The sequence below is a fragment of the Haliotis asinina genome, chromosome 16, assembly GCF_037392515.1.
Source record: "Haliotis asinina isolate JCU_RB_2024 chromosome 16, JCU_Hal_asi_v2, whole genome shotgun sequence".
Taxonomy (NCBI): Eukaryota; Metazoa; Mollusca; class Gastropoda; order Lepetellida; family Haliotidae; genus Haliotis; species Haliotis asinina.
The window spans coordinates 7956856-8028944 of NC_090295.1; positions in this window are offsets into that span (position 1 = coordinate 7956856).

Consider the following 72089-nt stretch of genomic DNA (forward strand, 5'->3'; position numbering starts at 1 on the left):
TATTAAGACTTTGAAATTATGAATAATGATCTATTTATTCATTTGCACTCTGATGAAACGTCAATCATAAAAATATCAATATCCCTAATTTATTTTGTCCAGCATATATGTTATGGACAAACTTGACTGACTCTGTGTCAGTTAAGTTAGATTAATCTAATTATTGCTAAACACCGCACTTTATTATCAAAGAAAGATTAGTTATTTTAGTTTCCTATGAAAACAATATTATATGTGGGGACACGTTTTGCCGGTTACGGTAATCCATTAATTAACCTATTGGAAGTGTGGCTTTACCGGCTACAGCCATGTAATAGAAATGTGGCCTTCACGGCAATAACCATTTCTAAATGTGTTTGTTCCCAGCAGTAGTCATTTCTATGTGTGACTTTCCCAGCAATAGTCATTGCCACATGTGGCCTTCCCAGCAATAGTCATTTATAAATGTTGCTTTCCCAGCAATATACATTTCTATATGTGTCTTTCCCGGCAATAGTCATTTCTAAATTGTCATTTCGAAATGAGGCCTTCCCGGTAAAAGTCGTCCTAAATGTGACCTTCCCAGCAGCAGTCATTTCTAAATGTGGTTTTCCCGTCAATAGTCATTTCTAAATGTGATGTTCCCTGTAATAGGCATTTCCAAATGTGGTTTTCCCAGCAATAGGCATTTCTAAATGTGGCGTGACTGGCCTGTCACCACGTTACTAGCAGTACGTGACGTCAGGTGTGACGCTGGAACATTCGATGACTGTTACTAATGCATCGGTTGATGTTTGTAACAATTTCAAAGTTTCATTTCTAGTTCCATGTTGCAAATGCCTTTGAAACATCCATTGAAAATCTGGCTTTGCGATACTTTTTTAAAAGTTGCATTTTACAGAAATGGTCCTTCTACATGGAGTGATGCCACCATTGTCTCAAACACCAAACTTGGACGTGATCATACCAGTCCTTCAAATTATCGAAAACAATGTATTACACGAGATGTGTTTGCAATGATAGGGTCTGCAAAACCAAAAGTACCATCGATCATTTACAACGTTTAAAATTATTTTAAATATGCCACAATTAATATACAACACGCACTGTCTGTCTGAAAAAAACACCCTGGACATTACATCTGAAATATGGTTTTACAAAAGACTTCATATTGTGAGGCTGTTTACCTCAATTTATGTCCAAGTCGTTATGACAATTTCAAGTTCGCGCGAGTTCAACCCTGTCCTGTCATTACAATGCGGACCATGGTGTCCTGTCTGCAATGCAGTATTCTGTCTTTGACGTTGTTTGGGATTACGATTAACCGTTTATGAGAGTCAAAATAATTCATTTGATGGATCGACTTTCGCTCTTTTGTCGTAGGAAAAACAAGGATACTTTTGAAAGGCAACTGCAGCATTGCTTAATTAACATTAATAGAATGGATCTAAATGATCGAAATAAAAAAATACTTCTATTCATTCCTGTCGGAAATATCAATTTCTCATGGAAACAAAATTGTTAGATAACACAACTGTTTAAGTATTGAAAGGTAGTGTTTGGTATTGATGGGAATTTCGACCCCACACTGAATATATAAAGAATAAATGATTTAATACACTGGATGGAATTAATGCAAATTGTCTAAATCAAAGTAGGGAGGGGATCACACACACACACACACACACACACACACACACACACACACACACACACACACAAACACACACACACACAAATACACACACACACAAACACACAAACACACACACACACAAACACGCACACCGAGGAGATGTCAAAGTGGAGCCTGTAATAATGATTTTAAACTTTTTGATACCTTTCTCCATCAAGGTCTGAGGCTTTCAATTAGTTCTTTTGGACTTCTACGGTTACTGGTATGTAAATACGTGAAGGATGATGAATCATTGCCAAAGACATTATCCTTACCTTCTGTGACAAAATGGCTCTTAAACAAACCTAATCCAGCATTTGACTGCATATTTCATCCTCCTAATGGGTACCTTTACTAAACGAAATCTTCTTTCGTTCACCTTCTTGTAATACCAATCTATTCAAAAAAGAAAATTTAATCTTGAAAATTAATTCCATTCAAACGTTAGTCTCCTGTTCCATGATAGGAAGTAAAGCCACAGTGGACATTAACACAACTAGGGGAATCAGAAACAAATTGATTGATTCATCAACACGAATATTAAGGAACACTAATGGCACCTACAAATCTACATTTACAGATGATCTGAGGATGGTGACATTGCTGCCAGCGCCGCCGTTATTACCTCATCCAGAATAGCCTATAGATTTACACCAGACGCCATTGTCAATTTAACAGTTCTAAATTACGTCATCAACCAGTCAAATAGCAGGTGATATTTTCAGATTCTGTTTCGTGCTTTCAGGCTTAAATAAATCATGTAAACATCCACTTTTACTTAATACTGTTGGACGCTGAGGACAAGGTATCCGACTCTGAGAGTTTGGATCCAAATCTTGGTGAGACCCAACAAAATTAGAAGAAGTTTTCACTTGCTGAGAAAGTGCATTCCCAAATATAACATATGTTACATTTGACCATTTCCTGAATTTCTGTGAAACAGTGTAGCGGTGCCAATTATACCTGTCAGAGAGTAACCCAATCAAAACATATAGCATTAGTTGACCACTTTCTAAATGACAATGTGCACTCACGAACACATTACTAACTATCGGTTACACCTACCCAGTCCAGACTGAAGGTCATTATGCGACGATGATGTATAGGTCATTCAAAATATACTCATAAATATTTCTCAAAGGGTGAGACACCGCCATTCTATGTCCTTTGTGCTGGAGGAAAGCACTGTGAAGCACGTCTTGCTTGACTGTGTTGGGGTTCCCATCACAAGGGAGCAGTATCTCAGTATCCACTAACATTTCTCATAATGTAAATTTTCATTTAATTTCCTTATAAAAGAAACGGAATTGTGTCAAACATCTTGAGAAATATGTTTGTAAATAGATCTCTGTAGATTAAATTAACAACTGAGATTGTTACTGACTGTATTTTCACAGGGGTTAAAGTATTGTAAGAATATTATTATTACTATCTCGAGAGGATTCGAAAGTCCCAAAACATTCAAAGTAGATATAGGCTTACCAGTTTCTAAATCGCAGTATGTTTATGATCTTAAATGGTGGCTAAATGTGAGTACAATCTCGGGTGACTGAGGAATAGTGTAAATCCAGCTCAGGTCCATGCAGGTAAACAATGGTACAGTACGTCCTCATGGTCCCTAGTTCAGTGACCGTCCTTCAGTTGGTGGCGATCCATATCACATTTACATAATGTATTTGAGTGATTTCTCGTTTAGGGCGAATTTTGTTTGCACGTCAAAGAGTGTTGAACGTACAAGTCTGTGAACCGTTTCAGGGCCAGACGGGCTCTAGATAATACCAGCATGACATCGTGAGAAGTTATAATAACAATAGCAGATTTGTATTGCGATTTTTCCATACTTGGATATTATGCTCAAAGCAAAATGAGGCTCACAGAACATTGGAAACTCTGTGGTATTAAGAATACACCGATGTCTAGTTCAATCGATATTACACAGTTTATACTGACTACCCTGAAGTCCCCAGACGCTAACTTTTTACCAGAATAGTTATCTTCAAACCAAACGTTGAATAACGTCATTACTTATCCCCAAAAGTCTATTCGGTTTTTTGTTGTTGTTGGGTTTGGGTTTTCTTGTTGTTTTTTTTTATTTTGTTTTTTTTTTCGGTCTGTTATCGTTTTCATGTTTGTTCTTTTTCCTTTTGTTATTTTTATTGATATATTTTGAAATTTTTATTTATTTTTATTGAGGGGGGGGGGGTGTTTGTGCATTTGGGGATTTGTTGGGTTTTTTTTCTTGGAACAGGAATTCAATCACAAAAACAGATGTACACATCACGTTTTAAATGAACAATGACTAAATATGCGGAGTCTTCTAATATCCTTTAATGTAGATCTGAAAACATATTCTGCAAGAATGAAATGCAGAAAATAAATACATTTTTGTGTACAATATCTACAACGTCTTCATATTAAACAAATATGTACCTATGAATAATAGATCATTACATCAAACTGAAACATTCCTGATTTCCAAGATTTACACTGAACCTCAAATTGAATATCAATCTCTCCCATGTGGGGAAACAATACACTTCACATATTGTAAATAATACTTTAGACCAGTTATGCTCGAAATAATACGAGTAAAACAGTATGAGAGCAGTAACGTAATGATAAACCACCTTAGTGTGCCTGAATAACAACTGATAAGGCATATACCCTAAAGATAAATGGGCTCTTCCACGAGTTACTCAAATTCGGACTCTATAGCTATGTCAAAACACAGAAATCTGTATACAAAGAAGTTGCATATAGATAGAACTCTGAATAAACCCCTAAAGTATAAACACTCCTTTCCATTATTATCAATGCCTACACAACAAATTACCAAAGTATATCATCTCCGAAATAAAATGGAATCTTCCAAAGCGTGCACGCAAAGACATTTGTCGTCATTTAAAGAAAAATGCAGTATTCCGTAAGTTGCAAATATTAACGACATAGCAGTCTTTAAACCATATTGTAAACATTTTACAAGAAAATGTGTCATTTCCTACCTTAAGAGTGATTTCTCCGCAAGGAAAAATTGAAAGGTTGAATCAAAATGCATTCTCAGTGTGACCATGCTCTCGCCCTGACGTGCTCTGTGAGTGTCAGCGCATCGCAAAGTGCCTAAAACACTACTTTATAATGGGAGATAATTTGCAATCAATGTCCAATGTGCAAACCGCTAAGCACATAAAGGACGTTTCTACACTTATAGAAAATACATAACATATGAAAATGCCACCAAATAAATCTGAGCTAGTTTACCCCTCTGCTATACATTGTGAACACTATAAAATCCATGATACATAACCATGATACAAACAGTGTATACAACACAAAGTTCGGTAATCATGATAATGTTTACTATAGATTTCTTACGTTTCAGAACTGTTTAAACAGTAGCTATAAAATAACATTTTTTTCCAAGAAGACCTCTTTCCGGAAATATAGAAAGATACATCTCTCAGCTATAAATTACTGATTTCCTAACATAGCACCATACTCCCTTACAGTGATTTTCTTAGTAATAATAAACATAAATAATGGATGAATACATTTCTAACATACAGGTAAACATGACTGTCAACAATTCTCTGGTGCACAGATTCCATGAATGTAAGTGAACAAACAAGTTCAGTTTTATGCCGAATAGCAATATTCCAGCTATACAATGGCAGTCTGTAAATAATCGAGTCTGGACCAGACAATCCAGTGATCAACAGCATATGCATCGATCTGCGCAATTGCGAACCGATGACCTGTGTTGACCATGCCAGCGAGTGACCACTCGATCCCATTAGTCGCCTCTTACGACAAGCATAGTCGCCTTTAAGGCAAGCATGGGTTGCTGAAGACTTATTCTACCCACGGAATCTTCATGGGTCCCAGAAATTTCAGAACACATCACATAACATGTCCTTACTCTAGCGTAGTTCACAACATCCGCAACAAATCCGTTAGTATATGAACATAAATACAACCACCCACGAACAAAATAAAATATTCTCATAGATCACTTTTTACAACCAGATACGAATGGTGACAAAGTTGCAACTATCACTATCGCGGGATCAAACATCAAACATCCACGGAAATAATTAAACCTTCAATTTTGACTCCAAAGCTAACTGTACAGCACTGACATATTTACATGTAGATATTGCTTTAGCAACATCTAATTCATAGACATATGAATTAATTCTGTGAATTGAGAAAACAGAAAATTTTGTTGAATGTTTAATTAATATTTTTCATCTTGCTGTATCTATAGCGTTTGTGGAGATATTCGGTGCGCAATTTACAACCTGCTGAAATCATTTCTGATAACATGTCAGACTCTCTTCCAGCAATCTCAATTGAATATTCAGTACTGTAATTGTCATGGCACGTCGTATATGTCGGCGCTGGCAGAGTAGGAAATTATTGGCATGGGAAATGCATGAATGGCCCTCAGACAAACTGGGCATTAAGTTTGGAGCAATATGAATTCATCCATCATGTCAAGTCTCTTGAGCAAACAAGGGGCTACCAATGAAGATAAAGACCTTCCCTGTCAGACAACAGTAAGATAGTAAACATCAGTGATGAGACGCCCTTCGTGGAACTCAAGCACATCGTTAAGGCAACAGCGGTTAAACAGGAGAGCCGTCCACAGCGCCAAGCGCATAAACCTGTCTCTAGTTCACAAAGCTGCAAGTTGTTTCTTATTGCAAATGACCGATGCTCATACCCGTCTGATAATAACTAGTGGTTCAACGCAACATCTAGGAGACGGTTGTTTTGGGCGAATGCATTTCCTCAGGTCGCAAAATAGACCTCCGTACCATTCATGGTTACCTAAATAGACCTCAGTGTCAACAGGTGATATTTAAGAGGGTTCTTGTCCCACGCGATGAAAACCATCCTCTAGCCACAAGACCAGTGGATAGAATGCTAGGCCCCCAGTTCTTTCGATGGAAAATGCACTTGAGGTCATCATTTGGCCAGCCACGAGTCCAGATCTAAATCCCATGCAGCAACTGTTAAACATTTTAGGCCTTTGTGTTCGACAGAGAGGCCCGCCTGTAAGGACTCTCTATTATCTGACTGCTACTGTGCATGAGTAGTGGAGCAGAATTGCACAGAATCAAATCCGGAGATTAATGTAAAGAATGAGAAAACATCTTGAACCAGCTGTTCGTGTCCCGTGGGATTACACATGATACTGATGGAAAGTATTTTCACGTGCAAGACTCCATCAGTTCCTTGAACCAGATGTGAACGTAATACTGAATGGGAAGACTGCAAATCATAACGGTTTTGCATGAAACTATCCCATTTTATAAATCTGAACTACCTTCAAATAAACCAGGTTGTGTCATGGTACTCTTGCTTGTTTCTCCTTAACCCTTTCTTAACACTACTGAATCCATATCGTATTGAAATAGTTTACTCATGTTTATGTAACAGTTCATTACAGCTTCTCAGTCTGAGGATTACGTGCGTTGGCTAATATATTTCCATATATATATATATATATATATATATATATATATATATATATATATATATATATATATATATATATATATATATATATATATTAGACAACGAAACAATGGTGACATGGATATGATATTTTCAGTATCAGTTTCTTGCCTTAGGGCACTTGAGCATGTCTTCTCGAACCATGACAATTCCATGGAGGTGGAGAGGACTCATTTCATGGAACTCACGATCGGTCATACGTATTTGTGCTAACGGTCAACACATGATGAGGACATGTGACAAATGTCATACAGTCTTTAAACAAGTGAAGACGAACGTGTTTAGTTTCATTTTTTCACCGTTACTAATGTTTTGTTTGTGTGAACTCATTGGATACCTTTGGACGTATCACCCGTGATATTTTAAGGCAATACCAATTCAGGAACAAAAGAGGTTTTTGAAAACAAAAATTAAATACTCAAAACATGTGTCATTGTCCAACTGGTTTGATATAAATTGTATAAATGGAAATGATACATTAATACTGTCATGGTTATTCCCTAGACTTTTGGTGTTTGATTTTATAAACTGAATAGCATGTTCCTGATTACTGGAACAAGATGGTTCCATTAGAGAAAGCTATTTGTTACAGATGCACATAAGGCATTTGAAAAAGGATGCCTACAAAGAGCAATAAACACCAAACGAAACGTTATCTTACCACCTTTATGAATTACTTTAAAACTATCAAAGACATGTTAGAAACTATTAGTTTATAAGAACGCTACACAACAGTTTTATGAAATACACGAGAAAAAATCTCAAATGCATTCATATTTAGCTGAAATGCATCTGTTTCAGCAGAATTAAAGTCTCCAATTTATAACAGTGCCGAGATAATTTAATAACCATGATTTAGATGTCCAACAGGAAAGCTGAAATAACATTCTGCTTTGAGACAACGATAAATGAATTAAAGTCACCTTTTCGCAACTGTTAAAGCAAGGAACAACTATTGTAGAGTGCATAAACCTGTAGAAGAACTTCGTATAACTTCAAAATATTTCCCGCTGATTTGCATTAGTGAAAACAATTAAAACGTGCCTTTCATATTATGAAAAATTGTTTAGGAACATTTACGATTATTTTTGTTAACATTTTTGCGAGCATAGTAACATTTACCTTTTTCTGAGAATTTAAACATACCAGATCAATCCCCAAAACGTAGCAATATTCAAGGCGTATTTGCATTCATTTCAGGTGTAGAATAATTCTGTAGAGTATAAAGAATGCCTAGTACGAGATGCATGGCACGATTAACAGCTGAAGAGAGATTTGGCTTTGGGGACGGTGCAGATGGGGTCGACATACAATGTTGTTGCCAACGCCCTCAGATGCCACTGTATCACGGTTATAAGACTTATTCAGCGCTACACGCAGACTGAGAACTCCGTAGACAGACCAAGAAGGGATATCCACACACCAGAACACCAAATGAGCATAGGTATCCCCCTCAATATGAAAGAAGGGTAACGTTTCCTTTGCCGTGTAGTGTACTTGCATACAGAGAATATTTCCTCAGTTTTACTGACATAGATATGGTTATCACGTTTCATGTATAGTACATTTATCATTAGTGTAAAAATGCTTTCGGCGAAGCAAATCTACATAAAATCTATGTTACATAAACTGGCAAACAAACGTTACGATTGATCTGGATCCTGGATGGAGGTCACCAATGACCTTTTACCTACGCACAATATGTCACTCACTAATCGATAACATTATTCCAGGGTAGGATCTGGAGGACAGGTTTGAGACTCTACGACTAAATAAAAAAGTGACATGTTTCTCTGGCATCGCCGCGACAGTTCTTTCTGTGCGCATACCAATTTTTTATTGCCATTTAAAAAAATAACATCGGTTTGGCCGCGTCCTGATCATTCATTTGTCCACAATAAGAATGAGTGTCTGTAAGAACGACTGTGACTAAATCTACAACTCATTTACACGTTCTAAACATCCCAGGCTGTATTTCTGAGAGAACAAATGGAAATGTGTTCCTTCCTCGCCACTTTTTTATATATCAAACATTTTTTTGTAAAAAAAGTCCTACCGCCCTCGCCACTTTTGAAAAACAGTCTGCCCGAGAAACATTTATTTTTTATGCAGCCAAAATGTTTTCACATAGCTACAGAAACGATAATCTTTTAGCATACGTCTTAGATAAGAACTGCCGAATGGTTTTGAAAACGAAAGCCCGGTGGCAGAATACCTATCACCATTTCATTTGACAGTAGTAGCTTGTATGTTATTATGCATTTATGTCTGTTGAAAAAAAACAGGTCATCAGGCAGAATCTGATATCGGACAATGTAGTCAGTGGCACGTTGTGTTTCTTTTGTTTTTCTGGTGTTTGTTCTGAACATTTATGTGTCTCATGTTTTTTTCGTCAGTGTGCGTCAATATGATAATTACAATACGTGAATTACATATACTGCAACATAAAGGGCAACGAAACGCAAATACTGTAACAGCAGTGTGGATCAGCTGGAAATGGGCAGTTTATAATGATAACAGAGTAAACGCAATTATACAGAACTGCTGTCAGCACTGATATGTAACCGTTTTGACTAACATCAAGCTCTAAAAGCTAATGATGTGTAAACACTGATATTATCACAAAGAGAAATATGCATCAACTCTTCCATTCAGGCGAGTTCACATGAAATCTGCGTTGACTCGATAGAAAATAATTTGATTGAGAGTACCTCTGTTATGGATAATTTAGACAAAGATATGCCATTTAAAGTGATGCTAAATGCTATTTGAGATATGCAATGTGGGAAAGTCCCTGGTCTCAGTGAGGTACTAGAAGATTTTGTCAAACATGTACCTAGACAATGTATCAAATATCTGAATTATAATTCAATGCAACTTTTGTCATCAGGTGTTTACCCTGAGGCGTGGACTGTAGGTGTGGTTATCCCCATGCACAATGGCGATGGGAACTCCCTATCTAACTATAGACCCATCATCCTGTTAGATATAGCTGGTAAAATATTCTCCAAAGTTATTTGTAACAGACTATCAGCATATTGCTCTTCCCAGAGCAGACAGGGTCTCGGAAAGGTTTCCAAACATGTGACAACATAGTTGTATACAATCGTAAACAAATATTTATCGGTACATAAAGGGCAGGTGTATTGCGCTTTCACTGTCCAATAGGCAGCGTTCGACTCTATGTATCTAGCTGTGGACCAGTAACGTCAAGGGTAGGTTCTTTCGGTTGATACAGAACAGATCTTAGATTTCTTTGACTGTATCGTTATTGTTATACAAGGGTGCCATATGCCACCATTATCATTTTCATTTCATGTAGATGACATTATTGATTTCCTCGGATATATTAGTAATAGATCTATTGAGATAGGTATTTTGCAGATATTCATGTTATTATTTGGAGATGACATGGTGATCATGGTGAAAAGCTCGATCACTGGGTTACAGAGGAGGTTAAATTGAGCAGGTGAATACTGTACTAGTGGCAACTGAAGGTTAATGTAGATAAGACTAAAATAATGGTTTTCGGGAAAGCTGAAAAATTGTGGAAGTATGAAAAGTTCTAATTTAAAGTCTCCCTGTTTGTAGATTGTCTTCTCCTTTTAGTATCTCGGTGTTCATTTCTCAGTTCCTGGTCGACCGCTCAGCAGACACTGTCTCAGCAAGCCCTTAAAGTTTTTCATATCGTTGTGGTCTAGTGTTCATAACTTTGCTAACCTGTCATACAATGTTCTCTTTCACATTTTTATGTTAAGATATTGCCAATCCTATTGTATGCATATGATTGTGGTTCATTCACCACCAGACATATGACGCCTTCATGAAATGTTTTGCGAAGAGGTCTTACAACTTGGAGGATCCACTCCGAGTCATGTCGCAAGACTTGAGTTAGCTCGTCATTCATTAAAAGTTAATCAGGTTTGGTTGAACCAGGTGGGTAATGCAGTGTTACAGAAAGTTTATGACTACCAGTATCCTCTTGCCGAGAAGGGGCGTAACTGTTGAACACTCCAAGTCAAAAGACTTTATTTAGCTGTTGTTATGGTTACATGTGAATCAATCAGAATGTTACATACAGCCAGGAATTTATATCTCTAGTCATTGATCGACAAGCAACAGATTGGACTTTAACCTAAATTTGAATTATATTCCAGCATTAAATTATGTTTTATATTCGAAGAATACCTGTCCGTTGTTAAGGTGCCCGAATATGGTATAGCACTATGTAAATTTCGCTGTTCTAACCACAGTTTACTATTTGAAGAAGAATGAAAGTTAACATTCCCCGCTACGTAAGATTATGTCCATTACACATCATTCCTTATGAAGAATCCGAGAACCGCTTTCGTATGGTTTGCCCATTTTATGATACTCGTTGAAACTCCATTTTACCAGTATATTACACTACCTATCCATAATTATAATTTGCTAAGTCTATTCACCTATAATCATCTACAGACATTGATGCCACTAACAACAGTCTTGCATGATTTGTATTGAAAAAGCGTGTTCGCTTAGCATGGAACAACCTTGGTGGTTAAGGCACCGTAATAAGTATGTATGTGTTTGCCAGATGTGGCGACCCCGTAAATGAAATAAACCTCTCTCTCTCTAATGTGTCTAAAAGTTAATAATGTGTGAAAGCTCCGATATTATCACAACGAGAAATATGAATTAACTCTCAGCTCTCTCTTGCTGGCATAGGAGTGAGGGAGTTGGTCTGTAAATAATCGAGTCAATCAGTCGACCAGACAATCCAGTGATCAACAACATCAACATCGATCTGCACAACTGGGACCTGATGGCATGTGTCAGCCATATCAGCGAGTCTGACCACCCGATCCCGTTAGTCGCCTTTCACGGCAAGCATGGGTTGCTGAAGGCCTCATCTACCCAGGACCTTCACGGCTCTAGTTTATAAGAAAGATGCGGAATATGCCAATGAGAAATTTGAGAGCTTATCCTAAACAAGGTCGAATCGCTTAATATTGCAAAATAAACAATAGTGTCGAACGGGGACAAATACCAAATTTATTTTTTGTCACAACTTGAACAAAATGTCACAAAGGAGTTCAAGTTGATATACCAAATCGGGTTCGATCTCTTGAACAGAGGTGCCATCTTTGGTGAGAATGAGCCCGTAAAGCTTCCACAGTGTTAGTAGCCCTAGCGAAAAGAATTATAGGATCATACATATCGGAAAGCGCTCCCGTCTGATACAATAAACGTCTAAAGTGTCTTTGCATTTTCCCACCGGAGTAGATGGGGACATGGAGTGTGTTTCAATCGCGGCCATTTCGAAATTGGAATGTTGCTTCGTAAACAAACATGATTTTCTGCATTGATGATGTGGAGACGGATGCATTGATGTCAAGAAGGATGCATATATGTGTTCCACTTCATCACGAAACATGATTGAATCATGCCAACAGAGTCTTAATGTTGTCTGTCAGGAGAAGAGCGTGAAATCAATTCACTTTAATCAGTAGCTGCAATGAAAAACTGGGCTCAATACTTCCTTGAAAGATTATTATCCTCAAAACTGCGTCATGTGGCTTTGAAGAAAACCCCTGGAACAACGCCAACATGATATTATCAACCTTTAATTAGCAAACCAGAGCTGAAATACTTTATCAACAACCGTGACTAATGTTAAACCAACTACAATCAATTCACACACTTTGTACTTTGTAATATATATCGGAATACTTACATTACGGACAGAAAATACGTTGACCCATATCCGAAAATAGACGACTGTAATAAAGCTGAACGCGAAAGCACTTTGGGTCTGACTCTAGTCTAACGGTCAAAAGTGAAAATAGAAATATTATCTTGTTTATAGTCAGTGATGTATTAAACTCCTGCCTCTGTGAAGGGACATAAACGTGTCTGAATTATTCTCAGTGATCTCAAATTCACCAGAAATGATTTCTTGCGATCGTTCTACTTCACGTTTGGCATGAACAAACAATTCTTGCCCTCACTGGCGATTAAAGACTGTCATGGACGGTAAACACTCACGACAGCGTTAACAAACGGTAATGGGAGACACTACGCACAAAACAAGCATGGGAACATTCCACTTTCCACTACAGCTAACATAAGAAAGGGTAATGTTATCTTATGTATTCACAAGGGTACTCTGATGAAGTAAGTCGTATGACAAGAATTTTAAAATACTGACCTCAATCCTTCTCGGAGAAAATGGCAGATCTGTCATATGTGTTGGACGCGACACGTCACTTCTTGCTTGTAGGTTTCCAATCGCAAAACAACAGTATCCGTGAAGGTAATTGATAACACATGTGTTATCATTCTGTGAGATAGATCATGGTTAGAAAAGTGGTAATAGCTGTGTTGGAAAGCAAAATGATACCACTACCTGTATTTAATCTCTACACGACACAGATGAAAGAATTTTGAAATCATGCCAAGTTTTCAACTACAAACGAACGCTGATCGATTACAAGTCGCTACAAGTCTCACACTGGCATGGGCATTATCTAGCTAGATTTCGCAAACTACAATCACGCTTGAGGGTGTTTCTTATCGCTACCTCTTATTACATTATCTTTACGTCAGCCACGCGGCTTTGACCTTGAGCTTTCAATCTTCTCCTCCACAATGCTGTAAGCCGAATTCCATGCATGCAAGGTTCATCGTGGTGTGGAACAAAACAACCGGTACCTGTATGTATCATACTGCATTCCATGAAATATGTACATAGGTATTTCAGAATGTTCAGGTGTTCGTGTGCTGGATAAAGATCAATTTTGCAGCTACACCTGCAGCTGATGTCTTCTGTGCCGTGAGGCTACCTATCACTTCTAAACATTGATCAGGAAATATGTAGGTCACGCGTAGTTTCTTAGAAGCTTTGTGAAGTTTACCAACGCTATATATGTCGGATAGTGGCATGACGTAAATATATGTAATGGGGTCGGAATTTAGCATACATCAAGAGACTCTGTGAGGTTATACAAGCGGCATTTTGTCGATGGAGCGTACCATCGGTTTAGTCATTGTTTCTCTTGTTTTGTCATTGGCTGTACATCGTGCTACAATTATATATATATATATAATATATATATATATATATATATATATATATATATATATATATATATATATATATATATATATATATATATATATATATATATATATATATAATTATATATATATATATATATATATATATATATATATATATATATATATATATATATATATATATATATATGGGCAAAATTACCTCTTCCCTATCAATAACTACAGATAGCACTAGAATGATTTCAAGAATACGGCTGTGATATTAACTGCACACAAGTTCCTATGTTATGTTAAACAAGATTACTGTTAGTCCACGGTTCCTTCCGCATTGCACGCCAATCATGAACACATACATTAATACACTATGCCATTGAGAAAGTGGCCCAATGCAGCATATTTTATGTTTTGATTACACGTTCTCAGTAAAATACTCTTCTTAGAACTTGTTGGGCGGTGGGGTAGCCTAGTTGTTAAAGCCTCCGGTCGTCACGTTGAAGACCCGGGTTCGATTCCCCTCAATGTGTGAAGCCCATTTTCTGGGGTAGCTAAAAGCGGCGTAAAACTAAAACTCACTCACTCCTAGCACTTGTGTCAGGTTGAGTCATATTCCGAATAGGGATTCTAACACACGCTGTCGGATTTAGGTATCTAAACGCCAGCACACAATATTAATATCAGCCAGCTAACCCATTCAGCTACCGCTAGTAGCTAGTAGTACTACAATCGAAACTTTACAGGGAAAGTGTAATCCCAATATAGAATATGTCGCATTTTACCATTTATTACAAATACGATTCTTTATAATGTATGAATGTTACTTTGTCTTTGATATATAATCTGTCTCGTGTCTCTATCACAATTCACACAAACTATTCTGGCGCTTTCCTTTGGCCTCTTTCCATAAACTGTCTCCTGTCTCTATCACAGTTCTCGATAACTCTACTGGCGCTGTCCTTTCGCCTCTATCCATTAACTGTCACGTGTCTCTATCACAGTTTCCTATAACTCTACTGGCGCCTTCTTTTGTCCTCTATCCATAAACTTTTTCTTGTCTCTATCACAGTTCTCGATAACTCTACTGGCGCTTTCCTTTGCCCTCTATCCATAATCTGTCTCGTGTCTCTATCACAATTCTCGATACCTCTACTGGCGCTTTCTTTTGTCCTCTATCCATAATCTGTCTCGTGTCTCTATCACAATTCTCGAAAACTATACTGGCGCTTTCTTTTGGCCTCTATCATTAAACTGTCTCTAGTCTCTATCACAGTTCTCGAAATTTTACTGGCGCTTTCCTTTGTCCTCTATCCATAAACTGTCTCGTTTCTCTATCACAATTCTCGAAAACGCTACTGGCGGTTTCTTTTGTTCTCTATCCATAAACGTCGCTCCATCACTCTTTCACCCATGGTATGGCTTGTTCTTGTCACACTTCCAAATTCAAGCGAACGTTTCTGTACCTTGTCTCTATCACATCCCGTTCATCAATACTTTCGCTTTTATCTATTATCTTTTCTCGTCTATTGCCACATGTCTTTTGTTCAACCATGTCACACCTGCTGTCGCGTGTGCCTGTCACAGCCTTTGTAAATATAGTAATATACATTATATTGCTTGTTTCTTCGCGTCCCCTTTCACACATACCGCACTGGTGTCTGTGTTACAGTCAGATTGTGAAATAAGTCATTTCGTGAAATGACTAACAGCCACTTCGTGTCATTTGGTGTAACAAAAAATCAATATACTTCAGTTATATCATGTAATATCACTTCATAACTTAATCTACAAAAGTGGGTCACAATCAGCATCATGTATTGTAACTAACAGTAATAACTACTGTCTCAGCGACTGTTGCAATTCAGCTTGGCTTTGAAGCATTTATACCTGTTTGTTTGACGCTAGCTGTGTCCAGAACAGCCACACCTCACAAACCCCTGTCCACCAAATATAGATGACATGAAAAGTCATGAAATTGACTGAAGTATATTGGTTGTTGTTACACAAAATGACCCTCTTAGTCATTTCATGAAGTGACTGATTTCACAATCAGACAATAACATCTATAACTGCACCATCGCTTGCTTCTTTCTTGTCTCTATCGCAACACACAGTCTTGTTTCTATTACAGCCCTCCATTACAAACCTACTATTGCTTATCTTGTCGAATTTCTTGCCTCTGTCACCGGCTGTTACAACCCCCGTCTCAACTGTCTCTTTTCTGCGTCAAAAGACACTTGTGTCAACTGTCACATGTCTCCGTTCCAACCCACTCTCAGCAAATGTCGCTTGTCTCAATAGCAATTCATGGCCATTGCACCAATTGTAGCGTACCATCATTACACAAACAATCGTTTTAGCCCTTCCTTGACTCTGTTAAAAAGATCTAATACTTCCTGTCACTTGTAACAACCCTTTTACACATGAAACGCTTCTCCCCCTTTCGACATTTGGTCGATTGTATTATTGTAAGCACACACTCTCTGACACCTGCTGTCGCTTATACTCAGCCAAATTACACAATTGACACTTGTTAAATTGAATCACGCGATGAAAGAAAGATTTGTTTGAGTGGCATTCTAGAAGTTGCTAGTACAGAGATGACACAACTTAATGGATGATCAACTCTTTATTTCAAGGATTGCGACGTTTCGGTATAGTTTTTTCAATGCTTGAAATCGTTATACGATCCTATACCGAAACGTCGCAATTCATGAAACAATGAAGTTGATCATCCATAAACTTGTGTCACCTCCACACTATGAAAGTAGAGAGTACATTATTATGAAAACGGCTTTTGCAGGTAGCAACACAGCAAATGAAAGGTGGACTGTTGCATCATCTTTTTTAGAAGTAATGCATGACGTTCCATGACTCAACGTGACCTGCACATTGTAGGAACGGAAGTAACAGTGTGGCCAACACAAGGTCTCCTGTCGAAACACTCTTCACACTTATTTCTAATTGACAGGAATCAAGGAGAATCAGCCAGGAGCAAAATGTTTCCAGTTCGGGAGAGAATGTCAAAATAAACATTAATTTTTGTTTTCAGGCTTTGTAAGAATGTCACTCAAAAATGTTCTCTGACGTCTCAGTGACAGGTGGCCACGCTTTTAGGCGATTCGGCGGTGTTCTGGTGACGTCAGGGCTCATTTGAGGAGCATTCGGGACACTGTGTTCGGGGTGTATTTGTGGAACATTCGATCTGTATTCCAACTTCAATCGAACTGTTCCGATACATTTGAGGAATATTCCACCTGAAATCCACCAGCAATCGAGATACATTCCGAATCCATTCGATGCGCATTCGAGACATCCTGACAGGATTTGAAGTAACTTGTCTGTTCTATTCTCCCCCGAATATGTTCAGAATGCTTAGACTGCAGTTAGAACGCAGTAAAACTGTTTACTAATAGAATGCCGTAAGAATACTTAAAATGCACTTCAAATGCCGTTCGTTATTTTTCTTCTTCGAATATGTTCAAGACATTAGGGCTTGTTAGAGGAATTGACACGAATAGTCAGAATGCTCCCGGATTGTAGTAAGAAGTTTTAGAATTAGTTCGATATTCCAGGAATCTCCAGAAATGTTCATTCCGACAGCATTCCGGCTCATTCTACCTCAAGTGTAAAGGGTTTTACAGCCAACAGATGGTATACACGCATCTGACTTGTTATAACAAGAAGTCATCGCTGTTCAACGAGTGCTTACCAATATCCTTGAAAGGCGGGGGTTGATTCATCCTTTCTCATTCTAAATGTGACCCGTGAAGGTCCCGGGGTAGAATAGGCCTTCAGCAACCCATGCTTGCCATAAAAGGCGACTGTGCTTGTCGTAAGAGGCGACTAACGTGATCGGGTGGTCAGGCTCGCTGATGTTGACACATGTCAGCGGTTCCCAATTGCACAGATCGATGCTCATGTTGTTGGTCACTGGATTGTCTTGTGCAGACTCGATTATTGACAGACCGCTGCCATATAGCTGGAATATTGATGGGTGCGGCGTAAAACTAAACTCACTCACTCATCTTAAATGCATTCACTAAGGTTCAAGTCTGGGTAGCGTCAAGCCAATCTATGATATCAACAACGGCGTTATAAAACGTACAGTCGTCATGGAGACATATCAGTCTTGGTACTTATGGTACACCACATACCCTATCATTGTATCCCTCTCTTTCACCCCACCTCATTATTTGTACATAGTTAATTGTATCTCCATCTGTATATACTTAATTTACATATCTGGTTTCCTGTATATGAGTATAAATTTACTGTACTGTCCACTATATCATTATCCAGTCAACAAAGTGGCAAGAACTAGCCAAGAAACGTTGTGTATACAATATAGAAGAAGTTGATATCCATAACGTTTTGTCTGAAACTTAGTAATAGACACGTGATTATGTTTTCCACATCGGGGCTGATTAAGGTAAAAACAAAAGTAATGAATTCTTACTGAAATCATAGTGTAACTAAATATTTATTCAATGTACAGAAAGTGACTGAATGGTAAATACATCAGGTCACAAGCTCATTTAACATATGATACCAGAAAGTCAATCCCTAAATATCCACACCAATCTGATCCCTAATGCGCAGGGATATCACTAGTTATATATCACAACAGGCTGAGAAGGCTGTTCTATCTGCAGTCATTTATGAACATGCTAGTTAATGCGATTCTTGAAGCGACACCTGCATATTCATCGTTTGATGTATTGATACAGAATTTGTCTCTGTCTCAGTAGAAACACCCGCACCACAGAAACTTATATTGGTTTATAAAAGGTTACAATCTCCATTGAGAACAGAATGCCAATCCCCATCCTTGTTTGTTCGGCGTTCTTAAAGTACGATCTTACAGATGCCGATTTCTTGTCGATGCGTGTAGAGATGCGTTCCCATGTTTATTCTCACAACTTTATCAAGATAAATGTCACTACTATAGTAGTATATATGGATAGCGACGAGCGGCAGCTTAACAACAGCAACAGGTAATTTAGCAAGTCGCACACGGCTGGATGGGGCCAGCTGGATATAAAGATCAATAAATTGTAAACATGCTGACTGGAAACTAATTGAACACCTCACTGCCAGATTCTAATCTGTAAATCAACTTCAGTATGAAGTGGTACACTAGTAGCCGCGTGACCCATTAGTCATACGTCCCATTAGTCATACGCTTAAATAAACATGTCACGGTTGAGTGCTCTAACATATGAATCCTTAGTACCTCTAGATCTGTAGATAAGGGAATAGCTCATATGAACGATCCCAAAAATAACTCTTAAGATGATGTAATATTCTGCATAACAAGTATTAATGTATAAACCATTCCTTCAGTACTTCTGATTTTACTCCCACCTTAGGTCAGTATATATGTTTGTGTTCTCAAACAATCTGCAACATGAGTGAACTCAAAGTTTAAAAGAACTTAGTATTTCCTTAAATCTATACACTAGTTTAACTCGAAGTTTGAAATGGAATTATATTCTAACCCCGGTTTTCTTATAATGTATTGTAACATATGTTATATTGGGGATTACAATTTCTTGGTAAACTAAGAAATGATATATTCAAACTTAGCAGCATGCACAGTCAGACGCGTAGCAAGCCAGTTTGTTAGTGTAGGTCCAATAGGATGCAAAGCATTATATCCAGATAGTATTCATACTAGTAAATCTGTCATTTTTGGGACCTGAAGTTTTGTTGTTCGACGTTTAGTGATTTCAGTTACTTCCAAATATTTGTTTCTGATAAACATTTCGAAATAAGAGAGCTTAGAGAAGTCTATCATTAATTCAGACAGAATAATCATTTGATTAAAATGTGACTTTTTCATATGCAGATATGTTTTGACATTGTTTTATGCATGTTTACTGCATTGATTTAATACCATGCTTCCAGTATTCGTTTTTGTTGAACAATTGGAAATTTCCATATAAAGTCTGCAGAATGATTACGGAATTGCGGAATTTCGTTAAAGGGCGACTGTAAACACCTGCATTTCAGTTGTGATTCACATATATTCATGACTCCTCTTAAACAGCATGTACGGTCATGTAAAAGCCTGTGTAAGTAATAAATGAACTTTCATATATGTTTAAAATAAATATAGAAGTTAGAAAATGATGTCTTCTGAACACTTTTATCTTTTCTTTCTTTGGTAATGAATTAGCCAGACAATTTCATGAAAACAGCATTTGTGGAACACAACTACAACCCGACACGATTGAGCTTTTCCTACGTTTTGGAGATGATGTTACCATGTTTTCCAGGACATTAAGCGGACTCGAGAAACAAATTAAGGAACTTGAGAAATAGTGTAAATATACAAAATTGAGTGTAAATGGGGCCAGAGCCAAAGTGTGAAAATGGAGGTAAATTAGCGAAACATGAAAGATGGTTTTATGACTTACAGAAGTTAGAAACTACATCTTTCGATAACTATCTAGGTGTGTATTTTACGGATTGCCTCACTTGGAACTTGCATGTCAAGGAGGCGTCGAACCAGGCTTAGAAAATACTGATACGAATTTTCAAGTGTTTTTCGAGTAAGTGGTTCTGTTACAAACACCTAAATGTTACTATTGAAACTGAAACCTACCTCAAGGTTATAAATGAGTAGAAATGTAAGATAGATCGGCAGGTTAAGATGTTCATCCCATAATCTCTTCGTGGAAACAGGAAGGTAAACAAATATCTCGAGGAAAAATAGAAGTCATAAACTTTGTAACATGAACGTCAACGAAGACGAATATCATCTGCTGCTTATATGTCCATTGTATTCAACAATAAGAAAATACCTGTTTAATTTTTATACTAGAGTCTAGCATTTATATTCAATGCTTTAAACTATAGAAAGACTGTCCTGTCATCATTGTATCATGAGAAAGGACCGTAAATATTGTGGTTGTACCATAGGTCTCTTTAGTACAGAAGAAACGGATTGACTTATCATGACACTCACGTACATGTGGATGAAATGCCAATCATCACCGAAAGACTGGTTGAGTTTAGTTTTACGCCACTTTTTGTAATACTCCAGTAATAGCACTGGTTGGGGACACCGGAAATGGGATTCGAACATTGTACCCATTAGAGGAATCGAACTCGTGTCTTCGGCGAACGCTTAAAACTACTCCGCCACCTCATCAGAGAAAGAAAGATGCTTCTCAAATTTAATGATATGGAGAATAACATGTTTACTGTACATAGTGTCTGTATTGGTACTGCTTTGTTATCATAGAATATTTTAGTCAGCATGATACATAGGGGGTATCCTTTTCAACATTGTTCTGATAACATGTTTGTAGGTATTTTCGTCAAGGATTAGAAGATTTCTTTTAGCACTGTTATGGGCTTCATGGTGGCTTTCACACTGTGAGTATTGACGTTTGTTTGACTATCAGCTGGATCTCACGCAAGGAAAGTGGACGAGTCTACTGTATCGCATGACCCTTGTTGTTGTGACTAGTCCGCTTCGCTCCGTATGTCTAGGTGCCCTATCAGAAAGGGCCTTATACTAATGGGCCATGGTGGCTGACTAGGACCATCGCTTTCTCGCCTTAAAATTTGGAGGCGAGAAAGCGAGAGAGCGATATCACTAGACGAGAATGCGATAAAGCTATAGCGCGGGAAAGCGATATAGTAACAAAGGGAGAAAACAATAGACAAAAAAAGCGTTACAGGCTGTCAAGAAAGCGTTAGAGTGACAGGGCGTTAGAGCGATAACGCGATATTTACCATGTCGTCTTGTCTGCTTATGATTTAATCCAACAGGAAGCTGTATCACCATTTGTTGTAGTCACATAGAAACAAAATGCACAAGCTTTCAAATTCTGTGGCATTGCGGTAATTAATCTTTTAACTTGTTCAGACAATAATCCGATAGTAACTCCAGAAATCGTGAGTGTTTTCGTTGAAACAAATGAGTGTTTTAAAAGCGTGTGAAAAGGATGACAATTATTATTGTTAAGTCACTAATTAGGCCTGGATTAATTCCTGACTTACATTTCTTTGTTGTCATTTCCCTTGTTAAATGGCACCATTGTTATCTCATCACTCATGCCAGGATGAACAATCCCTGGCTTCCCTGGCCCAACCAACCTACCAATTTAGCGCTAATTAACTAACGGCTTCCCTTGTTATCTTATCACTGTTGTTTCAAATGTTTGTATATAGCTTTTCGTTTCCTAGCTTCTTAATACCCCTGATGAAAGGAATGAAAATATACTATGTAACATCGTGTTCCACTAATACAAATTTATGTTCTCTTGTATCGCCATAATTGGAATCGTGCCGAGTGCGGTGTTAAACAACAAACCAGCCAACCATCTCCCTGTTTCCCACGTGGTTTAACTTTGGCAAACGCCTCTATTATATTCTCCCTGGACGCCGGGCTTTATTGTATCAGTGATGGAATATTATACACCCCGTACCTTTCATCAGGACCTTTTATGTGTACACATTTCAAACATACATACTTCTACAAATATGTGGGGAAAGGGTATTGTTCCAAACGTATATGCCATACCACTATTATTGTTGTCCATAATACTGTTGTTCATAAGGTGGTACTTAAATAAACTGTCTCTCCCCATTTCCAGGCTATAGACTTGACACAGTGCCACAATTCATGGACTTGGTAGGTGTGTTAAACAAAAATGTAATAGAATCACTTGGGGAATAAAGCAGTTTCTCATAAAACATACGTGAAATGTAAGACGGACTGACAGACTAGTGAAAACACGATATGTGTTTTGTAGATGTGAAGGAGGGTTTATTTGTCTGCACCCCAGTGAATTTCACCTATTGCTCTTGTTAGTTTCGAATCGTTTTGACATGAGGTGACCAAATTATAAACAAGATAATACAGGTAGATATTTACATATATTGAACGAGTAGTTTAAAGTTTTCGTCTCGCAATGAAAATGTTATAGACTAGAAAAAAGTTAATTCTATACACCCGTCACCAATCAGCTCATCAAATCCTACGCGACCACGAGCAGCTATACCCTTTGAGGTATATGCATGTAATATATGTATACGGAGATAGGTAAATCGGTGTATTCATAAGTTACGATGGCGAATATGGCAAACGGTATGTTTTACACATCAACTTTCGAGAAATAAATGTCATTTAAACTGTCTCAATAATATAAGTACTTTTAGTGATGACAATATGTGTATGATATGAGGTAAACGTGAAACAGAGCAAAGGGTGTGTACTTACATGCACACCTGGCTTCATCATGCATCATTGTTAATGAGTAAACATCAGTCAACTTACTGAACTTTACTGTATATATAAGGCTTTGCTGCAGTATTGTACATCACATGCTTGATAACGAGCTTTGAGGTGCCGGGATCCAGCCCACCTGTGACCGGGTATAACAAACCTTGGTGTCAACTTCGTGTGCAGACTCTCTCAGTGTTGTCACAGCCCCTAGTGTACAGTACACAGCCCTGTGCACTTAAAAGAGCCCACGAATCCGTTGGTATATGGCCAGATGGTGGCCATACGAATACGTACAAACACCTAGTTGCAGGTACAGCAACGTGCAGTAAAATGGACAAAGTACTGTGACTATGTGTCCCAGTCCACCCAGCTGTGAATGGGTACCTCGTATGGATGGGAAAGCCACATTAACTCGGTGCGCCTGATAAGGCTGCTAGAGTTGTATGGTCCCCAGGGAGTACAGATTGAAAATACGATGTGCCGTTGTTATGGATATCCAATGATCGAGGGGGGAAAGCGCCCTTGAGCAGTTGAACTAACTGGATATCGGCGCTATACAAATATCTAGTCGTATTGTATTATTGTATAACAGTGTCTACACCAAAAGGTCTCTTATATTATAATAATCACATCAGTAGAACCTCCCTTATTGTTCAGCACCCCAACACCTAAATGACACTCGAAGTTCACTATGGTTAGTTATACCTCCGTTTAGCTGCGTACTGTTTTCCTCTTTTATTGGACGAACTTTGACTGCATCGTTTTATTTGCTTAGGTTATACGAATGACTGTGGAATGGTTCTGTTTGTACATTTAGGTACCAAGGTGTTTTACTTTCACGCGCGTCTCTTCGTTCATTTGGTAGGAGCGATTTAGGTTCAAATAGGTGACGATCGTCAGTTAAGAACGTTTATCATCTTTGATAATTCAGAGAAAGTAGAGATGTATTTTTGATAACCATGAAAATATTAATACAATAAAGTGACATAAACACGAATGGTTCCAATTTGTTAGATTATTGCTAAGAGCGACATAAATCGCAACTCACTCATCTAATGTGGGTTGTTGCAGTGATGTTGTTTTAGGATAATGGTTTGGATGTGATTGGACATACCCTATTAGGTTGCGTTAGTGCTTTCACAATGCTTTATTTGTCGTTGGTCCCTCCCTTTCATGTGGCACTTATGATAAATTGGTCACACAATATCATAATTTAATTGGTAAGGGTCGTTACGTTGGTGAACGACACCAGTTCAGTGATGGTATAAAATATGTACTTTAGTCACTTCACAAAATGAATGTTTCCGGAATTTCACGATATGACTATTGTATGTGTTCAAATAATATGCCAAAGGAAAGTGTACATTTATCTTAGATATTCTCTAAACGTCAAGTAAAACAATGCCATTCATGGACAGGAACATTACTGAAAACCTTTTAATACTAACGAGAAACTACGAATGGCGACTGAGCTCCAGTTTGTAGACATTCATGCCCAGACAGGACTGAATTGTGGGTAATATCGGTTTCTTGCTTTCTCCGCTCATGTTACCGCTTTCTCATTTCGCGATATCGCTTTCTCGCTTTCTCATTTCCAGATTTCAAGGCGAGAAACAATGGCCCTAATGGTCGAAATCCACCCCAAATGATGGACTCAGTTAACAACAAATCATTTAACAACAAATCAGCTTGTTTATCTTGAATGATGTACATCGAAATGCCGCTCCATTCCAAAATATAGAGTTGTATGTTTCGTTTATTGCACCATTAGTGAGATCTGACTGAGTTTGCGAATTACCAATCTTTTTAAGTCCTCGGTAAAATGTTGAGTTAAGTTCTGCCATCTGCTAATTAGATCTCAGATTAAAAAATCTCAGTCCAATTTTTGTAAGCGTATTTCAGTTACAAAGAAGTACTCAATCTTTACATGTTAGATAAAATCTACAGATACCAGTTTTACGTGTCTGGTCATGAGCTAATTAAGATAGTCATTAATTAAATTTCCTATCATTACATGCCTCATTAACGCGTCATGATTTATGCCAATTTAATGTTCTATGAACCATTGAATCATAAACCATTTTATTTTCCTTTAGTGTTTGGAAGTTCATATGTTCATAGGTTCGTCGTGTGTGTGTATGTGTGTGTGTATGCGTGCGTGCGTGCGTGCGTGCATGGATATATACGCACACAAAACGTACGTCGTTTGTTAATTCTGTTCCGAAAAATATCTAATTTAATTAGAAACATAAAATAAATTATATTCCCTCAGAGAAAAGCATGGCACTATTCGTTCATTTTTTAACAATTTTATTAGCATAAAAGAAAAATGTGAGACAAACTTCCTTACCAACAAACTCCTACCATTTCACCAACTTTGCCATATTAACCGTGGAATATGTTTATTTTAGATTTCAATGTAGTAATGCGCGAGGGTCCTTATGTACACATACCATACAAACGGACAGCTCAGTACCACACAAAATACAGTTAACTAAATTCAATGCAATACAACTTTCACCGCCTGTGCATAGCAATCTGTTGGCGAATCTCTAAGGTGCATTAGTACGATGGTCCTATGCGGCAGTTCGAACAAGCCTACAGCTCAGCAGATCTGAACGGTTTACTTCGAGAGGCTGTCTTAATTGACTTGATTAACTCATTAATTAACAAGTGATTAGGTCTTGGGACGTACCACTTCGTATTACACACCAGTTATCTCCCTTAATACATATTTACAAAATTAGATTTTAGATGTCTTTTACAACTCACATTTACAAGCTTATTAATGTAGACTGTTTAGGCAGTGAGTGGTAAGTAGTATCAGAATCCAGCCTGCAACAAAGACTACGCGGACGTCTGTTGTTGCATAAGGAAGACATGTTAGGTTCGTTCTCCCTTTTACACAAACAGGCACAAAATATGGGGTAACCAGCCGATTGATAAAATTTAGGCCCACGGTACCACCCGTTACGTGAAGAAAAGGTCGTTCTTGGAAAAGCACAATGCCCTTGTGTTTACAAAACAAACACCATTCCGTCCTCAGGCAAATTTAGTGAATTGAATTGAATTGAATTGTTTATTTACGTGTCACGCATAGAAACTACAGAATTTTACATACAAGACATGTATACATAGGTTCAATAATCAGGCCGAAGAGACACTTGTGAAGGCATTAACATATACCTTTTTATCATACAATGGATAGTGTTTTCGGCAGGATAAAGTCAACGGATATTTTCGGTATCCGTTGGGGTCATATTCGGATACCGACGCAAATTAGACAGGTCATATGCAAATTTCAGGGACTACTTTCACAGTGTAAACAAACATGGCGTCAAAGGTCTGTGATCGTGTCCGTATTGACGGCTACGGTACTGTCAGTCCTTGATTCAGAACATTCGTGACTGGTTATGATAGATTTTGTAGATTATGAAGCGAATATTGAAATCCATAGGCTTGCGAAGATACCAAAGACAGTTTCTCGACCGACTGTCAGTGTTAGCGAAAGGATGGCATAGGAATCTAGGTGCACAATGTCACGCGAACATTCAGTATATTTGATGTTCAAAAGGGTAATTGAAATTTTCGGAAATTCCACACACAATTTTGTTATTTTTCAAACGTAAGCTGATTTGTTGACAACAATGCGTTCTTTAACATAAAGCGTACTGGGAACTAGATGACGTAACTAGATGAGTGATCAGTACAAACTTGCGTCACCGAGCTTGTGACGTCACGTATTACAACGGTCACTATCATTTGTGACGTCATAGATATTCGGGCACATCTCAGGAAGTTTAGTTTCATGATCTGGGGCAAATGAAATCACATTTTTTATACATTTTAAAGTAAGAATGACATTGTATGATATCCTGCATTAAGAATAAACACTATGTATTTAGCTCGCTAAATACAATGTTTATTCCCAATCCAGGATATTAACCATCCCAAAACACACTCGCGTGATAACCTATATGTACATAATGACATGAAACAATAAAAGTATGAAGGTGAAAGTTACATGAGATATAAAAATAACACTAACACTAATTTGCCACAATATATATATATATATATATATATATATATATATATATACTTCTGCGGCCACTAAACATTTCAAAACAGATAAGGCCTAGTTTGGATAAGAAAGTGTGTGAAGAAAACAGCAGTGTTACCTTAAAATCTAAAGTGTTATCAGTATAAGACGTGTTACTAAACCAAATATAAAAATACATAATTCTTTTTCATCTTCAACGCATAAGAGGGAGCAGTATTTACAAAGTCACTTTAGTCACCTAGTACCATTGTCAGTAGCGACCAGAAAAGATGATAAAACAGGCATTCTCAGAGGCAACCGAGTACTTCCTGGTTGTCTGTTTCATTATGCATATGAAATATCACGTTCTGCTCCAGTTGGTGAAACCACGATATTGGAAATGGGCACACTCAACTTATTTCAGTACATCTCCGCACCAAGTTTCATACCAATAACACAATGGCAAGTAGTGAGTGAGTTTAGTTTTACGCCGCTCTCAGCACAGCAATATTCCAGCTATATGTCGGCGGTCTGTAAATAATCGAGTCTGGAAAAGACAATCCAGTGATCAACAAGATGAGCATCGATCTGCGCAAGTGGGAACCGTTGACATGTGTCAACCAAGTCAGCCTGACCACCCGATCCCGTTAGTCGTCTCTTTCGACAAGCACAGTCGCCTTTTACGGCAAGCATGGGATGCTGAAGGCCTATTCTACCCCGCGACCTTCACGCGTCCTATGGCAAGTAATAACTCTCCACATTTTACGAGTGAGGTACAATCTTCATACATTCCAAGAGCGTCCTGAATCTCCCTCCAAGGGTGTTTAATGATACAAATTTCGTGCAAGACGTCTTCACAACGTACTGTGGAGTCGTGGAGGACATTCTTTACGAAACATGTTTGAATGAAATGTAATAAACTCGGGCAGAGTGTGTCAATGGTGTCAATTATAGCACTAACTGCAATAATTCATAATAAATAAACTGCACTGAATTGCAATACAAACTTCGATAGGGGTGATATAAACAGAGATAAGCTGTAAAATATGAAATTAAATCATTTTTTAAAAAGAATCACGCAAGTATCTTGACGATTACTCTTTTTTAAGTCAACGTTTGTAGCGAAGAACGTTAATGCTCAGGCAGGGCATCATATTAGCACATTATCACTCTGAGACGGTCATTGTTCCAAGTGGTGGCCTCTTGCTTGCCAGCAAGTTAGATTTGACCACGTTCTATTAAGACATGATACTGGTAAAATTCGAATGTGAATTTTTTTTCTACAAAACAATGAAAACAAAAACGGACTGAAAGTAGTTCTGATACTGCTGGAAACTTTATTAAACGTCACGAACGGCGACGTGCAATTTGCATGTTTGAAGGTAGAACAAGACAGGTCATGTGGCACGAACGTTTCACAGTCAATAATTAGAAGATTACAATACGCATTTCTACTGAAGAACTGAAGGCTATCTCAGCGACCAAGGGCGACAAGAGAGTGGACAGTCGATTCGTAATCAGCTTACACAGATAGAACGTGCATGAACGATCTCCATGTGTTATCCCACAACTGACGTTAAATTAATGCAAAACTTCGTTGGTGTTCGAGGGACAGTGTTGTGCCAGTAGTCGTTTGGGATATGTTAATGTTTTAAGGTGAATCAGGGAATACTTTGCACTTCCTGGACAGTCACAGTAGAGTGCATTCTCTTCCCACAGAGGTTATTTGTCATATCTTCATACGAACCCCTGTTCTAATACAGCCATATTTTTCGGTTCACATAAAATCCCTTACCGGCAAAAAATCGCAACACGAATTATCTTCTTCTTTCTAGCCAGTCAGAACACTTAGATCCAACAGAGTGGTACAAGCAAATGTAGGGACACAAATATACCTCATTTGTCAGGGACATGTGTTGATGTGACACACAAGAATCTAATTGCTAGCTTGTCCGTTGTCAACGCGGGCTATGAAGACGCCATTGATCCGGCCATTATATGACTGAGTTCTGTTTAGATGAAACATTTGCGCTTGGGAACAGGTTCTACCATTCACGATGCATTTACCGAGAGGCCTTACGAATGGTCACATCTGAAATAACGTCGCCGACCACACAACCAAAACTGACTTTGCAAACGAATCCTGAACACTCACACCATGAAAGGGTCGTAATGGTACAGAGGTTCGTAGGAAGAGATGAGAAGTTACCCCTGTGGGAAGCGAATGAACATAGTATGTCGCTAACGGAATGGGCGTTTTCGGGTTAGGTCGGTAGGACGGGATACTGTAAGTGGCAGAACACACTTGTTACCAACTGACGTGCCACTTTTCAGAGGTACCATGATAACATAATCACTGGTCAGAGGTACCATGACAACATAATGGGGACTCACGTGGTGCCATTTGTCCGCACACGTGACGTCGTTGCGAGTTTCAGATTGACAACGAAAGAGTACACTGGGGTTGCTTTAAAATGAGTACCTCTAACATGGTCACTTTGCCACGGTCAGCACTCAATCCAGACTTGTCCTCCATCGAACATGTCTGAGATATCCCTGGACGGCGACACGAACGTCACTGCGAACAACCACTGACCACTCTCTCCGAGTTAGGAGCTGCCCCGTGGGACGAATGGGATGACATGACCCATGTTGATATTGAACGTTTGATGAGTGCTGTGCCGAGACATATTGATGAGTTTGACATTTCAAGGTAAATGATGTTATGGGTAAGGGGCGTTTGGACCAATCATCTAACAAAACCAATGACGTTAAACTACTAATGGACATCTGGTACATGAAGAATGTTAAACAATATATCACACTAAAGATATGCATAGTTGAGGCACCTTTATATTGAATGTGCCTTACATTTAAAAAAAAATAGTATAATTCAAGAGTTTTAAAACGAGGACAAGCTGTCAATCGATTACAGTACCCAGGGAGTTTTCTTAAAGAACCTCATGTGTCGTCTGCTTGCAAATGGTATTTATTCCAAAGGGAGTGAGACTTCTTGCAGGTATTGGAAAGGGCCAAGTGGCGCCGAATTTGATTAACGAACTGACTCATCTGAGTGTGAGTTCATTGAAGTATGACCCTTCACTGAGAGGATGTACTACAAACTCCATCACTGATCACGTGGTCGAACATCGAAAACTTATTTTGAAGATGTGTCGAGTCGATGCAAAGGGTTTTCATGCATTACTGTAGACTGACCGTTAAAATACTGATTTTATCCATAATTTCGATGAGCATTTGTGATTTCCTTTCACTAGGAGCAGTCGAAGCGAGGATGAAACAATGTGGATATCCCTGTTCATACTTAAATGTTGGGTAAAGTATAAAGGGTCAAGCGATAAGCAACAATGCCTCGGTACCTTCCTGTTCTTATGAGTTTCCCAAGGAATGACGGAGTACTCTGTCTGTTGCCATGACACTGCAAGAATACACTCCCGAGGAAGACGTTTGAAGGCCAAAATGTGTCAGTTTCACATCTTCTGGGAAAACAGCAATACGTGACGTGAAATGATTATAAGCACGTATAGTTTAATGGCATCAGTCCTAGTCTGTTGATCCGTACCGTGTACACTAACTTCGGTGCAGTGTCCGTGCCTACCTCCTTCTAAATAACATCATTATGGCAATTTATAACAAACCAGCGTGGGAACACTTGTGTAAATGCACTGCAGCCTGAAACAGACAGATACATCGCTGGAGCTACATTAACAATTGAGACTCGTGAAGGTCCGGGCTAGAATAGGCCTTCAGCAACCCATGCTTGCAAAAAAAGCGACTATACTTGTCGTAAGGGGCGACTAACGGGATCGGGTGGTCAGGTCTGCTGACTTGGTTGACACGTCATCAGTTCCCACTTGTGCAGATTGATGCTTATGCTATTGATCACTGGATTGTCTTGTCCATATTCGATTATTTACAGACCGCCGCCATATAGCTGGAGTATTGGTGAATGTGGCCTAAAACTATACTCACTCACCCACATTAACAACAGACTAGCACTTCAGTACGAAGAAGGTTATTTGCCTCTACGGTTGACACGGCAGAGTCTACTCTAGCATGTATTATCACGCCCAGTGCTTGTACCTACTGTCAGCTGCTGGACAACTTGTGTTGTAGACGGCAGATGAGTGTTTCAATATACGTGTCATTAACTCACCGTCCACCGGTTTTATACGTTAATTCTTAAGTACCCATTTGGGGCCAACTGTCGGATTTCAGCCTGGATATATATTACCTGGATAAAGTATGACACTTATGAAATAAACATACTGTGTTGGAAAATCAGAAGTATATAACGAAATTATAATAGCTCTAAATTAGATTTAAAACCGAACGCGCAGCATTGATTGAATAAAGTCATACTTTACGCTGAGCGTTCGGTGTTAAATACAAAAACTAGATCAAATATAATTTTGTTATACACCTTTGATTTTCCAACACGGTACATTAATTTTCTTTCTACCATAACGCGTTTTTAAAAAATGTAAAAAAATACAGACTGTAATGAAAAAATCAGTGTTGTATAACGTGATTATATACCTCTGAATGCCTTTGATTAACCAATCACATACCAGTATTTCTTGAAGTCATGGTGGAATACCAGTTAGAATTGGGGATGATTTATAGCAGTAAATGTGTCCTGCAGTTTTTATAGTACGACAGGCTAGTTCATATCTAATAGACATTTAAAACTGTGGCTGATAGCTTGCGTGTTCGATGAATGACACAAAGGAAGCGTGTTCCGTCTTTCTAAAGTAACCTAGAAACCCAGCGATAAGAAGCATGGTGGAAATTTAGCAGGATAAAGGTTAACGTTTACTCAAGCATACGTACCATTTTTATTGGTTAAATACACATGCCCACGGGGTTAGGAAAATAACCCCTCTGGATGCCGAAGTGTCCAACGAGTCTACTGAGCAGGAATTATCGGAGTCATGCGCATTTCAGCTCAATACAAACGGCCTATCGCAGAACAAAGATGTGCTGGTACAACATACAGCTCAATAAATCAATATTTCTCGTCTACATTTGTAAACCATATTGAAAACCTATCGTGACTATCGTTCGGCAGCTCGTGGGAAATGAACCGTTTCGACGTGTGAGGAGGGGGATTAGGCACGTTTTCACGTCTCCAAGTCATTCTCAAACCTCTCGGAGCTGTTGTCTCAACATATGTCACGGTGTTTGTAATCACAGATTGGCACCATGCATGTTTGGTCTGACGTAATTAGTGATTCCGAAAGTCAAGGAAAGTGTATCTCAGACATTCACTGTCGCTATCAAATAAATGTCTATGTTAACTACATGGAACTGAAGCCGACCATACCATCTGCTGCCCTGTGCATGCTCCTGATACACAAACCGCCCAGCACCTACTTTTGCCTTGCAAACTAGGCCATTACCATGGAAACTACTTGGCGTCTGGGAATTTTCATGAGGCTATCCATATTTCTATGAAAGACTGGAAGTATTTATGCATAGGAACTTTAATGAAATGTGATGATTATACTTTTCTTTATTTCACTGTGGATAGGATCATGAGCCAGACACTGTAATTTCTATGCTAGAATAATATCGCAGATAGACAGTAGCACAGATAAATATATCAGAGAATTCAAGCTAGACAGAGGCAACTTATTGAGTAGAATTTCAAGCTCCTTACTCATAAGCATTAATCTTGCACAACCCATATATTTCATATTTATGCTCATATGTTTTGAAAATTAAATCTGCAATGGCCACTATAACATATATTACTCTGGAAAAAACGAAAACAAAGCTGAAATATAAATTTCAACAATGCCGGACATTAATCTATGATCACCATGACAACGAACTGCTTTGATTGCCATTATACAAGCTGGTGAGTAATAAGAAAGTAAGAGACTTTATGGGTAACAACTTCTTTACCGTGTGTGACGCGACGTTTGGCTATAGATTCCTCGTAGGATGATGTTGTTGATGGTGTTGATCTGCACGTCTACACTTAGGTGGCGAATTTCTAATTACTCACCATCTTCACTAATGCCAATCGAGCAGATCAATGGAGACTATGTAAGTCGGTCTGCGATCATTCCATTTTGAAGTGTACGTCCTTTACTTTCACATTTTGGCAAATTACTGTGAATGGAGGATATTACATAGAGTATGTTTCGCGAACACCTGGTGTCATGACAATTTTCAGTGATCCAAACTTTTTCTAGAGATTTTCCCTTCACGTTGAGCAAAAATCCTTTCTAAGGATATCCAACATTATGTATTCTTTTGCACTTACATTCTGTATTTTATTGCATTTGCCCAATAAGAAAAAGAGAAACTGAATCCTCTAGCTATAGAAAATGTTTACAATTTTTCCCTCAGATCAAATGTTAAAAAAAACACTTATTCGAAAGAACAAGTCAAATATGTCTCCACAGGCGATCAGGTGTAAGAATGAAAATTCCCAGGACACCCATAAAGCTTCGCGGACCTCCTTAAGAGTCAATTTATTGAATGTAAGGATGCGCATTCGTCACGTCCGGTTATAATTCTCAAGCCATGCCTGGCAGCCACACCAGAATTTGTTTTGCTTTTGAGCACTGGACAAAAGGAATTCAGTTTTCAACAAACCTTATTAGCATTTGTAGAAATCAGTATTGTAAATCAGCACAATGATTAGGTTGTGCTATGGTCTTTTAAGAGCGTCTTTCTCTCAGATATCAAGCAAGAACATAGATTTACAATTCTACTGTCATTAACATAAAGTTGTGTTATCATTATTATTGTGATTGGTGCATGTTTAAAAACATGAATTCAGCCAGGAGCTTTCGTGTGGTCCCAACTCTTTACACGCAGCCCTGAAATGCCTTGTTGAATTAACAAAGTGCCAGACGATGAATGAAGAGTGTGTGAGTGTTGCTTTACGCCGCCGCACCCAGCCATGTGACGGTGGTCTGTAAACAATAATATCTGGACCAGACAATCCAGGGATAAACATCATCAACATCGATCTACGCAGCTGGGATATAATGACATATGTCAACCACCTGATCCCGTTAATTACCTCGTGCGACAAGAATGGGTTACTGAAGATCAACTCTAATCCGGATCTTCAGGGGTCAGAGAATGTGTAGACACTCCAACATCGCAGCCTTCTGTATTGCATAGAGCGTAGACGGGCGGCGTTCCTGGCATCAAACTCAGGCGTTCCTCCCCCCCCCCCTCCCCCCATCCCCCTTGCTACATACTCCCTGTCATCAGAGGGCACGTCTCCAGCTGCATAACACGTTACTAAGACGTATTTTACTCAATTCAAATTTAGCATGAACATATCCCGCCAATGTAGCGGCGGTACAATTTCCGAGTCCCGCGCTGGGATTCGAGCCACGGACCGTCTGATCGGACGCTGTGTCCATATAACCAAAGGGGTTAACCCTGCAAGCTGATACGGTAAAAATCCATCTGTGGGAGGACTCCTCCTCCTACTACACAAGCATGACATTCCACATGCGAGGTCCGCAGGGTTGCCCCATTTTCCCCGAATCTTGTCCATCAAATTACTGTCAAAAGGGACAGGACATTTAATGACGTGACATTACACAGGCTTTATCACAAAGGACCAGATCGGCTATATTGGTTTGCATACGTGTAAGGTTGTATACTGGCTTATTCAAAAGAACCATTGTAGTTTTCATGTTCCACAATGCCCTCTTTATATTCTGGGTCATACATGCACATCTAAGGCGAAACTACAAGCATGTCGAAGAAGATGGTCTAGCTGAGATATTGTGCTTGTGCCAACGCTGAACATCCAGTGTCATTTCCTATTTACGTTTGACGCAAGATGAGATACTGACGATTACCACATGGAACTGACTGGTCCTGAGCAGCCACCAGAACGTCTTCCGTTTCACATTTCAGGTCATCAGATATCAGACAAATATATGTGTCCAAAAGTGCATAATAAAATGCTTTCATGGAGGCCCTTCGCGTTAATCAAACCACATGGTTCCAGTTTTCTTTGTTTACTAGTCTTTGCACCATTCTTCAGGGTTACAGCGCAAGTGCGACTATGAACCGCGTGATTCCAGCTGATTCAGTAATTATCACCGACATGATGACATCATAAAAATGTAACGAATGGGGTAAGAGAAGGTGTGTTCTGAGAGTTCGGCGATAAAATGATGTTCCTGTCATGTATAGGGATAACGACCCACAACACAACCTTAAGAAAAAGAAGCGCACGAGTCAAACCTAGGAACTAAGACAAAAGTATTGAACGTTTTTAAAAGTATTAAGTGGATTAGGTTTGAACTTAGATGACGGAGATTCGACACACGGATGAACATGTAAATATGTGCGTCTTTGTAAATGGCAGTTTTTATTCAGTTCACTCATGTGTGGACACCTGGGGGCGATAAGGTCAGTACCTGGTGACACCGCCCCTTGCAGCCGTCACTTCTAAACACCGCCTCGGGAACATTTGCACAAGTTGACGGATTTTTGCTTGGGGAATATTTCGCTATTCCTCTTGGATCTTGGGACAATGGTGACGTTTACGGGCGCGTTGATCAAGTTCGTGCCATACATGCTCGATCGGGTGCCGATCAGGCGATCTGGAAGGTAAAGACATTGGCTTTTTGTGTTGGCGAGATAGACAGCTGTTACAAGACCTCTGTGGGGTAAAGCGTTGTCGCGTTGAATCAGCTCCCTCCAACCGGTGAAACGTGGGAGGGGGTTAAGTCGTTGGATTTGATCGATTTGCTGTAAAAGTACTTTGAACCACCACTAGATCTGATCTGTCTGTAGGGGTCATGGTCCACCGCGCCATACTGTTCCACCACTACATTTGTTTGCCTATCGGATGCAGTAGGGCGCAAATCGTACATGTGGCGACATCGATGGGCACGCTATCTCCCATTCCGTCACTGCTGAAGGAAACGCGATTCATGGTTGAACTAGTCGCCAGTTACCCAAGTTACATAGCTGCACCCTGTTGCACCACTGGACACGTCGTTGTCGGTGTTGTGTCAGTACATGTCCAACTGTAGGTCGATATTCTCTAATTCCCACATACTACAGACGATTTCTGATGGTTTGGAAATTCTTGGAAGACCAGGCACCTGTCCTGCTGTGTCCGTTGCTGTAGGCAATCTGTGACGTAGGGTACACACCCGGATCAATCGGGTGCACGAGTGTTGATTCATGCTCTCCCACTTCTGGGGTGATCTTGGGTTGAATTGAAGTGGGTATATCGATCCCATAATAGGAATATTGTTCTATGGTGACGTTGACGTTCAGTCTTTCTACTGGGACTCTGTTGCTTCCAAACGTCCAGTGGCGTTATGTCGGTCAGTAGCGTTCAGTCTTGGCATGTTTTAACATCCTTCACGTCGCACATACTGCACGTGCATTACATGGAAAATTGTTTCTGTTTGCACTTTTCATGTACCGTTTTCATTTTTTATGACCACACATGTCTTGGGATGCATTGGTGCGCAATACACAGCAACCACGGCATTTGTAAAGGGATTCGAACATAGAAATTGTCCGAATGACGATCGCTGTCGAAATATTCTGCTGAAAGCGCATGTGCGTCTTTTATTGTTTCTATTTTTTATGTTTTATGTTTATGTTAGTTTGTTTTCTTGCTTAGTTGTATTTTTTCTTATGTCTATGTTTCAGCAACCTTTCCTGTCGTCAAAAATCACTTTTCGCTAACCTGACATGCTAGCCATGATAAGGAGATATAATCACTCGACCTCGTAACATGATATATTGGTTATGTTAACAGCACAACGTTTACGACTGGGCAACCGTTAATGTTTCATTTCCCTGTTATTACCGTTCATAAAGCGATACATTAATATCACTGCATTCAATACGCATGGAGTGTTTAATGTATTCTGTTTTATAGCTTGATTTCATGTAATGTTTAAGCCCGTTCACCATAGTCTCTTATTCAGACAATGTAATAAGGCCGTATATTGTTAAGGACATTGACAGCGCTTCCGTCGTGTGCTCTGGATACAGAGTGTGTCGGGAGAGCGGACCCGATTCCCCAGCTGCGCCATACTGAAAGACATTAAAACATGGTACTTGTTGAACAGCCTTGCTCGCGGCATTCAGAGATAGGTCGTTGTCTCTGAGTCAGTGTAGGGTTTTCATGTGTTTTAGTTCAATGGGTCACCACTTTAAACGCTATCAGCACCATAACATCTTCAGTACAGGCTACAAAAAGAGGTCACTTACACAGTCATGCACACAGATCGTCATTTGAGCGAAACAGAATCTTTCGTGTCATGTCACCATACCAAAGTTTAGAAAACTTCAAACGGTATACTGAATGTCCGTTATATAATACATGTTTATGTGCTCCGATTACGTGTGGGCTTTCTATGTTTTGATCGACTGTTTAACATGCTTTCCTCCTATAGCCAGGGAAGGTTTTAAAGGAAATAATTATCAGGCCCAACATTTTGCCAAAATACGTGTTTATTTGTTAACATTTTTCAACACTTTTCATCTACGTCGAGAAATCTATTTAGTTGACGACTAGTAACCCAAACATAGATGACTAATAAAGATGCGAGTGCTAAACTCTCAGAAAGACACCATACTTGTTGGTAAACCAGGAGTGTAAGATCGACATTTTATAGCTGGCATTGTTTGGCGTTTTGGGTTTTTTGGGGTTTTTGTTGTTGGTGGTGGTTCCTTTCTGTTGTATTTTGTTGTTTTGTTTTGGGTTTCTATATTTTAAATCTACACTGCATATTGGGCGTTCATCATAGTTCGTCATGGCTGGCATGGAAACTATTCTCTCATATATTATACTGATTATGCGTAAAATGCTATAGTCTAGTGGAATAACCTCGCATTTCAGTTACAGAAGGGTTGTGTATAAGTATTTACGGTTAGCCAGGTCCAAGAATTGTTTGATTTAACTTGTTGACACCATGTCGATACAAAGGCAAACAACTCATCCTCAACGATCAGACAGGAAAGTCACAAGTATCCAGATCCGATTACCTACCATGTAAAACCGCACATTTTCCAACATTGCTTTCACAGGTTATTCCCAACCACGTTAACTCACCTCTGTCACCAAAGCTGTAGTCACACCCAATACTGACGCTGGTAAATGATTTGGTACACCAACCCCGTGTAATGTGTGTCGCTGTCTATGTTAGAGGTTGTGAGTTTTGTCGATGAACGTTTCCTGTCTAAACATCGGTCCGACAATTATAACTATTTTCAACACTCTAACATTTACACCACTTAATGTGAAGCAGTTTCCGCTTGCATGTAAGCAAACAAAACGTTGATGACTCATACATTCGTTTTTCATGTGTCAAAGAGGTATCGAAGATGTATGGAAAATTGTTAAAGAGGAATAGTGACAATGATTCTTATATTGCGTTTTTCATTTTGATCCTTAAACGCTGAACCATAAATTTAATTAGAGTTACTGCTGAGTAAATGGTCCATGCATGTGCGCACATGCCTGCTAATGTGACTGACCACTCACCTGACAAGTCTCTGTCTTCAGCAAACTTCAAATGCTTCAGAATATATGCATCAAGCTTTCCCATTCCATTGTTATTACAAGGAAAAAACTGCATTAAACGACACACAATGGACGTCCTTCAGTCATGTCATGGCTTAGGCAACGTCTTTCCCAGTGCAAACGGTTGGACTGGCATGATGCTTCATGCTATCGTGGGCCTCATTGATCGAACGCAGCTGAGCCTATATGTAGCTGTCTACATACACCGTCAGTAATTTACACTGGAAGCTCGCCTCCGTTGTTGACGAGCGACTTACTTGGATTGGTCTTGTACAAAACAAAGGAGATTCATTTCACTTGTTCGTGCAGAAATGGGAGTGTAGTAGGTATTAAGCAGGAATGACCATGTCCACTTGTTGAAGACAGCAACTAGTGTCTCAGTAAGGAACAAACGATATCAGCTGTGCACACGTTTCCGGGAGAGAGAGCCAATTGGAATAAACATCTGCTGCACGGCCAGTCTGGCTGTAATGAGCGTAATGTCGTCAGGCCACCAGTAGCTTGATGTTACCAGGTATAACAATATGCCGACCTTCAGTATGAATTGTGGATGCTCGCCCACTGCTGGCTCCCATGCAATTTAATAACAATACATCATGCCTTGATAGAGACATAAATATCAATACGTTGTGTGTGGCATTTCGAACAAAGCCTTTATATAAATTACTTTATTTGTTCGATACACAAACGTAAATATATCCGTGACATCATTTTTATTTTGTTGTATTGTCATTTAGCGCAATCTTTATTCATATTCTCATATGATCCAAGTGGTACTGATGTTTCGTGGTTTTTGTTCCACTTTCTGAAATATATTTTATCATTAAGATTTGTTTGAACATATGTATGTAAAACCTGGTGCACAATCATGCATGACGTCAACAAATGATATTTGTAACGGAATCTGCGTTTACGTGGGTATTAGGTATTTCGGTCATCGATATTTAACTCGTTCTCGGTTTAATAGCCAAAAGATAATTATTATCTTATTCAAAAGATAATTCTACTTATTTGAAATCCAATTACCCCAATTTAGTGTTTAAAGGGCATTTAGAAGTCGGTCGAACATGCATTCATGACACATTTTATGGTTAACAACTTCTTTTTTATTCCTCACATGACGTTTGCCCCTTCATCGAGTGAATGGTGAGTCACTAGTGTCAGTAACTATATACAGACTGAACATGTTTACACAATGAAAGGAGGGAGATTTATAGAGATAGCAATATAATTACAAAGCCAATAAGATTTGAATAAAGAACAAAGATAACAGTGCATTATAATAACAAGGCCAAGAGGTGAGGTGAGGCGTGTTGATGTAAAAATATAACAATATAATAGGAAACCAATTAGATAGGATTAATCTACTGATATAACAACGTGGGGTTGACACCAAGATATTAAGTAGCAGTAATGTAGTAATGCAAGACAAAGTGGATGATTATAGGCAAATAGAGTATACACTGGGAAGGTAAATGAATGGCCTCTACCTCTGGATCTAGATGCTTTCTTGACGTTTTCTCTTATTCCGGTGTGTAGGATCTTGGCTTGTGTGATATGGTGGTCGGGAGTTTTGGTAAGGTGTTCCGAAAGGGCAGATTTCATGTGAGATAATCCGTGTTCCGCTTCCTATGACATTTTACAGTCTGTATGCAACCGACCGGAAGAAAACATGTAGTCTGCTCTCGCAGCACGTTGTGTCGTCTGTGCTCGGATACTCCGGTTTTAACTTGGTGTCAGGAGTGTGTCTAACCCACACAAGATCTCTGAGAGCATCCTCTGATAACTCTGACAACGTCTTACGATAAGTGCACCACACTTCAGATCATATTTCGTCTCTAACGAAATCTAGCACTTCTACCGCGCTATTCGTGGCTCACCTGAAATTAGTGAAATCAGACAATCTTACGTTAATAGACAATCAGCGATGGCATTTAGTCAGTTTCAGCAACCAAACTTCGACTGGGAAGCAAAAGATTTATCTGAGGAATTGCAAAGATTCAAACAACATGATAAATTTATCTTTAAAGGACCACTAGCCAAAACATCTGACAAATCTGGATGGCTCAGAATGTTGATAGGTCGTCAAGGACGCGAAGTCTACAAAACATTTTAATGGGAATTCGGTGAGGAGGACAAGTCATGGATTGTGTTAGACAATTTAGACCAAGAAAAGACAAAAGAACTGACAGGTTTTAAACTAAACCAACCAAGCAAACGGAAGGTGGGACTTTTGATAATTTTGTAACAGACTTGAGACTCATTCTAATGGATTATGAATTCACTGACACTGAAGATGTTTGAATTGATACAATCAATGATGAAGTTTCTCATGCAAGAGTTCCGGAAACGTTATTAGACCAAGGTCAAGACCTAACCGTCGACAAAACCATTCAAACTGGTAGACAATATCAGCTCTCCCATCTACAACTCAACCTACTCAGAGATGAATTTGTATAGGCAAAACACAAAAAACAAAAACAAGTCCTTTTCACACTTCAAGAAGAGACAAAGCCACAAGATAAAGCAGAAAAAACAGAAATCAACACATGATTATGATATCAGTTGTGGTCCGAATATTTCCCGAGCCCATGTTGACGACAAATGCCCAGCTAAGGGAACTGCATGCTGCAAAAATCCCTGGTCACTGGATGGGAGCATGGTTCACAAAGACATTAAGTATTTCAGAGCAGTGGGTCAACAGACATCGATGACATCCTTATAACAGAATGGAATAAAGCTCATCATGACCAGATCCTCACACAAGTTGTTGAACGAGCCACAAAGCATAACCTGAAACTAAACTTTGAAAAGTGCTCTGTTAGACAATCTCGAGCCAAGTATGTAGGACATGTCCCCACCGCTGAAGGATTTTAGCATGACCTCAACAACGTATCTGCCATTGTGAACATGCCAGTCCCCTCAAATAAGGTACGGACTTAGACGCCTGCTAGGACTCATACAATATCTAGCCAAATTCATACCCAGTCTCAGCCAAGTGGATGCACCGATTCGTTCACTTCTGATATCTCACGTGGAATTTGTGTGGACTCATGAACACGAAGAGAGTTTCACCAAACCCAAGAAGTTGTGTAGTTCACCCCCAGTACTCGCTTACTTCAATGTATACAAGCCAACTGAGATTCAGCGCGACGTATCAAAAACGGTCTTGGTGTTGTCCTCATTTAAGAAGGAAGGCCTATTGCTTTCACTTCACGATCACTGACAAAGATGGAACTGCGATATGCGCAAATTGTAATCAGTCGTCCATGTCGCCATAAAGTTCCACCGCTATGTCTTCGGTAAGGAAACCACAGTCTGCAATGACCACAAGCCTTTTGGACATATCTGCAAGACACCTCTGATGTCAGCCCCATTGTGCCTACAGCGTATGCTCCTGAAGCTACAAAGGTATGATCTGATCATCAAGTACAGGAAACGGACAGAAATCGACGGACTGAAACAGATCAACATGATCAATATTATCTCCGTATCTCCAGACCGGTATGCAGAAATACAGAAGTGTACAGCAGAAGAGCTGTCAACACTCAAAGAGTGCATTCCGAAGGGATGGCCAGGCAACCCAAGAGGCATTCCCCGCCATGCCAAGCCTTACTGGAACTGCCGTACCAACTGGAACTGGTTGTACCATTCTCTGCCCGCAAGCACATGTTCACTTTGATACACAAGTCACACCTGGGAATGTAAGCAAAGAGCATGAGAGGACATGTTCTGACCTGGAATGAACACAGACATCGAAAATACCACCCGGGACAATCAGGCAAAAGCAAACAAACTTTAAGTGAACCATTGCTATCTACACTACATCCGAACCTACCATACTGTGAAGTCGGGGGTGATTTGTTTGACTTTGAAAAAAGCAGTGTCTCAATCTAGTTGACAACTACTCTAGATTGACGTAGTACAACTGAGAATTCAGCCACCTCAGCCACAATCAGAGCCTTAAAATCAGTCTTCAGTTGCCATGGAGAACCGCAAAAGTTATCTTTCAACAACGGACGACAGTTCACGTCACAAGAATTCAAAGACTTCTGTAAGTCATACAACATCAAACACTCTACATCGAGTCCACACTTCCAGAGCTCCTACAGTGAAGCAAAGAGAGCAATACAGACAATCAAAACATGGCACAAAGCTGAAGACAAATACTTTGCTCTGCTCGATTATGGAACTACTCTGTGTGAAGATGCACTCTCTCACCCGCCCAAGGTCTTAAGGGACTACGTTCTCGCAACATATTGCCAAAGTCCAAAGAACTATTGAAAAATCAAGGCTACAACAATGAGACAGTACGACACCAGCTCACCAAGGAAAACCAAAGACAGAAAGACTATTACGAGAGTCAGAAACACGTGAAAGAGCTACCTGAGCTCTCACTAGATGAAAGTCTCAAACTCACCCTCAAGACACCAACAAGAACTGGCTAGCTATTCTCGAAACGAGAATAGACCTACGAAATATCCTTGGTCACCAAACGCAAGTCCACCGAAGCCATTCACATCAAACGCCACAAGTCCACAATCAACCGTGACCGAATATTTCATTCCATCTGTTTATGATGCACTCCTCTATCAAGCCCAATCAATTTTATACACATCTCATCCTCCATTGTAATTCCTTCAGAGTAACCCTTCTATTTGTACATGTCTGGCTTCCATTCACTATCCTTTGTGTACTACTGACTTCAGCTTTCTGCTTCTCCAATCATGGCATTATGTTGCTCCAGTTGTCAATTGTGTTTTCTTTGTATACTATGTTATCTAGATTTCATGCATCATTCCTGCTTGAGAATGGTACAAGAGTCGGTATCGAAACGTCGCAATCACGCAATAAAAAAGTTGTTATACATAACAATTTGTCCTATTTGGCCTCTAAATGCATGATTGGATTAGAATTATGAGCCTTATTACATTAACTCCAGCTCCCGTGAAAGACACTTGGTACATTGTCATACTCGAGTCTATATATCAAAGTTTCGGTCTCAGTGTTACAGAGTTAGTTTTACAATTAATACATAATCCGTATTCCACTTCCCTTGACATTTCACAATCTGTATGAAACCGACCGGACGAAAACCACGTAGTCTGCTCTCGTAGCGTGTTGTGTCATCTGTCCTCAGATACTCCGGCTCTAACAGTACTGACTTCAGAGAATTAGCTCGGAAAAGTCTCGTAGAGAATAAAAAAGTTGTTATCCATAAAACGTGTCATGTATTCTTGTTCAATGTAGATTAGATCCGTCTTTGGGTCAGACCGTTATGGCTTTAGGTACTGGCTATCAATATCAGGTTTCAAACTTTGATGGAACGCATCTTATACTTGTGGCGGAAGTTCTGATAAATGTAACAAAAAAATACTCAAGTTCAAGAATACTTAATATATTTGGTTCTAATTCTGTGTAATGATCACACAACGCATAGTTTTCCAAATATATAGTGATGACATAACCCAGTGTATGTACCAATGATGATGTATGTATGCGGTCATTGGTCACAGACAAGTAAACTTATGCTGGAAATGTAACAAATGGTGAACTGTGTAAATAATTTAATGACAGTTTGTGAAACAAATCTTCTAGGACGTACATTCTGCAAAGTTGTCTGATGTTATGATTATAATCGGCGTTTCATTCATTATTGTTTATTTGTCAGGTTTTTAGTTATATAGTATTTGAATTCATTGGTCCGCTTTTGAGCCAAACATACTTTAGTGGCTTCTTTCTAGACTGCATTAAATGACATGACAGAGCACAGAAGATGGGGCCGTTGGGGATAATAAGATAACAGGTGGAATACCCCAATACTCAAAGCATGAAATCTGAGGGGGTGTCAAATAAAGACAGACTGATCAGATGTATCAGAAGTTTGGAAGGGTCAGCTGGACATCGAGTCAGGAACCGGTGACGTCCACAGAACAAAGGGCCGATCGCGCCTGTTTTTGGGGTAGTAGTGCAGAGACGGAAAATATACATCAATGACATGTATTTCAACTGTTCGAAAACCTGTGAAAGCTACCATATTCCCTCAATCGACACCAAACAGTCCAACTGATGTTCCTCCACCTAGGGGGAACGTTACTGGATCAACTGACCTTCACTTCAAGCAGAAGGTTGGCCCCGATGTTCAGAAAGAAGAAAGGAGAAGGATTTTCGTGGACATTCTACATATTACCTTGAGACTACATGTTCATGCCTGAGAGCTTTCATTTCTAGTAGATGGGAGCGCAAAGTGCAAACATTCATCTGGTAACACCGCTCCTCTGATGTGCTCATGTCTGAACTACTATCAAAGTTATTATTGTTTTCAACACCTTCTCCTGGCAGTAGTAGGTCGTTACCTTTACGTGAACTGCGGTATACCCCTCTCACTGCGGCTGTAGTGATCAGGAATGTGCAAGAGCTACACAGTCAGTACCCGAGGCCCCTTGGACCTTAGCGTAGGTTCTCCACCAAACACAAGTCGATGATATTCCTTCAGTGAGTCACTGTGTATTTACACTGTGAGGCTGGTCAACCCACCTTATGGCCGCAAAGTTTCAGTCTTAAGCCCAGCACTTCAAGATAATTTGTGAAATATGTTTCGATGAACAAAGAACAAGAGTGGGCGCGCACCAGAAGATAGGAGCTTCAAAATATTAACCGAATGAAACTTTACCTGAAGATCTTACTACTTTGTTATGAATGATATATGACGTCTTAAATTACATTGGGTTACGTCATGGATGTTTTGGACTGCCATTCACATATTATTAATTATTTTGATGATATTTATTTGCCTTAAATGCTAATTCATATTCATGTTGAGAAAATATAACAGTGAATCTTAGTATATATGCTGTTGTTCATATGAAATTATAACAAACTGCTTACTTCGTTTTTCAAGAGTTGAAAACTGACAAAATAAGCATGTGTAAAATTGGCTCTATTAAAGCATATGAAAACCTGACGTGTGAACCCGTGTAACTGAAACTATGATGGATTCTACGTATACTGAAACTCAACGGAAACCTGTTTCAGTTTGAGTAACGGATACCCTACAAAAACCCTTAGAAAGTGGGTAATTCCGTTTCCGTGGAAACTTAATGTACACTAGCCACATAAAGAAACTGCACATTGATAAAATGTTATCCCAGTACGGTAACAATGTCAAAGATACATATAAACTTTACTGGAGAGATCAAAGAGACCATAACAAGTCTGGAGAATTTCAAGTGAAAAGTCAGTCACAAGTGGGATAGAGTAAAACGACCATGTCACAAGCTCAATAACGGGTATGTCCACCATCGGCATTGAGAACAGCAGTAGATCGACGACGCATAGAGCCTATCTAACGTGCAAGGAAGGGATGTCACGCCAGATTCTTTCAAGTTCTGTTGCAATGTCAAGGACGTTTTCTGGTTTAATAGGGAAACGGCGTAGACGTCGATCCATCTCACCCGCACATGCTCTATTGGGAACAGATCCGGTGAATTTGCAGGCCAAGGCCGTAAGTCAACGTTGTTGTGTTGCAAGAAATCAACAGCAACCCCTGTCTTGTTGGACTGTTAACCCATAGCCATGACGTTGCAGAAAAGGAATTGCAACAGCACGAAGAATCTGATCCCAGTAGCCCACATCAGTTACGTTGCCCTGAACAATCACCAAATGTGTTCTTTGGCGTGCTGTTACCCACACCAAATCATCACGGAACCACCACCAAAGCGATTCCCCTCCAAGACGCAGGCCTGTGCATAACGTTCTCCTGCCCGTCTGTAGGCACGTTGACATCCACACTATGGGAAATGTTAAACCTGGACTCATCGGTAAAAACAATATTTCTCAACCAAAACAAGGGTCTGTGGACATGATTTCGGCACCACATTCGGCGAATTTGTCGATGACGTTGTGACAGGATAGGACGTCGTGATGACGTAAATGTTGAACTGTGTTGGGGTGAATACGGCGAAGTCCTGGGATGGTCCGGGTAGTCATCACTGCAGTCTTAAACATGTGGCGAAAACGGGTCACCGTTTTCCGTCTGTCCTGTCTTGGCGTTGTTACACGTGGTTGGTCGATGACGTCATTTGTGTTCTGGTAGCGTCCCACCAGTACAGAAATGGTGTTCCGGTGGCAGTGGCACTTGTCGTTGAAACATTCCCCCACGGACCATCCCAGTGGCCTCATGACGTTGTACAGACGTTAGCCTTGGCATGGTATGCGGTTCAATAGCCGTTTAATTTTTTTAACCATCGCAGGGATACGGGTTGAGCTTTCCATAGTGACAGTATTGTGTGGCATTCATTTGCTCTGTTTCTCTTTCCCGGAATACACGTGCAACAACGTGTTGCACATCTCAAGGACGAAACCACCGACGTCACGGAACATGGCACGTGCATGCACGTTGGATGCAAGTCTACACAGGTTCGATAAATTTATATTTCAAATTCTTGTATGCACTGTTTCTTTATGTGCCTAGTATAAAAGAACGGAAAATTATTGGATTCTAGGTGAAAATTTAAGTTTCAGTCCAATGTCTCAACTATCGCAGATAATTGACTTTACAGATCAAATGATATGATAACGTTGCTCTGGACAAAATGGAGTCAAGGATCATGTCGGAAGTTCATTACCAGTGTGACCCTTGGCAGTTTTTTAAGTTAGAGTAAGTGAGTGAGTGCCGCACCCTGCAATATACTACCCTGGACCTTCACGGGACTGTCAGATAGATAGATGTATTATTTCCAGTTTTCAGTAGCATAATACAATATTTGCAAAACGTTGTCCATTTTTTCCGTGTCAACACTACCATGGAATCCTCAGAGTTCTTAAGTGATGTCCATCGTGCATTACAACACTCTATAACTGCAGTGATGTAAATGTACCCAAAGCATCGTCCACATTTCTACTGCCAATGTTTGCATAAAAATGTATCTGGTGTCGAGATTTCTATCGAATTCCAGTAAATGTAATACACTTTGTTTCCCTTCATTTCAGACGTATGAACGCTTGTTATGTTTCTAAGTAGAAAACCAGTGATTGGCTAATTGGTACATTCAAATCAGATAATCAAACACACATCATAACGTAATTAATGAAAACAGTTTTTTTCGAAAGATAATAAACTACTTACACGCAAACCACCGTTGAATGTATACCAAGACTGTGATGATATTATTGGCTAAAGCAGTTATGACAGATGTTATGTGGTACTCTGGCAATCTTTGACACCACTTATCACATATATTGATTACAAACTTGTTATCGGCAATATATCAGAAAAGGGATACTCAAATGGGAGTTAAAACACCTCAGGAGATTAAAAGAAGTGTAGGTGATACTAACCTTCTCCTAGAATGTCCAGTCTCTTTTTAAAAAATACCATGGAACCGTATTTCTCCAGCCTATGCAGCACTACCTGTACTGGGGGTGGGGGGGTGGGGGGGGGGTTACAGCACCAGACAAGTAAACTGGAAGCACTGCCACAACATATATAAATAAATTAAGCACTCACATAGTACAAATCATTGATTTCGCCACGCATATGATTACATCAGTCACAGAAGTCTGTATTCACCCATCATAGTTGCTCATCACGTACTGCAAAAACATAGGTATTGAAGGTTGTTGTTCACGCAATAGCGAGAATACATGTCATGCAGTAACTGATATATCAGTTATTATTGCGAATATAAACACACCAGAAGCCCTCGAGAACAATGCACAATATCGTAACGGTCCTGCCTCCAATGAAATAGCATAAGACTCATAAAGCCTCTACAGTCAGTTAAATTACATCTGCTATGTAACAGCTGGGCAGCCCAAAACAGTTACATAATAGCACCGTGGTCATCACGTACACATATACTCAAAGAGTGCATGAACACGTGGATACACCTAGTTGCAGGTACAGCAACGTGCAGTAAACTTGGACAAAGTGCTGTGACTATGTGTCCCAGTCCACCCAGCTGTCAATTGAGTACCTCGTTAGGATGAGAGAGCCACAATAAATCTCGGTGCGCCTAGTGGCAGCAAGAGTTGTATACTCCCCAGGGAGTTGAGATTGAAATACAATGTGCTGTTGAGATTGACATCCGGTGATCGAGGGAAAAATACCAGCGCCTTGAGCATGCACTAGTGCGTGGATATGTGCGCTATATAAATATCCAATCTATCCAATCTATCAAAGACAAAAGTTATTGTGAATGACGTAAGCACCCTGTATGAGTATTGATGCACGTTTGACACCTGATAAAGCAACAAGTATTGTGGAATGGCATTCTGCATGTTTGAAAGCAAGTGTGTGTGTGAGAGTGAGAGAAGTGGGGTGAAGGGGGAGGAGGAGGTTGTAATGACTTAATTCAAAATTTGACGTCAGATAGGACGTCTAGACGCTGGTACCCGTGAAGGTCCCGGGGTAGAATAGGCCTTCAGCAACCCATGCTTGCCATAAAAGGTGACTATGCTTATCGTAAGAGGCGATTAACGGGATCGGGTGGTCAGACTAGCTGACTTGGTTGACACATGTCATCGGTTCCCCATTGCGCAGATCGATGCTCATGTTGTTGATCACTGGATTGTCTGGTCCAGACTCGATTTTTACAGACCGTCGCCATATAGCTGGAATATTGCTAAGTGCGACGTAAAACTAAACTCACTCACTCACTCACTAGACGCTGGTTGGTTCCAGGTTCAAACATCCCAGTGATTCTCCATCATTCATTTTCAGTTAACCGTGGCACAAGTAAATACAAGCTCGTGCTTCAAATACTTGTGCTTTTTGTACCCATCGACGTGTCAACAATTATTTTGGTGGCAAATTGTTATTATTTCATTGCTGAGATCTGTGTGATGTACGCGATACACTAACAGTGTCACAATCAGTTCCATTAGGCTACACCGCCGTTCCAAAACATGAATACAGAGTACAGAATGTCAAGTCACAAGAATAAAAATTCGAAATTTCTCAGTTCAATATTGTGTATGGCCGCCCCGAGTATTTACCAGTGCCAAGCACCGTCTCCTCGCCGACTGCCTGATGCTAGTGAACACGTGGTTGGGGATTCTGCGCCATTGCTCTTGCAAGGCAGCGCGAAATTCCTATAAATTCTGAGGTTGGTTCCTAAGACCACGAAGCCTTCTTCCAGGTGCATCCCAAACGTGCTCTATTGGATTAAGGTCAGGGGACCTCGATGGCCAGTCCACGACGTTAATTCCAGCGTTTTGAAGGAAATTTCGTGTCAACATCGCGGTATGCGACCAAGCATTACCATGCTGGAACTGTAGACCTGGGCCATGAGCCGCCATGAAAGGAACGAGTTCAGAGGTGAGCACCTAGTCGCGGCAAGCAGCAGCTGTGAGGTTTCCACGGATAAGAAGTCGGGAACGGTTGTTCCCACAGAAAGCACCCCACACCATGCAACTTCCGCCCCAGAATCTGTCGACTTCCTGTACACAACATTGGCCATACCGTTCACGAAGTCGTCTACAGACTCTATATCTGCCGTCCGCGATTCTGAAGTTGTAAACCTGGATTCATCACTAAAGACGATTCGATTCCAGTCTCTCTGGGTCCATCGGAGGTGACATTGGGCCCAAAGCAGACGTTGACGTTGATGAAACGGCGTCATTATTGGCTCACGATATGGACGTCGAGAATGGAGATTGGCAGCCCACAACCGATTTCGAATTGTCTGCTCTAAACATCTCAGCCCTGATTCGTGTAGCCGGCAGAAATCTGTCACGACGGACGTATTTGACGGTCTTCTGCTCGTGACGTCACACGTGGACGACCCGACCTTGGGCGATCAGAAGTGGTGTCAGTTTGTTGTATACGACCTCGCAAGTCATACACAGTACGACGGCTGCATCCCATTGCTCTTTCGACGTCATTAACTGATCTTCCCGCTTGCAACATGCGTGAGTGGGTTTTGCTAACGTTTTGCTAGAGTCGAAAGATCCTATTTCGGATACATAGATACTACAAGCATGGATTACTGAAAAAAATATTCTGACCCGGACCTTCACTGGTTGATCTGTATAAAAATGTAGTAGTTGTCAAATGTGTCATTTTCAAGTAATGAACCTTCAGTACCACTGTATACACGTTACATCTCATCAGAATATCTTCATGCCGCCCTTTATGTTTCTTTCCTTTCAAACATAACATAAAATACCAAAGAATTGGTGACAGTGGAATTCCGTGAAAATCTGACTAAAACTTCCTGCCGGTTTCCAAATGCAGAGGAGCAGTAACTGATCTGAATTTGGAGAAGGCAGAGCGGTAAGGACGGGGCACTCTCACACTCACAAAACCTTCACAACCATAAACATCCTTGAACCTTCGACACGTTGCTAGTTCATTACCTCCCGTCCTACCGATTGGCTTGTATAGTAGCTCATACCAATCATTCATCTGCATAGAAATATCTCGCACATTCTCACATACCCGTTTAACACTAACATCAACTTCCATACTAAGGCCCCATTCACTTGATTTTGCTTTCACTTGGGAATTCCAATTTCTCACACGGCTTCTCCGACCACAATAACACATACTTATTCATTCTACTTATTTATTATAAAACGACAGTATTGTCTAACAATACACACTCATTGTCTGATAATTGGAAGAATCCATCCCATGTCACTATTCACAACAGCGTTTGCAGCATATTTACCCACCCCCACAAAGAATCTCATAGTACAATGGTGGACGGCGTTTACAGCGGAAACCTCCCTGTGTCCCTAAGTAGATGCACCATTACTTAAAACTGACCATACCATCGTATCATATAACGTAGTGTACGCTGTAAATTCCATTCCCCCAAGTGCTTTATATTTACAAATAAGAAGGCCTAAAGCTCTGTAGGCAGACTTCGCAGCTACCTCAGCCGTGGCATTATAATCAAGATGCTCTGTGACCAACAGACATAAATAATCATAACTGTCAACAGTTTCAAAACCGGGTTACCAACCGTAAAAAAAATTGTACTTGATCTTTGTGTACAACTATGTCTAAACTTTACAACCTTAGATTTAGCATTATTAATGCATATACCACTCTCCACACACCTGTTGTTTAAAATGCACAAAAAATTATTTAAATCTTCTGGCGATTGTGCAAATAGTACAAGATCATCAGCATGGGTTAAAGCTGCAATAGTAGTATCATCAACAGAAATACCAATACCACTCTCTTCCAGTTTCTGAAGCAGATCATTAATGAAAAATGTTAAACAATAATGGGGAGAGTAGAAAGCCTTGTTTTAAACCTTGATTAACATTAAACCATGATGTTAAAATACCATTAATACGAACACTACATTTTACCTTAACATACAGAGACTGAAAAACTACACACATTTTCCCCTTCACACCAGTATCACTTACTTTCTTCAACAGCACATTTCTATTGATAGTCATACGCTTTCTTAAAATCAATGAAAGCAGCAAAAGTTTTCTTTCTATTACATATTATATTTTCAATAAGCGAGCAAATGTGATCAGCAGTGGATCTCTTTTTCCGAAAGCCGTTTTGCATATCACTCAAAACACCAGTAGAGTCAGTCCAGCACTGTAACCGATTATTCAGAATATTACAGTACAATTTGTACATGGAGTAGGTGAGGGTCAAGCCCCTATATGACGTAGGATCTACAAGATCTTAAGTTGAACACTTGGGTATTGGATTTATGATACCTGTAGCCCAGGTATTTTCCTGTATTAAACACACATTGAAAACATGCTGAAGTGCTTTGATAACAATTTGTGGCTTCGGGTACTAATTTGGAATATCATCAACACCAGGCGCCCTGTTGTTGTGGCTTCTATCTATTGCAGCCGTGACCTCAAACAGGGTAATCTAAGCGTCGAACAACACATGCGTCTCGTCAGATTCCTCATTATCACACATCGGCACACGGGTTTGCACATCAGAGTTCCCATTCAACAGTTCACAGTAGTCATTCTTCCATTTCTCTAAAATATCGCCACAATTTTCAGACACACTCCCATCTTCCATCTAAACTTTCATACTATTAGGTATCTGCCTTCTCCTTTTACCATCAACACCAATCTCACCTATCTTCCTCCAGAACTCTCTGTCATTATTATCACACTTGTCATCCAATCGTTTACTTTCCTCTCGCACGTACGCACGTGCACAGCTTTGCCAAACAGCGCTTAAGATACACTTTCTCATTCTCCCGACTTCTACACTTACACCACTGATACTCTGACTCACATATATCATTTCACAACACACGTAAACCATCATTCCACAGCACACGCAAACCATCATTCCACCCAGGCTTTCTCACACGACGCTTTTCATTACTCTTACCACCACAAACAACATGGGGACATGACTTTAACTTAAAGTGCATCTCTCTCTGCAGCAGATTCGCCAATCTCTCTGCGCACTGGTCAAGGTCACCAGTTGGTCCCTCAATAATAGCATTTTACTCATTTTTACATTCATCCGATTCAGAAGAAGTTGGCACATTCGATGTGTCAAAACGTGTTGCTAAAACCTTGGTAGCTCTCTAAATGCGGAGAGTTCATATTCACTTTGTCAAAAGACATCACCCACTGTAGTAGTGAGTGATCAAGTTTATTCAACAAGTCAGAGTCAAAGTTCTCAGCCCCATGGTCCCCTATGTGGGCTGTTGGTCTGAGGACCTGGAAATAACTGAAGTCGCGTTATGCCTCATATGGGACCAGGCAGTAGTCTACGACGGAAGGGCCTCTCGTGGTTACATATGTGTAGTCGTTAACTGACTTTAAGAGTTACAATCAATAAGGAAGTCGGTGACTCCACCCCTACCCCCCCCCCCCCCCCCCCCCCTACCCCTGAGAACCAAAACTGGCATCATCTCCAGCGCCTTCGCCATGCCTTCACCCAGTTCAGCCACTAGCCACCCAAGCTAGTTGACAAAATTATCAGCACCACTCTCTATGCAGCAACAAGATCAGACACAACCAAAGTCGAGGGGGCACTTATTCGCATTTCCCTCCCCTTGATAGGAAAGACCTCCTACCACATCAGCCGTCTCCTCCAACGACAAGCCGGCATTTGAACCCTTTTCACCAGCTCTTTCCGACTGGAAACTCTACTCCAAACCAGGAACACTTCCAAACATCAAAAGCCCAGAGACCAAGAATACGTCATTCTCTCCGCCTACAATGAACTGATATAAACAACAGAACACCGGGTACTCCAGCCATCATTGCCAAATAATCCCATTTCTATGTATACCTTGTCTTCACCCCACACGCTATGTATACCTTGGCTTCCTCCAAATATCGTTGTATTATTGCTCACCCCATCTGCTGTGTATACCTTGTTCGACTCTGGCTTCCTCCTAATTGTCATTGCATTATTACCTACTCCATGCATTCCCTTATGTTGCCTTACTTAATGCCTGTTATATTTACAAAAGCCGGTTCTGTGTTGTATTGCTTTTCTCTTGCTTGATAACGGTATAAGAAGCTATACAGAAACGTCGCATCATAGATATAAAGAAGTTGTCATCCGTAAAGTATTATACTTTTTTATATACAATCAGTGAATGAAGCCTGATGATAATGATGATAAGGAGATGTGAACACAACAGAGTGATGTACAGCTTTTGTGATGTTTCAGGCACAAAGGACGTACGCATCTTGATCTCTATTGAAAAACGAATTCTTTTAACCATTACATATGAAAGACTTGTGGTTAGTCGTAAGCGGGACACCATTTCTTTGAAAACGCGTGGTTAATTATAGCCGAGTGCTTAAAAGTTGCCAAAAAGTCGCCTCCTTCTCTCTCGCCCCTCCAACGAAACTACAAACAGGTTATGTGACTCTGTCGCCAGAGCTCTGAAGGGAACCGCATGGACGTCATGTGTTACACTGTACCTGTATTGACTAGACTATATATTAAACGTTTTCAGGATGGAATGTTTCACACTGTGTGGAGTAAAAGTATAATTCGCCCTACACATACATCGGGTAATAAGAACGATATAGGAAATTATAGAAGAATGTCATTAATTGATACTTTAAGTAAAACTTTAGCCGTTATCCCGAAAAAGAGACTCCATATATGGTTTTTGACCTGGCCATTCCACCATTGATCAGGTATTTAATTTGCAAGCAATGATCCAGAAATACATAGTGCAAATTTTATTGTATATTTATATTTATCAGTAAAGCGTTTGATTGTGTAAATCACAATGTTCTGTTTCAAAGTGTATACAATACAGGTGTTCGAGGTAAATTTCTTGATTTTATTGTCCCTATGTATTTATCATTATCATGCTGTGTAAACACAGATAGAGGATTAACAGAATACTTTAAATGTAATATTGGAATCCGTCAGGTTTGTATTATGAGTCCTCTTATATTTGTTATTTCTATAAACCAATTGCTTGTAATGCTTGAAGAGAAAGGAGGTAACGGTATATATATAAGATTATATATATATATATTTCAGAAGAACATCCAAATGTTGTATCACTATTATTTGCGGATGTCGTATCAGGGGTCTCGGATTCTGTTATCAATCTATAAAGAAAAATAAATGTCTTAGAACATTTTTGTAATGCAACCGGTATGAAGGTAAATGTACAGAAAACCAAGATAATGGTTTTTCGAAGAGTTTGTCCTCTAAGGCGTTATGAAAAATTAATATTGTTGATAATTACACAGTCAGCTATCTTTGGGTTGTTTTTACACCAACTTTGTCGAAGGTACAAAGCTGTTTACCAGTGCAGGCAAATAAGGCACTGGTGTCATTTTATTGTTATCAAAGAAAGCATGGTTTTGTGTCTTGTACTGATGCCTTCAAAATATCTGATAAAATGAGTGTTCCAATTGTTACACAACTAAATATTAAAATTAATAAAATATTGGTGCAGAATAACTCAGATTATAATCGCTTACCATATCAGTCGGACGTATTGCTTAAAAAACCGTGATGATGCTGGATCTCTCGTGTGAGAAATATATTAGTTCAGTATATTAGTTTTGGAATTGTGTGGATAGGTCAAGATACTGGCAATGTGGAAATGTTCATTTCTTTTTTCAAACAGCGATTATTTGACTCCATCAGCCAGGAAAAAGTCGAGCAAGTGCCAGACCTATTGTCAACTTAAGACAAAGTTACATGTTGAGTCTTACCTCTCAATTGACATTTCACTACATTTAAGAACTGCTATATGTAAATTATATTTGCAAAAAGTTTAGGTTAGCTGTTGAAACAAGAAGGCATATTTAATTTGGGAAGGTTTCTATACAAAGTCTTTAGAATAAGAAATACAACAAATAAAGATTAGATTCTCAGTATATATGTTTGATACTTTAGTGTAGCATTCTCTTTGGTTTTTTCGTTCTTTGAAAGCTCTCCAGACTAGTCCAGTGAGAAAGATATACTGCTACATTCAAACGTTTCAGGGAGAATGGTCAGTTAAGGTGTTGTTGGTATATTTACCAATACACCTCTTCATGAGGCTGTCGACGTCCTGTGTGACGTAATTCAAAATAAAATTTTGTCGTCAGGCAGGACGTCTAGAATGGTCCTTGGCGACAACCCGTTGACAACATGAACTGTTAAGGATGTTGGTATGACTAGTTGGAATCTTTGGCGCAGAATTCAACGATCGTCGAATGGCGTCGTTACAAGTGGATGCCACTTCGGGACTGGTCTGCCACGACGGCGTTTTGTTGATAACGTCTCCTAAAGCGGCATATGGTGTTTTTATGCACGTAAAACCGCTTGAGTGTTCCAGATTCAAACATTCCAGTGACTCTCCATTTTCATTTTCAGTTAGCCGCGGCACAAAGAAATGTTAGCACGTGTTTCAAACACTTGCCAACTACCTACAGGGCCCTGTCTGGGTACAGATTAAGTGTATTATATAGAATATGGAAATGCGTTATGATAATTTTCTTTACACTTGTATTTAAACAAATGTGTTCATCACACTAACTTTTGCCTTTAAGTAACTAATAGTTTTATAACACCTCTGCAGCCAGACAAAATACTTTGAAGAATATTGCCAAATACAAGCATGAGTAGTAATCGGCTTTGCAGCCAACACAAATATAAACAGGAGTATTGTAAACGCTATAGAGCCAGACACCATGCACATAAGAGCATAAGAAAAACAATTTTCTTCTAATTAATACTTTAACAGAAGAAAATGTCATCACCTCTCAGCTCAGATACGAGGTCATAATCATTTTGGCCATCTCGTCATACCCATGGATATTTATTTAACCGCGAGGTTCTTCCATTTTGTTTAACCATTTTTGAGGGAAGCACGATCATATACGTGTCAACCAAATCAACGAGTCTGAGCTCCTGATCCCGTTAATTACCTCTTACAACAAGCATGGGATGCGAAACAAATACGTATTCTTATCCGAAAGACTTTTGAAATACACGTACGATGTAAGTGAGTGAGTGAGTTTAGTTTTACTCCGCACTCAGCAATATTCCAGCTATATGACGGCGGTCTGTAAATAATCGAGTCTGAAGCAGACAATCCAGTGATCAACAATATGAGCATTGATGTGCACAATTGGGAACCGATGACGTGTGTCAACCAAATCAGCGAGCCTGACCAACCGACGTACGATGTAAGGTAAAAACGTAATTTCTGTCTTAAATATCATTTAACGTATTGATTTTGCTAGCATTGAGAGATAAAGATATATCAATCTATTTCACACAAAAATATCATTGCGTAAAATTGCGTTGGTGACATCATATCGACGAAACTGTAGCCGCTTGCCACATCCGGGTATTTTGTATGTGTTTTCGACGATGAGCCATACCTTTACCACTGCGAGAGAGTGTTTTGATCACGTCCCTTCCTGCTTTATACAGAACCTAGCAGACGACTGATCTTGCTGAATGTCTCTCGCTATTTTTTGTTAAACAGTCAATTGATTTTGCATCTGAAGTGGTATTAACGATCTTGGGTAAATACAGTTGATGTTGACTTGCTCGTTTCAGAACTTAGCTTCTGGATTTCAATTGTCAATAAAACGTCTCGCGACAGGAACTGGGCATCCGCCCTACCGATGAAACTGCTTATGCACTCTGATCGTGCATACACTTCCTCGATATAGCGCTAGCAATGCAATTGTCGATATCACCAGAACGCGGAATTTAGCTCGTTTGTTACTATTGAAACACGAGTGTTTGGGGAATCAGCTCTCTATGACCTACCCCCACACAACTCCTGAATAAATAACAGTTTTCTACACAGCATCCAGTGAACGATATTTGACATGTGGTCAAATAATTGTCAATGATGAGTCAATAATTGGCACAATCGGTCAATAATGGAACGATTTACAATCAGTTATTAGACCATGTTAACAACACTGGTAGCTATCAAAGTACGTAATCATTACATGTACAATCGTTACACGCGACACACACTACATTTATCACGAAACACATGCCTATGTACACAACGATAAATCAGTACTCTACACAACACCTCTACACAACAGCATCGTGTTCATAACGAATTGCAACAGTTAAGATATCCGACACACTGTGTACATACTACAATAGCCACAAAGCAGTATAGTTGTCACAGCAAATACAATTGTTAAGACACATTACACACATACTCTATACATTCTGTGATAGTTACAAAACAGCGCAGTGTCAATCAGTATTAAATAAAGAATCCTGACGAGTAATACAGAATATGTGAGAAACATAATAAAGGATGGGTCGTTCCACATCAACGTGAAGTAATGCCATGGGTAACAAATAGTAAAGAGATGTCCAAAAGATTAAAAGTAATATAGATTACAAATGGTGAACATTTATCTAACCCGAAGAAAGTAAAGATACATACATAAGTGAAATTAGTAAACAGTTACCCCCTGACCTGTGACTGTCATCTGTGTTATACACCTTTATTAGCTACCGCCGATAAAAGATAATAGAGATAAAACTGACGATAATGTTGTGATTGTTAACTTGAGATTATCTCATCTAATTGGACCAGAGCATCGATGTCCAGAGTATGACCAGAGTTAACTACAAACAGGTGTAAAGACAGATAATTGCATTGCACCTTGGTTCTATTACAGACCCTTGACAAAGGTATTCATCACTGTCATAGACTTACATGTTCAGTTAGTGTAGCATAAATAATCACTGTGACCCTAGACAGGTTTAAGAATAAGGAACGTGGTCAGTCAAATTTCCAGTTATCAATGATACATACCGTTATAAAATATTGGTAACACTTGGTCCAGTTTTCCCGTATTAATACTACTATCGTACACAAACAGCATGTTTCACAAGTGCATACTGTACTCTGTTCTCTCTGCTTGATGGAGTTGATGCATATTGCATGCCTGCATGTTGAGATGTGAATGAAATGTAATTGGTGTTTTGACTTTAAATTGTGTTGCCTACAGATAATGTAATACTTATTAAGTTGCTGTTGGTAAAATAATCAAGAGTATATGGCTAAAATATAATAAGGCATATAATAGCATGTCAGTGATTATGTAAACAAAATTCAGGATACGGCTGTGACGTCAACGTTCCTAAAATTATGTTGACAGCCTGGGTCAAGTTGGACCGAACACAGATCAAACCCATTTGCTTGATCCCGGCTTGGAATCTGGATGAAAGGGCTTGTACAGTACACATTCACCCTTTCTAGCCCAGCATGCACATGTACTCAGTTGCGTTGTAGCATGATTGTAAATGCAAATGTATTGAACTTCTTCACAATTTAAATGAGTTTGGAAATAAAAATACATTTGGCATTCTTTGTAAATTTAGAATTACCATTTCCGCAACACATAAACAAGATCAGAAAGTTTTCCCACTGTGCAGAAATGCCCACTTCAGTCGTGGAAATACCAAAATAAACATATTACCTTGAGTTCTGAAACAGTAAAAACGGCAACGAAAGACTTTGAAACTGCAACATCAGCGAACTTTGACCTCTGCTGTGCATGCGCATAACGATCAGCGCATCTGTCAAATTTCCAGCAACCGTGCGTCGCCTCGCGTATAGAATCTGTTGAATATGTTGAAATACTTGCTGTCAATCATTTCATACGAATGGAAAGCAAACAAAACAAGTGTGCACACATGCATGATGATGATAAGTTCCAAATAACACAACAGAAATATTAGAGGGAATGTAACATTTGTCCTAACTGGAAAATGGCAACATGGGTCGATTTAAAGTTGCCGTTTTTATTGTTTCACTAGCTTGGTATTATGTTTACGTTGCTATTTCCACGATTAATGTGGGCTTTTCTTCGTTTTTTTCCGCACAGTGGGATTTCTTCGATGTTCTTATGATAAGTAAAAAGTCACATTATAGTTAAAAGCTGCATGTCGCCAGCGACGTTGTATGCTGTATATATTGTTTTGAATAAAAAATAACCCTATGAATAGTGCATGTTATCTTTTCATTCATCATCTGGAAAATATAATATTGAATATTACTGTAAGGTAGTCATTTAAACTGATATTTGGAAGCATTAGTCAAATTTTCATGAAGTTCCATTGTCGCCAATTATTTGGTGTTTTATGTTCTGGTCGGAAGGAAAGAAACGTAAAAGGTGTAATGGAGATATTCTGATGAGATTATCGTGTATAACCATGCTCGGTAATGAAAACATGTAGGCTTTCATAACGTGAAATACAGTAGTTGTAACGTAACATACAACTGTACGGGTGTAAAATGAACACCAGTGCCTACAACATGTTACAGATTTCTTACAGATACGTAATAAATGTATTTGCATTTGCAGTGTTGTGACAAAACTGCAGCCGCCATCCTTACATTTTACTTTACAGTGTTATCGAATGTTCATTACCTTACAAGGATACATTTTACGTTACAGTGGTATTGAATATTCATGCCTGACAAGGATACATTTTACGTGACAGTGGTATTGAATATTCATGCCTTACAAGGATACAATTTACGTTACAGTGTATTGAATGTTCATACCTTACAGGGATACATTTTACGTTACAGTGGTATTGAATATTCATGCCTTGCAAGGATACATTTTACGGTACAGTGGTATTGCATGCTGATACCTTACAAGGATGCATTTTACGTTACAGTCGTATTGAATGCTGATACCTTACAAAGATACATTTTACGTTACAGTAGTATTGAATGTTCATACCTTAAAAAGGTACATTTTACATTACAGAGTCATTGAATGTCCATACCTTAAATGATACATTTTACGTTACAGTGGTATTGAATGTTCATACCTTAAATGATACATTTTACGTTACAGTGGTACTGAATGTTCATACCTTACAGGGATACATTTTACATTACAGTGGTATTGAATGTTCATACCTTACAAGGATACATTTTACGTTACAGTGGTACTGAATGTTCATACCTTACAAGGATACATTTTACATTACAGTGGTATTAAATGTTCATTGCCTTACAGTGCCACATTTTACCTTACAGTGGTCTGGAATGTTCATACCTTATAAAGGTACATTTTACGTTACAGTGGTCTTGAATGTTCATTATCTTACAAGGATATATTTCATTTTACAGTGGTATTATATGTTCAATACCTTAAAATTATATATTTCACGTTACAGTGGTATTGAACGTTCATTAACTGAAAATGACACATTTGACAACTACTTTACTGCAACCCGTGAATGTCCGGGTCAGAATACTCTTTCAGTAAGCCTTGCTTGTCGACGACAAATAGGACGGGTGGCCAGGCTCGCTGACTTGACACGTCATCGGTTCCCAGTTGCGCCGACCATACCGTTAATCACTGGATTGTCTGGACCAGACACCACTACTTACAGACCATCATCATAATGATGGAAAATTGCTGAGTGTGGCACTCATGGAGAATATGTTTCCGGATCGGCTAACTCCTTGACGTTGTCTTCAAATACAGAAATGCAAAGAGATTCTGTTTGGAAATTCCTGTTTGACGTGTCACCAATAACCAATATATCTGTCAAATTCTATGTAACACTCGATTACTATTTTGTTTTATTTGTGTTGAGATTAACTTTAGTATTAGGATGAAACAGGTTCTTGTGTATTTAGTGCATTGTTCAAGCTAGGATTTTAAAAAAATGCCGGGTCCTTTGGCCCGACATTTTCAAAAAGAGGGTCCATCTGATGCTTTTGCAGGCCATTAAATTATTACTAGTTTTGTTTATAAAAAAACAAAGAACATTAAATTCATACCTGTTTTGTGTTTTGTATTCTTTAAAATTACATTAGATCGTTGCAATTGCATTTTGGTCAGCTTACCCGATCAACACTAACAGCACTCACACACTCTTGCATGGATAGATTTTCTGTGGCCAGTCAACAAACTGCTTCCAGTGCCACTGTAATAGCTCCTTCTTTCCCGGTTAAAGCTTGACTCTTTCAAAACTAGATTTCATACTTTAAGCTTCTACAGCTGCTCTGTGATCCACCAAAGTCGAATGTCTCTTTAACATGCTAAATCTAAAATTCTGATGACCACCCTTGAATTGTTTTTCTTGTGTGTTTACGTCATCGTGCTAGACGTTGGATGATAACCTGACCATGGGATTCTTTAGAGGCATTTAGAAGTTGGTGAATATTAGACAAGAATATGAATGACAACGTCGTGAATGACACGGTGTTTCGGGGCTGCTTATTGTCCCATCTTTAGATGATTAAAAGCAGGAGTACAAAGTATACTATATATAAAAGAATTTACAGGAAGCCAGAGAAGTACATGTATATATAATACATAACAGAGGGCCAAACAAATGCAGTTATATAAACAGTGATAATGGGCATAAAGTAAGATGTAAAGATGTAAAGTAAAGATGTGAATACAGCTAATTAAGTGATAATTAGATTCACAGGAAGCCAGAGATGTACATGTATATACAATCATCTGTTTGATTGGCATTTCGGAAGTTATCGATACTAGAAAAGCATAACACGTTATGGATAACACCTTTATTTCTATAAAGCGACGTTTCGGTATAGCTTCTTATACCGTTATCAAGAGTAGAGCAATACAAGCACAGAACCGGCTTTTATACATATAGTAGGGATTAAGTAGGGCAACATAAGCGAATGCATCAAAGGGATTAACAATAACAGTCATGGGCTTAGGTAATAATATAATAACAATGGGAGGAGGCTGAACAAGGTAAACATAGCAGATGGAGTAGGTAATAATGACATTATTATAACAATGGGAGGAGGCCAATCTTGAGGAGGCGGAACAAGGTACGCATAGCCGATGGAGTAGGTAATAATGCAATTATTATAACAATTAGGAAGCCAGAGTCGGACAAGGTATACAGCATATTGGGCGGGCAGTAATACAACGATAATTGGAGGAAGCCAAGGTATACATAGCAAAATGGGATTAGTTGGCAATAATGGCTTGAGTACCCTGTTCTGTTGTTTATATCAGTTCATTGTAGGCGGAGGGAATGAGGTATCCTTGGTCTCTGGGATTTTGATGTTTGGAAGTGTTCTTGATATTGGCTTGGAGTAGAGTTTTTAGTGGAATAGAGCTGGTGAAAAAGGTTTCAATGCCGGCTCGTCGTTGGAGGAGACGACTGATGTGGTAGGAGGTCTCTCCTATGAAGGGGAGAGAAAAGCGGATGGGTGCTGGTTTGACTATGGTTGTGTCTGGTGTTCTTGCTGGATGGACAGTGATGCTGATGATTTTGTCAACTAGCTTGGGTGGGTAGTGGTTGAAATGATGAGGTTGGTATCCATAAAGTATTATATTTTTTATGTACAATCAGTCAATGAGACCTGCTCAAATAGAAGTTTTATAAAAGCAACGATGACAAGAAGATGTGAACACAACAGAGTGATGTATAGCTAATTAAACGACGATAGAGGTGACTTTTGTGATGTATCACTCACAAGGGAGGTATGCATCATGATCTCTATTAAAAAACGAATTCTTTTAACCATAACATAAGAATGACTTAGTCCTAAGCGGAACAGCGTTTCCTTAAAAACGCGTGGTTAATTATTACCGAGCGATGAAAAGTTACCAAAAAGTCGCCTCCTTCACTCTCGCCTCCCAACGAAACTACAGACAGGTTATGTAACTCTGTCGCCAGACCTCTACAGGGAACCGCAGAGACGTCGTGTGAGAACGACGTTTCATTTGGTTGTATTTTAATTGTGTAACAAACTCGTCAATTTGCTGATTTCTTGACGTCAGGAAAGACATGCCGAATCGTTAGGTTGACGTCAAATGCTCCCAGGTGTCGGGTGATTTTGTCACAATGCACAGATTTCCACGGGACCCCTGAGTCCATGCTAAATATGTTGTTTGTGAGTGCGAAGCGAGCGTTGTGGAAGCATGTACGGATTAAATCGGGTGGTTGGACACCTACTTCTTCCAAGATAGAAGATGTTATTTAGATTTGTTTCGATCGAGTTAAAAAACACCCACAAAACTACTTACGACTAAATGATTGATAACCATGATTTTGCATGGCGCACTTGTATCATAATGATTTCTTACTCGGAAGCGACGGACGTTTTGGTTGAAGTAACAATAATATTGTAAGTAATATTGTGTTGAATGATTATCGACAGTGTGGTCTAAATTTTGATATAGACAATTAAGAAACAAAATTTAAGAGGTTATTCCATGTCAACAGTGAGGTTCTCCAGAGCCAACAGAGAATGTTACTTGTAAATGCCAATGTGACCCCAAACGTTTTTCGGAATTACTAAAGAGGGGTAGGATTAATACATCATTACCAAAAAATCTCACTACAGACAACTGGTCTAGTTATTTTAATAATTTGTTTCATGTTTCTCATGAGAATGGTAGTAGTAATTCTCAGTCGCCTACAACAACCAATATTTTTGTTTTTATCCTTCGCGAATGGTTCACCAATCAAGTCCCAGAAATACATTCCTGAGTTCCGCCTTATAGAATGTACTAACCAGCAATTTATTATTGTTTACAATCACCTCAATCCATGCACCTAGGTTTGGAAGATAGAGATCGGCAACATAATTTAAGTACAGATTATCTTTTTTGTATACTGCTACCCCTCCTCCACTTTATGAATCGGTGGATGAATATCCGGTATCATAATTTTGTCATTAGAGATGTCTGGGTGTAACCAGGTTCCGCATAAGAAAATGATATCATTATCACCATATTCTACAAATAACAGGTTAACCTTATCCTTTAAACCCCTTATGTTCAAATGCACGATAGTAAACAAAGGTCCTGGTGAGGGGACTATTCTCACAGCATAGCAGGAGGATTGATATTAAGATACCCCTAGACATAAGTATAAAACTATACAAAAACACAAGAACTTATCAAAACGACGTATAGGGTAAATGAGAAAAGCCGAACTTTCATCCAGTACTGGCATAATTATGTCAAACCCCATTATCTTGATTAACAAACGGTATTAACAGTACATAGCGGATGGCAGAGGGCAGTACAATTCTTATCTCATGTATGTGTGTGCTAAAACATAGGAAGCCATCTTCAGGGTTTGTAAATAATGTAAAGCATATTTAAGCAAATAGCATCTTGCAATAGAAAAGTACAAAAACAACTGTAGAAGTAAACAACAATTTCCATGATTAGCATGCCACTGGGACAGGCAAGCAATGATTCAGAAATACATATCCAAGAAAAATGTCAGATTTTATTGTCTAGTTATAAATTCCAGTAAAGCCTTTGATTGTGTAAATCACAATGTTCTAGTCTTTGAAGGGCATTTAGAAGTGAAATGCATAAGAATGAAGATTTATGGATATCAACTTCTTTATATGAGAACACAACGTTTCGGAGTTAATGCTTACCAGATGAAGGAGTAAGCATTAACTCCGAAACGTTGTGTTCTCATATAAAGAAGTTGATATCCATAAATCTTCATTCTTATCACAATGTTCTGTTTCAAAGTTTATTCAACATAGGTGTTCGAGGTAAATTTCTTGATTTTATTGTCTCTGTGCATTCATCATTATCATGCTGTGTAAACACAGAGGGAGGATTAACAGAATGCTTTAAATGTAATATTGGAATCCGTCAGGGGTGTATTATGAGTCCTCTTATATTTGTTATTTTCATAAACCAATTGTCTGCAGTGCTGGAACAGAAAGAAGGCAATGGTATATACGTTTCACAAGAACATCCAAATGCCGTATCACTATTATTTGCGAATGACGTATCAGGGGTATCGGATTCAGTTACCAATCTACAAAGAAAAATAGTTTTTGTAATGTAACTGGTATGAAGGTAAATCTACAGAAAAAACCAAGATAATGGTTTTCCGGAGAGGTGGTCATCTGTTATGAGAAGTGGTACTTTAAAGGTCAGAAGATTAATGTTGTTAATAATTACAAGTATCGTAGGTTGTTTTTACACCCTTTGTCGTGGTCAAAGGCACAAAGCTGTTTAGCAGCGCAGGCAAATAAGGCATTGATGTCATTATATAATCATCAAAGGAAGCGTGGCTTTGTGTCATGTACTGATGCATTCGAGATATTTTATAAAAAGATTGTTCCAATTGTTAATTATGGAGCTGATGTTTTGGATACACAGTATTGTAAAACTATTGAAAGAGCTTACACAAAACCTATTGACAGTGTTACACATTGAGTCCTACCTTACAACTGACATTCCACTACATTTAAGAACTGCCACTGTACATTACTGTAATTTACGATTAGTTATTGAAACAGGAAGCCATTGTAATTTAACTGATAGTGAAAGATGTTGCTTATATTGTCATAGTAAAACTTTCCCCTTTGCAGAAGATGGATCTCATGTCTTGATGATCTGTCAGTGCGATGAAGCTTAAAGAACAGAATATTTACTCAATAGTATAAGAAATAAACTTCTCTGGACAATTTTGTTAGAATTGCGGCAAACACAGATAAAAATATAATATTTAATTTGGGAAGGTTTCTATACAAAGTCTTTAGAATAAGAAATACAACAAATAAAGATTAGATCTACAGTATATATGTTTGATACTTTAGTGTAGCATTTAGTTGGGGTTTTTTCGTTCTTAGTGAGCTCTCCAGACTTGTCCAGTGACAAAGATAATCTGCTACATTCAAACGTTTCAGGGAGAATGGACAGTTAAGATGTTGTTTATTTATTTACCAGTATACCTCTTCGTGAGGCTGTCGACGACCTATGTGTTAGGGCTGAACAATAGCATTGACACATTGGACACTAAACATTGACTCTAGCATAGACAGTATTATCAACTTGGTATCAGCTGTTTTCACGCCTCTTAGTTCAAAAGCAATGTCTATCAACAAATTCGTGGCCCCCCTATGGGTTTTCCCCTCTCCCCACTCATCACCGAAGTTTATATCATGAACTGTGAAGAAAGTGCCTTATCTGTCGTCACCCCGAAATATAACGCACCACAATATCAACTCTAACAAAAAACAGCCAAATCTGTCTTGACATAGATTTATCTATAGGTCACCTTTGAAGACGATCCTAAAGGCAAATGGACAAGGTACCAGCAACCAGGCTACCCGCAAACCAAGACGGTGCATATACCAACTAAACTACAACTGTGGCAGAGGCTGTACTGGAGAGACATCTCGAGTCTCCGATATAAGACTCAAAGGACACTAACCATGTGTTGAAAAGATGCAGTGGACACATATAAATGCGCGTGCAGGGTTGTCTCCTGTGATAATATGGCCCGCACTCATTGAGATACCCATAAAACTGACAGTATGACTTCATTCGTTCATTTAAGTAGAGGATATTCCATTTTTCTAATGCAGTGTATATGAGAAAAAGCAATATATATCCACTCAGATGAAAGATTTCTAAAGGAATCGAATAAATTGTCACATTTCCGCTTAATTTCTATTCATCATCCGTTTCCTCCTTGGCTTCATCATTTGCACTTAATCAATCTTGTAAATCCAATATCCCCTACTTATTGAATGGCATATTATAATCATCATTAATTTCATCAATAGTATTATAAAATACAACAATAAGGCAACAATAACACCATCACCATGTTACAAACATACATTATTACGAAATATCCCTATTACACACAATATCACACGCACACATCTTTATTGTGTTGAATATTTATGGAGCTATATATTAGACAATTAAACAGATGTTTCATATTGACTATATAACTGATATTTCACTATTAACGTTGCTAAAATATACAATTTTGCAGTATTATCTTCCTCTTGGTAAAAACTCGGTACTGGGCTGTGCTTCTACAGGTTGGTATTTATTATTTGTTTCAACATTCTCGTTCTATATGTGTTTGGAATAGCAATGATGAAAAAGGGGTCGGCCGACATGTCCATTCACAAAGTGTATGAAGGCCTGTTAACTTCAATATATGGCGTCGTTACTTATATTTTATTATTATAATATATTTATATTTAAACTTAAGTAATAATAATCACAATCATTATTGATCTTTTGTTGCATCAAATATTTGACACAATATATTTACTCTTGTGTTGTGTTTTCTTTACATGTTTTGTGTTATATTTCGAATATGGGAATCGTTTTCTTTTGCATAAATTAATTTAAACTGGTGTATTTGTTGATGTATTTATATCTTGGAACAGTATGACCGACGGGTTGACACAACCTATCTTTTTTAAACCGTTATTAAATATATGTAGATGTATAAAAGTAATGACGATTAATTATTAAGGAAAATCATTTTCATTGTGTTACATAGTGTTACACTCTAAGCCAATAATGTGTTAAGAAATTACAAAATACTTCCAAGTATATGTGGGCGGTGGGGTAGGTTAGTGGTTAAAGCGTACGCTCGTCACGCTGAAGACCCAGGTTTGATTCCCCACATGGGTACAATGTGTGAAGTCCATTTTTGGTGTCCCCCGCCTCATATTGCTGAAAAAAAATAAACATAACTCACTCACTCCAAAAACTGAAGCAAAAGAAACAATGACATGTATCTTTTCGCTGAAATCAACTTGCTGGTCTGCAAATTTCTCTCGAACATGTAACCCTCGTGTATTTTTATTTATATGCATCATATTGCACCTTCCAACGAGTAAGTCGTTAGTCTTGTATTATTTCTAGTTTCCAACAACGACGCAGATTGCAATGGGCGTTATGAATTAATATTGATATTAATATAGCAGAATACACGGGGGTTCAAAATCCCATCGCCCGACGCCCGAGACAAGTCAGTTTTCATTTCGGGCATTGAGATAATGGTATCTTACGTGTGCGTGGATTATTAGATAATTTCCACTTACGTGTCACTAAATCAAGGAAAGTGGAAAATTACCTGGGACAAGTTACTTTCTTGAAGTCACTTGCCCTGTGACAAGTGGCTTTTCAAAATATTTTTGAACCCCTGCTACATATTCCACTGCATTTACAGAATGAGATTATCCGCTGCAGTGGTAACCGGAATAGTGCAAGACATTCACTGCATTAGGTATTTCTTCACAGTATAAGAGTATATGGCGAGTTATTTTGTGGTAGTGAGCGAGTGAGCTTTACGCCGCACTCAGCAATAGTCACGCTATATGGCACCGGTCTGCAAAGTTTCGAGTCTAGACAAGACAATCAAGTGATCAACACCATGAGCACTGATCTACGCATTTGGGATACGATGAACATGAGTCAACCAAGTCAGCGAACCTGACCACCCGATCCCGTTAATTACCGCTTACGACAAGCATAGACTACTGAAGATCAATCCTAACCCTGATCTTCACGGGCCAGATTTGTGGTAAAGGAAATGGGTTTCCACTACAGCAATTATCTGGCAAAGGAAATCGATATAGCAGATGGTATCCACTAGTTGCCATTATAGCAGGTACCTGGTACAGTACAGGGACATCTATCAAAGTAGGTATCTGGTGCAGTATAGGGATATCTATACCAGTTGGCATAAAGTTAATGATATATGTTTACACTATGAATGTATCCAAGACAGCAGTGTTTTGTTACGGTTCAATCCCTTTTATGGTATCCCCTACAACAGATATCTGTAAAATGCTACCCGCTGTAGAAGGAATTTGTTACTATATAAAGGAAGAACAAGTGTATCCATTACGCCCGGTATCGTAAACGACATCCAGCAGAGTACACATCAGCATAAGGGTATCATATTGCAGTGTCATGGCACCCGTGATAGATGGTATCTGGTACAGTATAAGGGTATCCGCTACGGGAGGTATCTAGTAAGGTCTGAGGGTATCCACTACAGTAGGTTTCTGGTACAGTATTAGGGTATCCAGAACAGTAGGTTTCTGGTACAGTATTAGGGTATCCAGAACAGTAGGTTTCTGGTACAGTATTAGGGTATCCACTACAGTAGGTTTCTGGTACAGTATTAGGGTATCCAGAACAGTAGGTTTCTGGTACAGTATTAGGGTATCAACTACAGTCGGTTTCTGGTACAGTATAAGGGTATCCGCTACGGGAGGTATCTAGTAAGGTCTGAGGGTATCCACTACAGTAGGTTTCTGGTACAGTAGAAGGGTGTCCATGCACTGCAGTAGGTTTCTGGTACAGCATAACTGTAACCACACCGTATCTAGCACGGTACAGGGAATTCACCACTGAAGGTTTCTGTTACACACTAAGAGTATCGTTTCTGGTACAGAAATCAATATCAATGTAAGTTGGCTTCCCTTACAGTAAAAGTGTATCCACCAAAATAGATACTTGGTACAGTACTAGGGTATCTGACGCAATACAAAGGTACAAAGGTATCCACTACAGCTGATATCTGATAGCAGATTCTTACAAAAGTTTGCACATTGGTTTTTAGTTTCATAATTCAATGCAACGAAAGAAATACACAGTTAATCCTTATAATTAAATCCAGCAACAAATACTATACCCTTTCAACAAGATTTTCTTTAAACATAATCAAATTCATCGAAACAGATATCTTTGTTACCACCGATTAACATTTTCGGTGTAAGAATTCGGTAATGGCATGACATGACTCAGGTGACTCATTTACATAAAATGACACGCCTACCAAACCATTAGCCAATCAGCATAGAGCACCCCCAAACAGCCGTCAATCAACCAAGCTAACATCGGTCGGCGAATCAGAGTGGAACAGATCAACGTGACGCGTCCCGGTATCGGCAAAGTTTCAAGTTCAAACGTTTGAATTACTACCTGCGAACTAAAAGAGACAGTTTGAAAAGTGAGAATTGGAACTGAAGCCCGATGATATGAAGTTAGTGGAACTGAGATTGTAGTATTTGCGCAAGTAGAAAGAGGGTGTGATCTGACTGGGATTGCGATGCCATGAACTGATGTTCCAACGTGCGCATGCTCTTGTCGAGGCGTTGCAACGTTATTAAAGTTCACGGATAATTTTGAATTGTTTGTTTATGTTAATCACAATGTATCACTTCAGTGTTTACCCAAAGTTCATTAAGGTACCCGAGTGCAAGGGAATTCCCTCGCATTGTAAAGGTATTCCCCGACATTCCTCAGGTCCGAAAGTAGTCCGGTTTGGTGGGCGTGGCTTATTTTTTTCAGATTCATTGGGAAATGAACTCAAAAGAAATGTTCCCAGTTAACCAATCAGATTGCCAGAATTTTAATGAACACAATAAAAATTTAATTATTGTGTATTAACATCGCGTGATGCGGTATGCATGACGTAAAAAGTTATGACGTCACAATGCTAATACCTCTGTCACATTAGACCTTGCTTGACTCGCGGAAAGCAGAGTGTCACTAGACTCGTTGGATTCTTAGCTCGATGTTGTTTTGCTAATGTTGGGAGAGTAGTCACCTGTAACGCCATATCTATGAAACTCGTGAATGGTATCGGTATCTAACTCGCTTTCGCTTCAGACACCAAACCATTCACTCGTTTCATAAATATGGTGTTACACGGGACATACGAGGTTAGTATTCTCTATATATCATGTATCTTTGAACATGAAGGGCAACTATGTAAAAGCTATTGTTCTTGGGCTATTTCCACAAGAACACAAAAGGT